General features: G+C 33.8%; 6 protein-coding genes across 6 annotated transcripts; 2 read left to right on the top strand and 4 right to left on the bottom strand.

Moving 5' to 3' along the window:
• Positions 1 to 1,474: 1,474 nt before the first annotated feature.
• On the bottom strand, positions 1,475 to 2,629 carry LOC11416945 (replication protein A 70 kDa DNA-binding subunit E). The gene is made up of 6 exons (XM_024784726.2): positions 2,545 to 2,629; positions 2,295 to 2,455; positions 2,086 to 2,206; positions 1,815 to 1,961; positions 1,626 to 1,723; positions 1,475 to 1,538 (listed from the first exon to the last, which is right to left on the bottom strand). The coding sequence occupies exons 1-6, from the start codon at positions 2,566 to 2,568 to the stop codon at positions 1,475 to 1,477; spliced, it is 615 nt and encodes a 204-aa protein (XP_024640494.2). The 5' UTR covers positions 2,569 to 2,629.
• A 71-nt stretch (positions 2,630 to 2,700) lies between these two features.
• LOC120580529 (replication protein A 70 kDa DNA-binding subunit C-like) lies at positions 2,701 to 3,507 on the bottom strand. The gene is made up of 4 exons (XM_039834254.1): positions 3,325 to 3,507; positions 3,145 to 3,241; positions 2,903 to 3,036; positions 2,701 to 2,821 (listed from the first exon to the last, which is right to left on the bottom strand). Exons 1-4 carry the CDS (start codon positions 3,452 to 3,454, stop codon positions 2,721 to 2,723), a joined length of 462 nt encoding a protein of 153 aa, XP_039690188.1. The 5' UTR covers positions 3,455 to 3,507; the 3' UTR covers positions 2,701 to 2,720.
• A 7,794-nt stretch (positions 3,508 to 11,301) lies between these two features.
• Positions 11,302 to 14,069, top strand: LOC11416944 (F-box protein At3g07870). Its single transcript, XM_003612602.4, has 3 exons — positions 11,302 to 11,485; positions 12,205 to 13,509; positions 13,695 to 14,069. The coding sequence occupies exons 2-3, from the start codon at positions 12,212 to 12,214 to the stop codon at positions 13,753 to 13,755; spliced, it is 1,359 nt and encodes a 452-aa protein (XP_003612650.2). The 5' UTR covers positions 11,302 to 11,485; positions 12,205 to 12,211; the 3' UTR covers positions 13,756 to 14,069.
• Positions 14,070 to 14,890: 821 nt separating this feature from the next.
• LOC11412335 (uncharacterized) lies at positions 14,891 to 25,602 on the bottom strand. The gene is made up of 22 exons (XM_039834608.1): positions 25,470 to 25,602; positions 24,050 to 24,174; positions 23,459 to 23,550; positions 23,280 to 23,351; positions 22,956 to 23,010; positions 22,728 to 22,796; positions 22,426 to 22,592; positions 22,150 to 22,299; positions 21,203 to 21,349; positions 20,694 to 20,754; positions 20,264 to 20,520; positions 19,977 to 20,108; positions 19,757 to 19,885; positions 19,409 to 19,495; positions 19,166 to 19,285; positions 17,967 to 18,090; positions 17,755 to 17,880; positions 17,372 to 17,506; positions 16,697 to 16,833; positions 16,440 to 16,583; positions 15,449 to 15,799; positions 14,891 to 15,356 (listed from the first exon to the last, which is right to left on the bottom strand). The coding sequence occupies exons 2-22, from the start codon at positions 24,129 to 24,131 to the stop codon at positions 15,270 to 15,272; spliced, it is 2,724 nt and encodes a 907-aa protein (XP_039690542.1). The 5' UTR covers positions 24,132 to 24,174; positions 25,470 to 25,602; the 3' UTR covers positions 14,891 to 15,269.
• Positions 25,603 to 30,860: 5,258 nt separating this feature from the next.
• On the bottom strand, positions 30,861 to 33,630 carry LOC11411103 (F-box protein At3g07870). Its single transcript, XM_003612598.4, has 3 exons — positions 33,444 to 33,630; positions 31,422 to 32,726; positions 30,861 to 31,236 (listed from the first exon to the last, which is right to left on the bottom strand). The coding sequence occupies exons 2-3, from the start codon at positions 32,717 to 32,719 to the stop codon at positions 31,176 to 31,178; spliced, it is 1,359 nt and encodes a 452-aa protein (XP_003612646.2). The 5' UTR covers positions 32,720 to 32,726; positions 33,444 to 33,630; the 3' UTR covers positions 30,861 to 31,175.
• A 6,629-nt stretch (positions 33,631 to 40,259) lies between these two features.
• On the top strand, positions 40,260 to 42,273 carry LOC11406505 (isoflavone reductase homolog). Its single transcript, XM_003612594.4, has 4 exons — positions 40,260 to 40,647; positions 41,203 to 41,443; positions 41,564 to 41,767; positions 41,860 to 42,273. The coding sequence occupies exons 1-4, from the start codon at positions 40,318 to 40,320 to the stop codon at positions 42,018 to 42,020; spliced, it is 936 nt and encodes a 311-aa protein (XP_003612642.1). The 5' UTR covers positions 40,260 to 40,317; the 3' UTR covers positions 42,021 to 42,273.
• The last annotated feature ends 18,675 nt before the right edge of the window (positions 42,274 to 60,948 follow it).

The raw sequence follows: 60,948 nt of genomic DNA, 5'->3' as shown, positions 1-60,948 counted from the left end.
ATATAATAATATAAGGATAATAACTAACACACCCTTTGTCTATCACATGTTAATGTAAGAACTCACAACTGGAATTGAGCTCAAATAACATTGATGGAGTATTTGTATTTTATTAGTTATTTGGCAAAAGGTAATAATATTTTTTTTTTGGGTATTAACGTGGTAGTAATTTATAGTTACGTATAAAGAATATAATAGGATCTTAATAAAGATTAGCACTTTTTGTTAATATTTAAGTTAGTATTTTATTTTATTTTGGTTGGCCCATGTAAAAACTTATTTATCCTTTTTTTTTTTTTTTTTTTTTGAGGAAGAACCTATCTATCTATATTTGTGTCATTGTTAATTTGATATGTCTCAATACAACTTGTGTAATTATTATGGCATTAGATTCAGTAAATTTATGATGAAAAACAGATAAACCAACAAACTTGTAAATAAACATTAACCAATAATGTAATTTAGGCCAAAGAAAAATAATTGAAAAGACTATATCATAAAAAACAGTTCTCATGTTCCTCTTGTTATAAATTAATATTAAAAATGCAATTAGTTTGAAAAGCACTTCAAACAATGCAAAGCTTAAAATACTAAATACAATTAGTTTTCTAAACAATGCTAAGCACTTCAAAAGGAAATAATATTTTTAACATCCTCGACATGGGAACATGAGTTTTCAAAATACAACATAGTTGGAATCCACAACTTTATTAGAGGAACCTTAACCAAACAATGCAAAGCACTTCAAAAGCAAACATTCTTCCTTCCCTAGCAGCTAAGCTATCAATCTTCTAAATATTCCATCTGCCTCTGTCCCTAGCAGCCAAGCTATCAATCTTCTAAATATTCCATCTTGTCATCATCACCTGATTCGCTGCCAGAGTGCAATTTTTATCATTCTCCAAGTGTTGTTTCAGCATACATATTTACACGCTTAAATGATTAGACAATGATACATCTTACATTAATTTCTGCAAATCTGGCGTTTTAATGCCAAGAGATCCACTTGAGGAAGAACATATAGTGTCAATGTTGTATTCTTTCTCAATCTGAAATTTGTAAAATCACATAAGAATTATGTATTTCATTATTTTAAGTGAACAATAAATGAATGAAAACATGATTACCATTCACCTTAACATATAGATGCATAATCTTTGTCTTCAAAATATAGGTCAGCATTAAAAACAACAAAATCCCTCAATATAACATTATAAACCAACAATATAATTTAGGTCAAAGTCAACATTGATCCAAAGAAAATATTCTTAAAAAAACACAACATCCAAAAAACATAAACCAACAATGTAGTCTAGGTTAAAAACAAAAAAGACAAAGTCCTCAAAAAAAAAAAAAAACAACCTCAAAAAAACATAAACTGAAATCCACATCTCTATTGATTAGAGAAACATAAACTAAACCATGAAAAACAACTTCAAAAGCAAATCCTCTTAAATCCTTAGCAGCCAACTTCTCAATCTTCTAAATCTTCCACATCTTCATTCTGGTCATTATCACCTGATTTGTTGGAGTGCAATCTGAAAAAATCCGCAAGTTTTTTTTAGCTCACATTTATAGCTTACATATATACATGGTTAAATGCATTAGACAATGATACATCTTACATTAATTTTCTCCTCTTCTTCGGCAAATCTGGTATTTCAATGGTAAGAGATCCACTTGAGGAAGAACACGCAGTGGCAATGTTGTCTTCTTTCTCAATCTGATATTTGTTAAATTACATCAAAAATTTAGTATATAATGGTTTCCAGCAGTGAAGAATAAAAGAATGGAAACATGATATAACTAAACACCTTAACAACTGGCTTCAGAATCTTATGTGCAGTGAAGCTTTGTACTCCACGACGTTCAAAGTAAGAGCTCAGCTTAACTTGAAAAATATGCTTTGAACCAATGATATGCTGGAGCTGTTTAGGCAGATCAGAGTCACGTCCAGTCTGCTATCCAAACAAAAAGGAATGGAATGTAAGTTTAGAAAACAATCAACTTTTATTCTATTTTTTCAATAATAAAAAAAAAACACCGATAAACACCATATTAGATTTAGGATATAATGTAACACACATTTTCTAAATCCGGGGTGAGGTCATCTAGCTTTAGTTGTGCCAATTGTTCAGCAACTTCGGCAAACAACACAAATATTGTTGATTCCGTAGAGTCGTTGACTTGAAGTTCCAAACGGTACCTATAGAGATTCATTGTAATTATTTCAAGCAACATATATATATTTAAGGCCATGTGATAAGGAAAAAAAATACTTCAAATGAACTCACCTAATCTTTGGATAGTCGACCTTTTTAGTACAATGCTCACAATTGAAGTCTGTCTCAGTGGAACTCACAGTTTTCCTACAATGAGGGCAAGAAACATAATACAATCCATTTTTTAGCAGGATGTCATCAACTGTTGCAACACAATTGTAGACAACATCACCCTGCAAGTAAAGTTGAAAGTATGAGTGTATGACACACTGTGATAATGAAATAAAAAATAGGTCTAGAGAATAATTAACCAAGTGTTGACCTGATAAACTCCCGAAACTGCCATGGATAAAAGCTCAGATATGGTCTTCACATCAACATTAGTTAAAGACAAAGTTTCAGTTGTTTTCAGAACACTGTTTTCCCCCCTACAACGATGCAACAACACACAATTAGAAAATAGGCAACATAATATAAACATAAGTATTTAAACATGAGTTAAATGACGCACTTGGACGACAAAATTAGATCAGCAACTTCAGGGGTGTCTATGTTGATATAAATTGTTGTGGATCTTGAAGACGAAACATAAAGCTCACCTACAAAAATATATCACATATGGAGTGGTTGAGGAGAGGGTAATTAAGTTGAATATTAAATGTCATGGTATGAGCAGTTACCTTGGTATTGTTTTACCAAAGTGGAGGTAAAAATTGCCACATTTGGCTTAGGAGTAGCATGCATTTGATCTATCAGTTTTTGATTAAACATCGGAGCATAGTCATCCCATAGCGTTACCTTCAAGACATTCCCACTGCCAAAAGTTGCGTAGGATTAAAAAGTTTGTTAATTGATTTTTGTGGTAAATGTGTTATACGCTACTAAATGAGAATTAAATCATGGGGAACAAATTATGTTGCACCTGCCATCCCCCAAATGAAGTGACAACATGTCGACTTTCCCATTGACGGTTGTTTTCTCCTCAATTGGATCCACATCAATTATAAATCCAATTACATCTGTCGAGAAACAAAAGTGTTACATTCTTTACACAATGTAATAGATTTGTATTACATATAATTTAATATTTTGCTAAACCAACCTGCCAACACCTCTTTCCCGCAACGTTTGATAAGATCATTGAAATTAACAAATTCAAAGATATAGCGAGGGATTGTGTTGTCATCCGAGCCCTCCTCAGTCACAATTGCGTCACCATAGAAACTAAGCATGGAGGGATTGTTTTCAACCACAGCATATTTCTCCTTGTTTTTTGAGACCTCATAGTGTGAAATTACATATATCTTGCCTTCTTGCAAGACTTTCTTCAATGAAGGTGAGAACCTCCTTGGTATTGTAGCATGAATGCAATTTGCCTAGAAAGCATTTGTAAATAGTAAGTAAAGAAAGATTATTTGCGAAGGAACAACAATATAGCAATTTCATTGATAAACACCTTCTCATCAATTAGCACCATATCTGTACTAATTATTTCCTTTTTTTTTTGTTATATTCAGCGTGTCCCACATGCGTGCTACCCTAACTTTGATCTTGGTATCAGGGGCAGCATTGGAGAGTTTGTTGAGAAAGGTATGCACACCATTGTTGTTGACTTCTCCGACCCTGTAAAAGTAAAGAACATGAAAAAAGATTAGATTAAAGGTTTTATTTAACATGGTAGAGGAAAAGTGCAAGAAAGTGGTTTACTTGGTTCCAATGACATCAATGGCAGACATGGTAGGGAAGCAAAGAGAGTATGTGGGAAGAAATGAAATTACACAGATAGATGTGACAGAATGAGTGGAAAAGGAATGACACCAATGCTGGTTATATAGGTGTGTGGGAAATACTGTCATTGAAATGGTTTAAAGTGTAACAAATTTTTAGGCTTTATGTGAAGGAATGCGAAGAGGCACAAATTGAAATTGTAACCAAGGATGAACATATTTTGGCCGAAATTATTCATTACTTCTATTAAATTCTAATTTGTTTATTTATTTATTTATATTTATATTGCATTCTTGGTGATACAAATAAAAAAATTGTGAACCTTGTTTAGTGTGACCATTGCTTTTGTGTGGCATGATATATTAAAACCGTAACCTATAAGGAGTTACAATAAGAAATAAAGGTACATAATTTTGGTAAAAAGGAGTTACCCATATAATTGTCAGCCGCTTATAATAAAGGTAATAAGTAAGATGTGTAACTGACCATTACTACACCATAATCATTCAAGTTTTGGTAATTATTAATTAAAAAATTAGCAAATGATTTTTGGTAAATGGGATTTGCACATAGATTGCCACAATAAATTCATGGGAGTCACAAATCAGTGAATCACAATTCATTTACAATTCATTTGGCCAATAACTCGTGGCTGCATTTAGCAGTTACATATATGTTTTTTTTTGTTGAGAAATTGCATAGTTTTGAAGGATTGTGGCAGTTACATGTTTAAAAATATTTATGTCACACTAAATATTATAACCCTTTCATAGGAGAATGCATTCATTCATATAATATAATAAAATTCATATAAGAAATAAGAATTATTGGTGAGGTGACACATAAGCAAAGTCTTGCTTATAATGAGATAATGCATGTAAGGAAATAGTTAGAAAGGGGGATGTTTGTGAGGTTACACATAGGCAAAATGTAGGTTAGAATACATGTATATATAGATTCTGCTTAGAATTTTATATTATTTTTGTTTGGTTAACTGATTATTGAGAAATGTATAATGTTTTTGAGGGATGACAATGACCAGTGATTGGTCATTGTTTTACTAATATATTCTGCTTAGAATTTTATATAATGTTTGTTTGGTTAACTGATTATTGAGAAATATATAATGTTTTTGAGGGATGACAATAACCTATGATCGGTACTTGTTTGGTAACAGATTATTGAGACATGTGGAATGTTTCTGAGGGATGACAGTGACGATTACACGGAGCATGATTAAAGTGTACTACTAGATTCTTTGAACAGTTTCTTGACATTAGATATGGAGCCATGTGGGAGTGTAAAATAATAAATTAATTTTTTTTTTTTTTATCTTTTTACAATTAGTTTTTCTTTTCAAAGGAAATAATATAACTCTAGTTATTGTTTAAAAAATAATATACAATAACATACATAATAAAAAATATATCAATTGTCTACATATTTTCATTATGAATAAATAAAGAAATGATATTTGTATAATCAATATTCTTATACATTTATTCAACACTTCATTTTATCTTTATATCTCTCTTTTTATCACATACCTTACTATCTTTTATCTCTTTCTCTCTGAATGAGGTGCTCACCAAACATTTTTCAAAAACAATTGAAAGAAAACAGACTAAATATTGAGGTGTATTGCACCCTAAATCTTTTTTATTCTGCACTTGTCAAATTATATTTTACAAGGTAAACAATGTTTTGGTCTTAAAATATATGAGGCATTGGCACAAAGTTGTTTTAGGCTTACATGTATCTGGTTGATATCCATCTTTTGTTAGTTAATTCGATCCATAAAGCTAGTAACTAAAATGAGTGTGTATTGACTGAGGCGTCCCATGTACTCATTTTCACGTGTACTCACAATATTTTGTGATGTACTCCCTCGGTTTTTAAATATAAGCAAAATTGACTTTTTAGGTTCATTCATCTAATGATGTATGTGGTTCATTAGATGAATGAATGAACCACATACATCATTAGATGAATGAACCTAAAAATTGAATTTTGCTTATATTTAGAAACGGGGGAGTATTTATAATTTGGATATATTGAATGATTGCGGTGATATCGTTTCACATATTTAGTGACAAAAATGATTATTTACTTCATATTTTACTGCTTCAACATGTTCTATTTATTTATGTTAGGTGTTCCTACATGTGATTGTAACAAAAAAGACATGTTAGTACATGTGTTAGTACTTGAATGCATCTTCTGAAGGACAATTTGGTCCATAAAGTTAGTAATAAAAGAGATGTTTTTGTGATGTGTTTATAGTTTGTATATATTTAAGGGTTATAGTGATATCCTCTCACACATTCAAGGAGTAGAATGATTGTTCATAATTGCTTATTATGTATAATAGTACTGTTCAGCGTGTAAGTGAGGCGAAAATATAATGACAAAGACCATTGATTCATATTGAATTCTGGAATTGAACTATTTTTCTATAATATTAGACAAAAGACACACTTACAGGTTAAGAACATTGTGAAAATTAATTCAAGGAACTTTGGAACTATATGAATTAGGTGGAAAAAAGTAACTGTCACATGAACAAAGCTTGCTAATTGCTATATATACTAACTTTTGGAACAAAGTATATATCACATAGACAGGGATAACTGGATTAACTTGTATTATTTGCAATTAATCATGTGGAAATAATTTTCTGTAGAACTGTCACTTGAACAAAGGTTGCTAAAATTTTTACCTTGAAATTGAACCATATTTTAAAAGGATAGCCTCATAGGATTTTAAAACACTAAGGATATGTTTGGTTGAGCAGTTGGTTCCACGTTTATAATTCTTGAGGTTATAAAACGCTGAACTAAAGACAAGCTAAATTAGTAAATCACATTATTATATGAAGACTTTAATATTGTGTCTCGAATCAATCAGTCTAAATGTTTGAACAGTTGAAAGGGAATGTGCTGAAACTATTCTTTTCTAAGGCTTTAGATGAAACAATAAGGTAAGTATGAGTAATTTGGACCTCCACACTCTACTGCACATGTGGTCGGACTTTAAAAAGTCATCTACTATGTACAATATCCATTTTCTATAGAAATTTCAAAACGTTCCTCCGTACTATAACTACCGAATGTGCTAAATGTGCATCCGGTATGTACATACCAAAGGTGAAAAACTAAAATGAACTACCGGTATTTATATACCGGAGGCTTCGGTATTTAAGTATCAGACGTCTTATAAAGGTTATTTTTCGTATTTTTAGGGGGGGCCAAAGAGATATTGGGGGGCTTAAAATGCAATCCTCATGTATATATATTTGTTTTTATCCGACCAACAATCAAAGTAGAAATTTAGATGAAACAATAAGGTAAGTATGAGTTAGGTGGAAAAAAGTAACTGTCACATGAACAAAGCTTGCTAATTGCAATATATACTAACTTTTGGAACAAATTATATATCACATTGACAGGGATAACTGGATTAACTTGTATTTTTTGCAATTAATCATGTGGAAATAATTTTCTATAGAACTGTCACTTGAACAAAGGTTGCTAAAATTTTTACCTTGAAATTGAACCATATTTTAGAAGGATAGCCTCATAGGATTTTAAAACACTAAGGATATGTTTGGTTAAGCAGTTGGTTTCCACGTTTATAATTCTTGAGGATATAAAACGCTGAACTAAAGACAAGCTAAATTAGTAAATCACATTATTATATGAAGACTAATATTTTGTCTCGAATCAATCAGTCTAAATGTTTGAACAGTTGAAAGGGAATGTGCTAAAACTATTCTTTTCTAAGGCTTTAGATGAAACAATAAGGTAAGTATGAGTAATTTGGACCTCCACACTCTACTGCACATGTGGTCGGACTTTAAAAAGTCATCTACTATGTACAATATCCATTTTCTATAGAAATTTCAAAACGTTCCTCCGTACTATAACTACCGAATGTGCTAAATGTGCACCCGGTATGTACATACCGAAGGTGAAAAACTAAAATGAACTACCGGTATTTATATACCGGAGGCTTCGGTATTTAAGTATCGGACGTCTTATAAAGGTTATTTTTCGTATTTTTAAGGGGGACCAAAGAGATATTGGGGGGCTTAAAATGCAATCCTCATGTATATATATTTGTTTTTATCCGACCAACAATCAAAGTACAAATTTAGATGAAACAATAAGGTAAGTATGAGTTAGGTGGAAAAAAGTAACTGTCACATGAACAAAGCTTGCTAATTGCAATATATACTAACTTTTGGAACAAAGTATATATCACATTGACAGGGATAACTGGATTAACTTGTATTATTTGCAATTAATCATGTGGAAATAATTTTCTATAGAACTGTCACTTGAACAAAGGTTGCTAAAGTTTTTACCTTGAAATTGAACCATATTTTAGAAGGATAGCCTCATATGATTTTAAAACACTAAGGATATGTTTGGTTGAGCCGTTGGTTTCCACATTTATAATTGTTAAGGTTATAAAACGTTGAACTAAACACAAGCTAAATTAGTAAATCACATTATTATATGAAGACTTTAATATTGTGTCTCGAATCAATCAGTTTAAATGTTTGAACAGTTGAAAGGGAATGTGCTGAAACTATTATTTTCTAAGGCTTTAGATGAAACAATAAGGTAAGTATGAGTAATTTGGACCTCCACACTCTACTACACATGTGGTGGGACTTTAAAAAGTCCTCTACTATGTACAATATCCATTTACTATAGAAATTTCAAAACGTTCCTCCAGACTATAACTACCGAATGTGCTAAATGTGCATCCGTTATGTACATATCGAAGGTGAAAAACTAAAATGAACTACCGGTATTTATATACCGGAGGCTTCGGTATTTAAGTACCGGATGTCTTATAAAAGTTATTTTTTGTATTTTTAGGGGGACCAAAGAGATATTGGGGGCCTAAAAAGCAATCCTCATGTATATGTATTTGTTTTTATCCGACCAACAATAAAGGACAAATTTAGATGAAACAATAAGGTAACTATGAGTAATTTGGACCTCCACACTCTACTGCACATGTGGTCGGACTTTAAAAAATCCTCTACTATGTACAATATCTATTTACAATAGAAATTTCAAAACTTTCCTCCGAACTATAACTACCGAATGTGCATACCGAAGGTGAAAAACTAAAATGAACTACCGGTATTTATATACCGGAGGCTTCGGTATTTAAGTACCAGACGTCTTATAAAGGTTATTTTTTGTATTTTTAGGGGGGACCAAAGAGATATTGGGGGGCCTAAAAAGCAATCCTCATATATATATATATATATTTGTTTTTATCTGACCAACAATCAAAGTATAAATTTAGTACTAGAAGAATTAGGGAAATCAATCAAATTGTCAAACCGATAGAGAAACTCAATTCATCCCATTCTCTTGGTAGTTTGCTCGAAATCACTCACTCAGTAATTAAACAACGTTTTCATTCTGTTTCTTAGATTATTGTTATGTTTTTCTTTTGTTTTTTTTAGAATACTTTTTTGTTGTGTTGTGTTGTGTTTAACAAACTAAATCAAAATTGGTTGGTGAAATTTCAATTCCTATTTGTTTCTGTACTGTTATGGGCGCAGTTATGGTGCATAAGGAATCCTTATGCACACTGCATAAATTCAGAAATGATTTTGGAGAACAACTCACAGAAACCATTTCCACAGCAAAATGGTTTTGGCATAATTTTATATAAAACATACTATGATTTATGCAGGGTGCTGGAAACCATTAAGTACATCTAATGATTTTGAAGTACAACTCACAGAAACCATTTCTAAATTTATGCAGGATGCATAAGGAGGAAATTCTTATGCACCATAACCGCAGCCGATGATAAGCCCTTATGTATAAGCCTCCATATGTTTTTCACAAAAAATAAAAAATAAAATATGATGTCGCAGTTAATCTTTGCTCTTTCCTCGCATTGGTAGTGTTGGTGCCTGATTAAAAAGCGAGACCTTAATTTGATTGTTCTTGAAAATATTGAAATATGTTTAAGATCATTTTAATATAAGATGCATCAAGCAGATGTTTCAGTGGAACTTCCATGATTTTATTTATGAGTTTTTCTATCATGTGTAAATTTATACATGATAAAAAGTTTAAAGTAGTAACTTTGACTTGAAATTTTGTGTTTTTTATATTAAATATGTAGCTTTTAATAAATAATTATTGATTTTCAATGAAAAGTTACTACTTTTAGTTGCTTTAACATGTGCAATATTGCACAAATATTGCACATGTTAGACAAACCCCATTTTTATTAATATTGTATTGTTTTGGTACAATTTCCGTGGTTGAGAAAATTCATTGGATCTGTGATGAATTGTGTGAGTGAGTATCAAGAAAATTACACAAAACATACAAAATAAAAACATAAGAACGGGCAAAAGAAGGGGAAACATTGCAATGTGGATGCTGCGTTCCATGAACGTAACCATATTACAACTTTTGCATGTTGTGTTAGAGACTCTCGCAGGTGATTTATTCGGACTCAAACGAAATGGCAGCGAGTAAATATGACAGTTTTGGAGGGGGAGACAGTAGCCTTACTCGAGGCCCTTCATTTTGCGGATGCAAATATATGGGACCGGGTTGTCTTTGAGTCTGATTCATCTATTCTAGTGCAAGCTCTATCGTCTCCGGTCCATGGTGATTCGGAATTCTACTCTCGTATTATTTATGAGTTATCTTTACATTCCAACTCCGAGGTGAAGTTTGTTAAGAGACAAGCGAACATAGTTGCTCATACTTTAGCTAGGGCGGCCTGTTCTTGGGCTATTCACCGTATTTTTAATTTTTATCCTTCTTGTATTGAACATTGGTTGATTAATGATAATAATTAACTTTGTTTCGATAAAAAAAAAAGTTTCAAACAAAGGGTGGAGAGCAGAATTCAACTACTTTTACTATAACCATGTACTGAGAGTAACCCATTTAGGTTGCCCCGGTAGCATTGGCTTGAAATATGAGAGTGTGTTCCTCCTCAATGTCTCAAGTTCGATTCTCTCCGATGTCAATTTGGATGAGTTAATTTATCTTCTTAAAAAAAAAAAAAACATATAGTTAGAAATTTCTCTTGAAATTGAAATTTCAATAACCATTAAAGTCTACATGTATTGCATGGTTATCATTAGCGAGAGACTCACAAATCAAAACAAGAAAGGGAAATTTTAGAGAAACTAAAACGAAAAGTTAACATATTTATAGGGATCAAAAACATATTTAACCCTGTAATCTAAAACACTACAAAAATAATAGAGTAAAATAAGATACAAATAAGTGTATAGAGTAAAATTTCAAACTATAGGAGTTTATTTAAGTAAAATCAGACACAAAAAGAATTGGGCTTATTATTTGTTTAATTTAAGGAAAGTCCGACCAAAGTGTATATATATCCTTAAAATCCGACCACCAACCTAGTATAGTACCAAAATTAGGGGAAATCAATCGATCCCCAAACTGATCGAGAAACTCAATCCATCTTCTTGGTCGTTCGTTCGATCGATTGAAATCACTCACTCTGTAAGTAAACAACGTTTTCATTCTGTTTCTTAGATTATTGTTTTTGATTTTTTACTTTTTCTTTCTTTCTGGAATAATTTATTGTTCTGTTTTACCAATTCCTAGTTCTCTCTGTAGTTATGGCTATCGAGTAATTCAATATTGATGATATCTATTTTGGGCTTGTCTGGATAAACAGCTTATTTTCAGCTTATATAACAAAAGTGCTTATCATGTTTAAGCTTGCATAAGTTTTTTTTTCTTTTTTCTTTTTTTATAGCAAAAAGTAAAATAATGTTCAATTGAAAATAAGCTGAAAAAAGCTTATGAAAAACTGTCTTAAGCTTTTTCCATAACTTATGCCACTATATAAGCTCAAATAAGTGAATCCAAACATGCCCATCTTTGAATGGAAAATTGGTTGGTTACCCTTAGGCAGATTTGTATGCCCCCTTTTGATCCATCAAAGAAATTATTTCTGCTCTTGTAGTCAAAACAAAGAAATTTGCTAGCTTTAGGATGCTTTCACCATTCATTTATCAATATTTTACTCTAATTTTACAATTTGTATCTCAGTTTCCGCTTATCTTGATTGAAGTTGTAATTTTTTTTTGTACAAAACTCATGCACTTTTTTTGTTGCCATTTGCCCCTAAGTCTCTCTTTCTGCGTCTATTTCATGATATTTATCAAATATGAATCACTTTTTTACGTGTTTTATTTTTGCTTGTTTGCATACAGCATCACCATGAAAAGAACAAGGGAGTCAATTGCCTCTTCCATGAAAAGAACAAGGGAGTCAATTGCCTCTTCCACGACTAGGCACAGAAGCAAACCAGCAAAAGAACTTGGATCGTTTGCAGATCTTTCATCCTTAATCATAACCAACATTCTGCTTCAACTCCCTATCAAAGATGTTTCCATTTGTAAATGTGTTTGCAAAACATGGAATGCACTGATTTCAGAACCATATTTTGCCACATTATACTCTCAACATGCATCACTTGGTTTCTTGCTTCGGACTAGGAATTTAAGACTAGTGTCGAGAACTCTGCACCTTTTGGAGTATCAGCCAAAAAAGTTTCGCCGTGCATTCGACATTGATGTCGTCAATTTTAATCCTAAATTCAAGCTTCCTCTTCGCAATGCTAATGACACATATCAGCCAACTCCTTACAAGCCAGAAGATGACAAATTTAGTGTGGTGAATTCCTGCAATGGCTTGCTTTGTTTATCTGAGCCATATACTGTAAACCATTTAGTTGTTTGCAATCCAATTATAGGTGAGTTTATAAGACTACCAGAAGCTATCGGAATTGCAAATACTCGGAAACCAATATGTGCTGCTCTTGGCTTCCAACCTAAAACTAATGAATATAAGGTGATAAGAATGTGGAAGAGATGTGATGGGTGGTGCTATAAATCTGATGTTATGGTTGTTGAAATGCACACACTGGGAACGGCAACATGGAGGAATGTGGAAGTTGACCCCATGTTTTCATTTACGAGGCTTGGATCTCCAACTTGTGTGAATGGAGCACTTCATTGGATCAATTATGATGACAAGAATAAGACACGGTCAATATTGTGTTTCAACTTTGAAAGTGAGAAGTTTCAATCCTTCCCTTCTCCCCCGCATCCTCATCACAAAAGACTGAGCATCACCATGGTAGAATTAAAGGGCTTTCTTTACATATGTGAATCAACTGTGAATTCTTGTGTAGTGTGGCTTATGAAAAAATACGGTATCGGTGAATCATGGACTAGGGTTTTCTGCTCCGATAATTTCAATGGAATTCCCCTGTGTTTTGGTTTATGTAGGCCAGTAAAACACTTTGAGAATGGTGGTGGTGCCTTATTGATACAAAATTCCTATAGCTGTGATTCCTTTATATACTATGAACCAGAAACACGTGTATTCAAAGTTTATTCCGTTGATGGGGCTGTATCACCCTGGTTTGAATTATTCCCTCATAGTCCAGGTCTCATCTCATTGAAGGATGTTGTTAAAGGAGGCAACATCGAGGTGCAGAATGTCTATTCACGGTAAGGATTTTGGTTCCAATATTTTATTTTAAATTTCCAATTGAATTTATTGCTTTTATGAAAATCAAAATAATTTTGATACTAGGAATCAAAATAAACTCTGATATGCTAAATTATACGACAAGGTTTTAACGACATTACATAATTATCATCAGATTCCCTAATATTTTTGTTATTTCATATAGGTGTGCAAAGGTTAGAGTGCCAGAAGAAAATGAAAGTTTATCAAAAATAAGAAGAATATGAAATGATTTCTTTGGCTGAAGATACATTCATTTGATGGTGAAGAATAATCCTCCTCGGGAAGGCATCACTCGGAGTGTCCCCAAGATTGTTTGAGTCAATAGTTCATTATTTGTTTGTTTTGGATTATTTCCTGCAAAAAAGCAGAACTTGAGTTAATTTTAGGGTCAATGTTTGTATGTTGTTTTGAACATTGGCCCGTCGTTGACGCAATATTTATTCATGATTTATTAGAGATGTCATTCTAGCAACATTGAAAACGTTGTATGAAATTCACCAATATCTATAAATATATTATTCCCCTCTTATAACTTTTACTTTTGCACTCATTGTGCATGTATTTTTCATTTTCTTGTTCATTTTACTTTGATAATGTCGTCCACAATGTTTCTTGCACCCTAATAGAACACTTGTATTCTTAAATCTATCACTAGGAACCCAGATAGATTGATCTGTCTTGTTCACTTGTTGGAAGGAAAGGTTTACACGTCGAGAAATATTATATTGTATCACACCTAGAATCTAATCTAATCAAGTGGGATGCAAAATATTATATTGTATCATAAAATATTGAGTATAAGTAACATGACAAGCAAAGAGAAAGAAGTAAGATTAGTAGGTGATCCAATTGATAGTCGTTGTTGGTTGTACCAAATCGATCTATTTTTTTTAAGTTTGTTCTATTAAAAGATTCAAGAGAAAAATGGTAAAGATTATAACCGACATCGTTTTCCATATAGCCACTTCCACAGTGTTGGTGAGTTTTCGTCAAAAACAACCTTCGTGCCATTAAGCATTATTCTTTTCTGATGAAATGAATAAAAATAAATCTTAATATAAGTAATTTAATATAATTGTTTTAGATAAACAGTTGATTGCCAATATTTAAAAGAATTCTCTTAAACATAAGCGTGGGTGTAGTGGTCGTAAAAGTATAATCGATTAACATTTTTACAAGTATGGATTAGAGTAAAAATTGTGGTCCAAAGAATAGGAAACTCTAGATTAATTTTAGAAGCATAGAGCAAGCGTAGAACTAAGTATATGTTTTACTTTTGGATGATGGCAATATTAATTTTAGAAGTGTAGGACTAATTTTGACATGTTTGATTCATATAAAAAGAGTATCATAACTGATTTTGTCCCTAGAATTTGATTATACATGAAGCTAAAAATCATAGCTTCTATAAGTCTGACCACAGTGCACCAAGTTCAGATCAAATTATACCGAGTAAAATAGTTCAATTTTCGTGATCTGTCTTCTGATTTAGTTCAGAACCAGTTCGGTGTGGTTTTCTTCAAAATCCCAACCGTGAACCATATACAAGTATCAGTGGCACAGTATGGTGGACCATATACAAGTATCAACTGCATATTACAAACTTAAATCAAATTAACATCACACCAAAGTTTACAATAATCCACCAAATAAAACCTCAAAAACATAAATGTTTAAAGGGTACCAAGGTTTACTAAAAACTTCAAATAACATCATCAGTTCAACATAAGAAATTTTTCTACTCAGATATATTTCTGAGTTGATCCAATATAAATTGTATTGCATGCCTTTCCTCATCTGTGAAACTAATAACCTGCTGAGATGACTGCAAGCACAAATAAAATGATCAAAAAAGCAATAATAAATTTTGGAAAACAAACATTAACAAAACAAGCTAAACAACAATTAAGACTTTACCTGCAAGAGATGAACTTCATCTATGATGTAATTGATTTCATTTTTGAAGACAGACATAGATTTTAATCTTATGTCTTTGCTCATCAACACAATTACAGATGTAATCACATTTGCCCTAGTCAAACAATTCCTCATCTCTTTACGGTCATCTTCAGATACCAAGTAGAAACCTATGCCTGATGTCATTGTCTTCAATGCATCATAGGTTATAGTTGATGCCATTGCTTTCAAAGCATTACTTAGAAGCTCAGGGCATTGACTAAACAATGAAAAGCAAGGTTCCAAAAAATAAAATCCAGGAAATATTTGATCATAGTGAATGTACTTCTCATACTCGTCTTCTCGAACGCGCTGCGAGACGATTAAATTTATGATCAATAACGGAACGGCTAAACTCAGATCATATCAACCAAAATAAAGAAAGCTACAAAAAGTAGGAAAAAATTGATTGCTTATCTGTTAAAATTGTAAGATGTCATGTCAACCAATAATTTTATATCTTTTCCTACCTCAAAACAAATGTCTAAATGTAAACAAGAGTATAAGTATACAAAGATATAAAGAGCTTAAACATAGAGGACAAAAACTCCATGCCCAACAGACCCGACGGCTACATATAAAATAAAACAACACCTAATTTGCAAAACTCAAGTGGTACTGGTACACCCGTTTTCGAAAACAACACATCAATCCCTGCACCTAATGTGTCAAATTTCGTCAAAAAATGCAACTTCAACTTATAAACATCTCATTACAGCAACAAACACTCATACACAATCATTAATTCTTGCATTGCAGCCACTTAAACTGAGCAAAGATGCGCATCAATCAATAATAAATAATCGATTCATAATATTTCAAATACCAAAATACTGACTTCCAAAACATAAATAAGGAAGACCAAAAAACAAAGCTTAATTTTATTAAACCATGACCTTAGACCCCAATAAGAAATGAAATGAGTAGATGAAAACATTAAGAGTATCTTCACCTTCACAGCTTGCATCAGAAACTCAGAAACGTAATAGCTTAGAGAGATAATACTTTCACCAGAAAGTCTAGAAGGCGGCTCAGAATCCATTGTAACAAGGATCCTTAGCAGACATGCAGCATTATGAAAAGAACGCTTTCGCAACTGATACAAAAAACACCATAATAGAAAATAAATAAGCACCGGAGAAAAGTAGCGACGGACAATAAATAGTCAAATAAAATATCGATGTAAAAGAAAATCAGCGGTCAACTTACTATCTCCTTGATTGTCTTTTTCTCTACAAGAAGATAATTGTCTCCCTTCTTCTGTGTCATGTTAGAACAAATAACATCAATCAGCTTCTTCAAAGTTTGTTGGGGTGCATCATTCTTCAAATCAATGTAAACAACTCCTGCAAAATTAAAAAAAAAAAAAATTCTTAGGCGGCCAAAAAAATACCCTAAAGGTAGGTTTAAAGAATAACATTTTTGAAGACAAAATGATATCAAACATGATTAATTAAATAATCCAAAATAACTAAGTCAAACTTATTATATCCAGTGATATAATGCCTGCCTAGTAAGTCAATCATTCATCAAATAAGATAGATAGCTCAAGAACATGTGAATACGACTATCTAATTTTGTTATCTAGTGGTTAGAAAGAGTGGCAGACTGAAAAAGAACATGTGAATACGACTATCTAATTTTGTTATCCAGTGGTTAAAAAGAGTGGCAGACTGAAACTTAGCTTTGGTGAGGATGAAAGTTAGCAATGAACCCGACGTCCAATCATTTATGATCATTCATAAAGAGGGCGGATCAAACAACTAATTTTTAAAAACTGAAATAAGAAATCTTGCATTGCTAATTTTAACCTACATCCAATCCTTTATTATCATTCACATTGAACAGGGTAGACAAAACAAAAACTTAATCATTGTAACTTACCATAATAAACATTGAGCTTGGAGACCAAAGTTATGAAGAAATTCACGTAATCTTCAATTCTCATTTGAGTAGCTGTATTAAAAGAATTCAACACTTCTATGATCCGAAAGAGCATATCAGGATCTATATCAAGAGCTGTAGCAAACAAAAAGCAAAAGGCAAAATTAATATGGATAAGCTTTAACCCATAGATCTTCAATATCATATAAATCCAAGTTAAAACAGAATTAAATACAATGCCAAGTGAAAAATATCAAGCGAAAAATATTCAATATCATGTATATACAAATCATAACATGAGGTAAATTATCAAGTGAAAAATACATGGAGAAAAGATAAAAAATGAAGTTAGGTGAAATTTTAGAAAACCATAGAAAACTCACTTATGCAAAAGCATAGAAGAGAATCCAAAATTGGTGTGTCTAACCAAGAAAAATACTCCACACAGCATAAAAATAGCTCCTGAGTATCTTTTGGAAGAAAAAGAAAAGGACCATAGAGAATAGGCTCTGCAAGATAAAAGTTGAAAGAATTAGAGGCCAAGTAGCATATTATCAACTTATCAATGTTAAAGCATGCTCAGGTTTATGTTTACCTCCTTCTTCTTGAAGTATGCAAAAGAAATCATGGAGTTGGTACTGTATATTGTCATACGAGTGTCGAAGCAATGAATCTTTCACAGCCACTTTTCCCATGCCATGCAGGACTTGTATGACAAGCTATATTGAACATTGAAATATAGAAAATGTAAATGCTACAAGACATTAATAATTAATCTTTGTCATTATTAGAATATGCTCTTTTACTTTTATTTTTAGATCATTAGTTAAGTTAGTTTTCATTATGTTGCATGCACTTGGTTAAGTTAGTGTTCTATGTTTTAGATCAGTTTTTGACAAATTTAAAGGAAATGCCTATATAAGCTTCTTTTTTTTAAGCTGCAAATTTTATTAAACAACCTCTAGCATAAGACATGCCCAAGGTGTAAAGAAGAACAATATTGTTACAATACCGCTATTACAAATGGATATAACAAAAGAAGGAGACGTATAAAGACTCCCAGGTGAGAAAACTAATACCAAACCAGAGGTCCAAAACAGACCAGGTATGCCACCACCAAACCGCGCATTCCGATTCTAGACCACCAAAACAGACCGCCTGCAAACACATCGTAAGGCAAAGCACATAATTGGGTTCCACCACCATTCATATTATAAACAAGAGCTCTTCGCCATTCTACTAAGGAACCACTTCCAAGACACCACTTTTATTTTCTCGATCACTTCTTCCTGTGCACAATCTTTAGTCTCAAAGATTTTACCATTTCTCACATTCCATAACACCCATAAGGTCGCATTCCAAACCAACGTTATTCCTTTACGAATCACTTTATTACTCCTCGAGTGTGTCACCATAACCGGAAAGTTGGTGAACCGATAAGGCCATGCTATGGAGGCCTGACCTCTTACCCACTCCCTCCCCATGTAGCTTCGCACTACCCAACTTCCCTCCTCTCACTGTTGACACCGCCCATTTTCCCCTTTCTCACTCTTCCTCGCTCACCTTGTCTCTCTTTCTTCCTCTCTCCCCATTTCTATATCCATTGACAGTACAAGAAGGAAATTTTTTGAACTTTTTAGTAAGGCATTTCATCAATTTTTTAACTGATACTGTATTCTCAAAACATTCAATAGAGTAATGGATGTTATTCAGTATCTTCTTTCTCTTATCCATATAAGTTCTTAATTGATACTGTATTTGCAAAATGTATTTGAAATTGGAAATAATTATTACCAAAGAGTAGTCGGTTGGATTATATCCAATTTTCAACAGCAACTCAGTAAGCTCCAACATCCATGCATCTAAAGCTTTTACACACTCTGACTTTTCTTGAAAAGGAAAGCTCTCATGAATCTAAATTTAAATCAAAAGTACAAACAAACTAACTTAGAAAATGGAGGGCAGAGGCATAAAAAATGTTATCTAAAAGACAAGAATTTCATATCTGTAGGATAGAAATGAAAAAGCCAGACTCACATGCGAGAGCATGTCTTTAATAGCATGAAGACATGTCCATTTCAACAAGGAACCGGGCATGCTTACTGTGAAAATATGTGTAAATGCCTGCAAGAGTAACAAACCCCATGTCACAATAGTGGTTTCCGAAGTTTTATTTTAAAGAAAAAATGCACACAGCATGGTACAATAATATAAAACCTGTGTTTTAGGAAAATATCATTCCCTTACCATTTTGGATATAAAACTTTTATGCTAATTATAAGTAAAATAGAAAAAGAAAAAGAAATCAAGTGCAACCGAATAACATTAAGAAATCAGAATGTCCAAACAATGCAAATAAATTATTATAATCAAGGCAAGTCGAACCGGTAGTAGACGAGATGCCCTATTGCTGTTGTTGTTTGCTCCATGTAAAATAAGTTTAGAAACAAAAGGGATAAGCTGCGATAAATGTCTTTCCCATACAGTATTAGCAGACTCAGAAACCTGGCAGAACTGCATTTTAAAATACAAGTCAAAATCAGATGTTTGTCCATTGCTTTTCAAATATAAAACTTGAAAAGATTTAGACGTGTATCAATCAAACCTTTCCAAGTAATGCGCTTTCAACAAATTCTAGACACTTCTCCAACAATGAATTAAGGAAAATCCATTCCTTTAATTCCAAAAATATTTTTGAAATAAAAAAGTTAAGCTCAAGAAATTTATCATTACTTCCCTACAAAACAAAGGAAGAAATAATTAACTTATTTGAAATCAGTGGAATATTACATACTATTGCACATCCAATACTAAAAACGAAAGGGACTTCAACAACACAACTATAAAGGTTAACCCAACCATTATATTGATTAAATGATCAATAGTGTGTACCTTATCTAGAAAATTAGTGACTAGATGAATGGGAAAGTGATGAAATAGGTTCTCCAAGGATGCAGCCACTTCTGGTCCACTTTGAGAATTTAAATCTTTTGTCTTCTTCAAGTATATGACAATTAAATCAATGCAGTGAAGAATAGATGTCAAACATCCAAAAGTCGGCTCATCAAGCCATTCTGTCGCTGATGGAATCAATCGTTGAAAACTATCAACTAATAATGGGATTAAATCCTTCATGTTACGAGATAAACCTACACACATAGTAAATAAACATTGTAAACACGATATTTAAGCAATCATCAAGAACATAAAAGATTAACAAAGCCTTTTAGATAGTTGAAAAGCTTGCAACTCATACAACACCATTCAATTATTCATTTCATCCGAAATCTAAATTGTATTCTAATTTCTAAATTTAACTTACCATTAAAGCTCATAAAGCTATCATCTTCATAAGCATGCAATAGCCTCTCTCCAATATCCCCCTATTAGATTAGAGAGAAGCCTTAGAAATAAATTGAATGCAACATCAATATATAAATAATGGGCTCCCTAAATCACGGTGGAAAATATAGAATATGTAGCTAGAGTCTTGAGACGTTTCACAAGACCGAAAGTGACATACCATAGTTTCAAAATTTAATCATATCTACCAAGCTACTTATACCCAGCTAAGAGTATTATGATTTTGTAAGATTATAAAGTATAAAGTAATATATGCCTCCCTAGAAATATTTACTAGTTCCAAATGCACATAACTCAACCAATATTAACCTAAAGTTGCAAAGGGGAAATGAAATGACAATGCTAAGATGTAAAATATGTTTATGTGATGCAAAGATATGCAGCAGTTTAAAAAGAATGACCAATCTACTGTTGTTTCAGGTAACAAAAACTCACCAAAATTAAATGTTAATAGAGTACAAGATATACCTTGTCAAGCAAATCATTTTCTACATCATTCTTAACAAGATGTGACAAGCATCTGATTAATCCAGGCAGAGAAACCTTTAGATTCGTTTTTTGATCCTTATTGAAGTACAAGATCTTCCCAAAAAAATCTTTATAGTTCTGGAAAATCTGCAAACCATGCAAACAACATTATATGGATTTCTAAACTCCCAATATAGGAACGCAACAAATATAATCACAAGACTGGTGAAAATTAGCAAGAGAAAACATTTTCTGAATGCTCTTGAGTGAGTTAACACCCATCAGAACATTTGATTTATACTTGTAAAAAAAAACGTTTGATTTATACACATAAAGATTACATGGAATCATGGATAATAGATGTCAAATGCAATTTACAAGATGAGAAATTAAGCTATACCTATTCCCTTAGATGCATGGAACTTATTCTACTTTCTCTATAATAAATCTAAACTATTTGGGAGTGGAAAAAAAACGTGGTTCTATTTCCAACAAGACTAATGTAAAGTTAAATTCACAAAAGTTAAGGAATAAAGTATATAGATGAAGAGAATAGAATGAAATAACAGACTTCAAACTAAATAAATAAATAGATGAAAACACAGAACCAATGTGAAATTGAAATACATTCACATTGTTGATATTATTGAGTTTAAATTTAAGAAAGAAAAAGAATAAAAACATTAAAATGATTTTAAGATTCGATGATACAAAATGGATTAAGCACTAACTAAATCATCTTTATACCAATACCAGACTCCAGATCATAGTTCAATAGAGAAAGTGTTCATTTTAAACCAAGTAACAAGATAACTAATATTAAGAGTTAATGTAAGAAAAGAACTAATTGAATGAGATAATTTAAGATACTCTAAAATAATGTTAACATGAATGAACATATTATACATGTAAATGAAATTAGAGAAACCAATCTAACATAGCACTACCTTTTTTGCATCAGAAAGCAATAAGGTGGGGTTCAGCCAAAGAATATGGTTTAAAAATTCAAATGATGTGCTTTGAATATCTAACTTTGAATGTTGCATTGCATTCAAAATTGATCCCATCATCCTCCGGGTGAGCATTTGTTGATCCTCCTGCAGAATATAGGCAGACCCCATTAACGAAGGAAGGAGTTGTTAACGAAATCTTTTAAAATTAGAGTATACTACTATTACCCTACTACTAGAAGAAACACTTTTATTGAAAGTGAAAGAGAGTACCACATCAAGATATGGAAAGACCAGTTCAAAAACATCATAAGCTAAGTTTCGAAGCTGTCCATCTTCATTATTCACAAGCCCCCGGAGTGTTTCCACAAGAATATAACTGTACGGTTTAAGTTCTGCTGGACTTTTTTGGAATAAACTTTCAATAGCACGCAACTCATCTGTATTTAGGAAATTAGGAGTGGTTGTAGGAAAAAAGAGCATTAATCCATAATAATAATAATAATAATAATAATAATAATAATAAAAATAAAGAAGAGTACTAATCGATAATATGTATTTGGCACAGAATGTACCTATTTTATTAGGGTGTGGAGGCCAAGAGATTAGCTTTAGATGGCGTCTTAAAGCTGTAATATTCGATTCTGCTCAATTATAAAATATAGAACATTTAAATTTGATCAATTATATAGTGTGTGCATGACTTATCAAAAATAAAATATAGTATGTGTGCCTGCACTGATTGCAATAATATAGTTTGTGTGCAAGATGATTAAACATAAGTGTTTTCATTGAAAAGTCACCTAACAGTTCATCAGGCATTTGGCTTCCGGTTGCAATTCCAACCACAGATTTTCTCTGCAAACACATACTTAATTTAATACAAGTAATTCAGAGGAACTTAAGCATGAGGAAGACCACCAAAATTTCTATGATGTTTAAGATAAAGAAGACCAAAATGGAATCTATAATTCAAAAAACTTCAAGCAAATTAAACAACGTAATATGAGGATCGAATCAATTCCGGTGATATAACCAGAATTGTGCTATTAATAGAAAGATAGAATTATAAAGTGTTGAAATAGTATTCTAAAGTAGCTTAGATTTCAGATTTTACTATTACTAACCAGATGCTTTTCAGCCGCTTCCCAGATCTTATCAACCGTTTCCTCAGATAGATCGTTGATTCGAGTCAAGTTCTACAGAAAATATCAATAATAACAACATTATGAAAGCTATTTAAGTGCCAAGTAATTCCACATCTATAGATATCCAAATCAGAGACGTGTTTAAAGTTAAACTAAACCTTCTTTGCTTGTAACAATAAGCTATTGCAGGTAAAGATCCCTGCATCCAGAAGCTTCTTCACATCGTCGGCGTCAATATCTTGAGAAATCACTGTGAAGATGCACAGTGTTGTTAGTAGTAGACAAAACATGATTGTTCAATGAAACATACAAGTTTAACCAGCCAAAATTGAAAATGAAAAACCGAGAGAACGAAAGCATGTACATAGTTACATACCACTGATAATGATTTTACAATTCTAATTGATTTATTAAGTAGAAAAGTGACTTCGAATTGTATAATCATCATCATCAGTGGAGTTAGATCTGAAATTAGGCTATGATTATCAAATTAAACATAGTAAGCTAACTAGCCAAAATTTTCGAAAAACCGGCGTGACGGAAAACATATACCACTGAGGATATGACTATATTATACGGAAACTCTCAATGACGAGTAGAGAAACGAATATAGAAAGTACTACTATGATCTGAAACTACTACTAGGCTACATGATACGGACAAAAATCAAATTCAGAGATCAGTTTTTTTGAACGTTGATATAGCAAAACGAAAATCACAAACACGAAAATTGAATTGAGAGAAATTACATTTGTCGATAGATTCCTCTTCCATAATCATGTCTTCTTCTTCAATAAGCTGCATGTGATTGTTCGTCTCTTCCATAACCATATCTGCTGGTACCAGCTGCAACTGATTGACAGATTCTTCCGATCTAAAAAATGGAACAGAAACTCATCAATCGATTAAAATGCAAGTAGAATTGAAATTGTGAAGTGGAGAAGAAATTTTGTGTTACTAACTCAACGTCTTCATTCATCGTTGTTGAGGGAAAATGATAGAAGAGATGACGATATAGTGAGAGAGAAAGAGTGTGTGTGTCTGAGAGAGAGAGAGAGAGAGAGAGAGAGAGAGAGTGAATTTTGATGTGAAAAGGTTTTCAAAATGTGATGGAATAAAAGCGTGAGTGAGGGAAATGAGAAGTTCAGTGATCAGTTAGAGATGAGAAGAGAGTGTTCCCGCGTTTCTCCTTGCTTCCCCGGAGAAAGTGGGTTACTAATTTTATTAAATTTGAAAACATGCACGGCTACAAATTCAAATTTCGTCAATTAAAAAAATCCAAATTCAAATTAGTTGGACGCTCACACGTGGAAATAAAAATTTAAAAACAAGTGAATGAAATGATTTCATTACTTATTTCTCTTTTATTTTTTTATTTAAATGAGAGTGCTCAAATAATTTTAATTTGAGATTGTGGCCAATTAAAAGCATCTATAACATAGACACTCTTATGTGTGGAGAAGTGGGGAATCCAATGATCGAACTCTAGCCCCTGCACAAATTATCCTTGGTAACTACCAACTGAGCTCCACTTACGGGACAAATTCGTGATTATTTATTTTTTTAACTTTTTACTTTTTGTGTGTGTAATCAAATAGAGGATTCAAATCTTTGTGTTCATCCAAAAATTGTTCATGATTTAAATCGATTTCACCAATAAATTTATGAGCAATGCTATATATCAAGAAAGATTTTATCAAGAAAATTTTAAGAATGACATGGCAGAATAATCACCCTTAGATTTTATCAAGAAATAGTCCTGAAATTAATGTTAGCCAATAAAATCTCAGCCTGGCCGGAAATCATGGGGTGGTGGGTGTTATGTATTTTTTTTGTATGAAAGATTAATAAATTAGATTGAAATCTAAAGATGATTATTGTGCCATGTCATTCTTGAATCTTTCTTATAAAATCATCTAGCATTTTCCTAAATTTATATTATCTATCAATCAATAACTATATATATCATTATATTTTAATATTAAAATGTTATGAATCCGCTAAGAGAGAGAGCTTAACTGAACTCTCTTACTCTACAAACACCAAATAAAAATTTTCGGTAAAATGTTGTGAGCAGTGGTAGTTTGTGGTGTTTAGAAAGTTAAAAAATAGATCTACAACCAAGATCTTAAAATAAATAAAAAAAAAAAAGGGGGAAAGAACCATTACTTTGTTCCATGAGCTCAACCACAACTTGTAATGGAGAGAGGGTGTCTTGATTTTTGAAGGAGATGGTGAAAGAAGGTTGCATATTTGTGGGGGTGAAAGACTCGAATATGAGAAAACATGTTGAAGAGGAAAAGGTAAGAGAAAGAGAGTGTGAGAATATGGAAATATGTGGAGTATAAAAATGGAATGAAATTTGGATTTGAATTTTAAAACAACCAATTTTCCCACGTTTACTTTTGACGTTAATGTACTTTTTACTTCCACTGTTACATTGCATCCTTCACTTTTGAGTTTTGATTATAGTTTTTTTTATCATTTGAAAATTTACATAAGTTAAAGAGTTAAAAATAGGAAATTTAGATTAAAATTTGTATATTTAATATTAAATATATAACTTTTAAATAAATTATTATTATTTTTATAAAAAAAATAATTATTGTTTTTTAATAAAAAAATTACTACTTTTAGTTGTTTTAACATGTGTAATATTGAACATGTTAAATAAACTCTTTGATTATTTTGTGAGCTTAGCTCATTCGATATGAAAAATGCATAATATATACAAGGTCCGAAGTCTGATCCTTGGACACCACAATCCACACAAAAAAAAAACTGACTATTTAATACTCGTACATTGTTTTTATGCATATTGCTGACTTTTTAAAATATTTAAATTATATAGGTAGAGATAAGAATAATAGACGTGGTTGAATTGAATGCATTCTTTTTTTAGGGAATTTTTTTCGGAAATTCACTTGTCGATTTAACATATCATAATATCTCTTTTTTTCATTTGTCGAATTTTTTAATCAAGTAGTCTAGTATATAAAAATTCATATTTTTTACGGTAAATAAATGAAGTGGTGAAGGTTCAAAATCCGATCCTTAAATAAATTATGCATTATCTTTATCAAATGTGTTAAGTTCGCGGGATTTACATATCACAATACCTCTTTTTTTAAGGGATATCATAATACCTCTTAAAAATATATTTCAAAAAATGTACATGAAATATTCTAAGAAACTGTGCGAGACCGTAGAAATTACACAATTTACAAACCAAAGATGGATTATTCTTCAATAGTCACAACACTAAATATAATTCTTTTAGACACATCACAAGGTATCAATTTTACATTTTATTTTGTTAATTATTTAAAAATATAACCAAAAACTTAATTTGATATTTAGTTTCATGTGAGTGTGCCTAAATTATTTTTTGAGGGGAGTGTGCCTAAACTTGTGTCCATAATATGTGACTATGCAAGACTTACTTACCAAAGATAGTCAGAATCAATGATGTTTTTCTTTAAAGGAAATTCAATGAGCTATAAGCTATGTAGAGTGTGGCACGATAAATCACCATGGAGTGGAGAAGCAATGATTTATCAAAGGAGCATTGGTTCTTGAACTTGAACGAATAACTAAAACAACATCTTGTCAAAGAGAGGCTAAAACAACATAAACGGAGATTGAATAATTCTATGAAGCTATGGTGATGAATTTTTATAGAGACTAAACGTTTAACAAAAAATTTAAGGAGATTTTAAACGAAAAATTGATATATTTATAAAGACAAAAAAACATATTTAACCCAAATAAATAACTTCACTTGGGAGAATACAAGTGTTAGAAGAAATAAACGCAACATCACACTTCCTTTTCTAAATCTAGAAATAAAGTAGGAATTTGTACGCAAAACCAAAATGGATTACACCGGTTCTCAATGTTGAGTTGGGTGAAGCTATGGGACTCTTGCGAGCTTTAAAGTGGGCGAAGGATTTACACTTGAGTGAAGTTGACTTTGAAATGGATGAGAAGACAATGTTGGACAAGCTCCACAACAAGAAACCAAATCATTCGTAATTAAATTAGATTGTTCATGTTTTAGCGAATGTGGCCACATTTATAGCTAGTTTTTTTTGCATTTTTGTTGATATTCGATCATGTATCCAACATACTATTATGAATTAAATGTTACAAGTCTTTTACTGTTAAAATAAAAAATAAATAATTAATTATTAAATTTTACTTACGCAGTTTTGATTCAGCTTTAAAAAAGTGATATGAAATATGATCCATGTTGTTTTCACAAAACATCATCTAAACGCATAAAATGATATTCTATTTTGTACAATTTTAGGTTTTTTATATAGGTTTACGGTTTAATTTTTTATCGGTTTTAATTTGAACGCTCTATCAAAAATATACTATAAATACTCCTTTAAATATATAGTAGAAATATAATATTGGCTCTTTATCCTGAACTGTGTGCTTCCATGACTGCTATCGAGATAGCTTTTAACAAAAGATTGTTCAATTTATGGCTTGAAATTGATTATAAACCTGGTTTTGATGACCTTCTCAAATAATTTTATTATTCCCTAACAATACAGATGGCTGAACACATTAAGACTTATTGATAGCATGACATTCATGGTCTCTCTTGTATATAGAGAAGGCAATTCTTGTGTTGATATGCTAATAAAATTAGGCATAGAACTTACTGATAATTTTGTTTTTTGGAAGAATAACATTCCTCAATCTGTCAATTATGAATATATTTGAAATAGACAAGGTCACCCTAACTATATGTTTGTTTATTTTAAAGAGGTTTTGGATTGGCCCCCTATTTTTTCCTATACTTTGCTTCCATTTTATTTTTATAGAATTTCGATGGTGCTCTTTGCATCATCTTTTTTCTAAAAAATAATATAGTGGAAATATTGTGTTACTAACAAAAAACGAAATAGTGTGTTATTTACTACTAATCAATAATATTAAGTAAATAGTAGAAATAATATTTACGCAATTCAGAGCAAATGGATGAGATGTCAAAAGATCTCTTTTAGATTAACTTCTTATAGCAAGTTAAATGTCAACATTTCGCTAAAAAAAAAAGTTAAATGTCAACATATGAATGATGGGTAAAGATCATCTTCATTTGGTATAATAAATAGAGTATGCAATTTGAAGATAGATAGACATATAAAATAGACACTGAAAATATAGTTAGAAACTTGACACCAACTATCTCAAACTAATGTCCAACCGAACATGTCAACTTTTGACGTGTAAACTTTTCCTTCCAACTAATGAACTCGAAAGACCAGTCTAAGATTTAGGTTAGGTCTTTAAGGGGTTCTTTTTTATTTGAAGGAATCTTTAAAAGGTTCTTGGTGATAGCATTAAGAATACAAGTGTTCTATTAGGGTGCAAGAAACGATGTGGACGAAATTATCAAAGTAAACTGCAAAAGAAAATGGAAAATACATGCACAAAGCGTGCAATTAGTTAACAAAGGAAAGAAAAAATACATATATTTATAGATACGAATTTGTTAACATATATTTATAAATACATATATTTATAGTTAACAAAGGAAAGAAAAAATACATATATTTATAGATTCGAATTTTATAAATTTAACCTAAACCTAACAATTCAAACAACATAAACTATAATAACATCATAAAATCAATAAATCTCTATAATCGCAATTTAACAAAAAAAAAAAAAAAACCAACAGATCAATCACAAAATAGCAATGCAATAGTGACATAGAATATTGCCTCTCTAATAAATTTTAATATTGGCATTGCTATTTTGTGATTGATCTGTTAGTTTTTTTTTTTTTTGTTAAATTGCAATTATAGAGATTTATTGATTTTATGATGTTATTATAGTTTATGTTGTTTGAATTGTTAGGTTTAGGTTAAATTTATAAAATTAAAAAAAAAATATAAATTTAAGCAATATAACTTCATTATAACAGGTATTCATAATATATGTTAATAGCATTTCAGATCTACAACATAACTATATTATAAACAAATATTCAAACCCTAAAAAATTTATAAAATTCGAAAAAAAATATAAATTCAAGCAATATAACTTCATTATAACAGATATTCATAATATATGTTAATAGCATTTCAGATCTACAACATAACTATATTAAAAATAAAAATTCAAAATTTAATAATTAAACAACAACTAAAATTATAAACATATGATATACTAACTAAAATGTATGACAATAGCATAAGTGATAACTTACTTTTGATTTAGTGGAAGAAATTTTGGATGATTTGGTAGAGTTTTTTTAGAGAGAGTGAGTGAAAATTTGAGAGAAAGATGGTGAAGATGATGGAGTGAGTGAGTGTGCTGCTGACTTGAATATATCACGAACACAACGGCAGTTAACTGCCGCTGGAAGGCCAACGGTTGTTAACTGCCGGCGCATTGCCTAACGGCAGTTAACTACCACTGGGGTAAAAACGTCATTTACTTGTGTCAATAGAAAGTATTTTATGTCAGAAAAGCAATTTTGATATGCAGTTGATACTTGTATATGGTCCACCATGCTGTGCCACTGGGCTTTTATATGGTTCACGGTTGGGCTTTTGAAGAAAACCACACCGAACTGGTTCTGAACTAAATCAGAAGACAGATCACGAAAATTGAACTATTTTACTCGGTATAATTTGATCTGAACTTGGTGCACTGTGGTCAGACTTATAGAAGCTATGATTTTTAGCTTCATGTATAATCAAATTCTAGGGACAAAATCAGTTATGATACTCTTTTTATATGAATCAAACATGTCAAAATTAGTCCTACACTTCTAAAATTAATATTGCCATCATCCAAAAGTAAAACATATACTTAGTTCTACGCTTGCTCTATGCTTCTAAAATTAATCTAGAGTTTCCTATTCTTTGGACCACAATTTTTACTCTAATCCATACTTGTAAAAATGTTAATCGATTATACTTTTACGACCACTACACCCACGCTTATGTTTAAGAGAATTCTTTTAAATATTGGCAATCAACTGTTTATCTAAAACAATTATATTAAATTACTTATATTAAGATTTATTTTTATTCATTTCATCAGAAAAGAATAATGCTTAATGGCACGAAGGTTGTTTTTGACGAAAACTCACCAACACTGTGGAAGTGGCTATATGGAAAACGATGTCGGTTATAATCTTTACCATTTTTCTCTTGAATCTTTTAATAGAACAAACTTAAAAAAAATAGATCGATTTGGTACAACCAACAACGACTATCAATTGGATCACCTACTAATCTTACTTCTTTCTCTTTGCTTGTCATGTTACTTATACTCAATATTTTATGATACAATATAATATTTTGCATCCCACTTGATTAGATTAGATTCTAGGTGTGATACAATATAATATTTCTCGACGTGTAAACCTTTCCTTCCAACAAGTGAACAAGACAGATCAATCTATCTGGGTTCCTAGTGATAGATTTAAGAATACAAGTGTTCTATTAGGGTGCAAGAAACATTGTGGACGACATTATCAAAGTAAAATGAACAAGAAAATGAAAAATACATGCACAATGAGTGCAAAAGTAAAAGTTATAAGAGGGGAATAATATATTTATAGATATTGGTGAATTTCATACAACGTTTTCAATGTTGCTAGAATGACATCTCTAATAAATCATGAATAAATATTGCGTCAACGACGGGCCAATGTTCAAAACAACATACAAACATTGACCCTAAAATTAACTCAAGTTCTGCTTTTTTGCAGGAAATAATCCAAAACAAACAAATAATGAACTATTGACTCAAACAATCTTGGGGACACTCCGAGTGATGCCTTCCCGAGGAGGATTATTCTTCACACATCAAATGAATGTATCTTCAGCCAAAGAAATCATTTCATATTCTTCTTATTTTTGATAAACTTTCATTTTCTTCTGGCACTCTAACCTTTGCACACCTATATGAAATAACAAAAATATTAGGGAATCTGATGATAATTATGTAATGTCGTTAAAACCTTGTCGTATAATTTAGCATATCAGAGTTTATTTTGATTCCTAGTATCAAAATTATTTTGATTTTCATAAAAGCAATAAATTCAATTGGAAATTTAAAATAAAATATTGGAACCAAAATCCTTACCGTGAATAGACATTCTGCACCTCGATGTTGCCTCCTTTAACAACATCCTTCAATGAGATGAGACCTGGACTATGAGGGAATAATTCAAACCAGGGTGATACAGCCCCATCAACGGAATAAACTTTGAATACACGTGTTTCTGGTTCATAGTATATAAAGGAATCACAGCTATAGGAATTTTGTATCAATAAGGCACCACCACCATTCTCAAAGTGTTTTACTGGCCTACATAAACCAAAACACAGGGGAATTCCATTGAAATTATCGGAGCAGAAAACCCTAGTCCATGATTCACCGATACCGTATTTTTTCATAAGCCACACTACACAAGAATTCACAGTTGATTCACATATGTAAAGAAAGCCCTTTAATTCTACCATGGTGATGCTCAGTCTTTTGTGATGAGGATGCGGGGGAGAAGGGAAGGATTGAAACTTCTCACTTTCAAAGTTGAAACACAATATTGACCGTGTCTTATTCTTGTCATCATAATTGATCCAATGAAGTGCCCCATTCACACAAGTTGGAGATCCAAGCCTCGTAAATGAAAACATGGGGTCAACTTCCACATTCCTCCATGTTGTCGTTCCCAGTGTGTGCATTTCAACAACCATAACATCAGATTTATAGCACCACCCATCACATCTCTTCCACATTCTTATCACCTTATATTCATTAGTTTTAGGTTGGAAGCCAAGAGCAGCACATATTGGTTTCCGAGTATTTGCAATTCCGATAGCTTCTGGTAGTCTTATAAACTCACCTATAATTGGATTGCAAACAACTAAATGGTTTACAGTATATGGCTCAGATAAACAAAGCAAGCCATTGCAGGAATTCACCACACCAAATTTGTCATCTTCTGGCTTGTAAGGAGTTGGCTGATATGTGTCATTAGCATTGCGAAGAGGAAGCTTGAATTTAGGATTAAAATTGACGACATCAATGTCGAATGCACGGCGAAACTTTTTTGGCTGATACTCCAAAAGGTGCAGAGTTCTCGACACTAGTCTTAAATTCCTAGTCCGAAGCAAGAAACCAAGTGATGCATGCTGAGAGTATAATGTGGCAAAATATGGTTCTGAAATCAGTGCATTCCATGTTTTGCAAACACATTTACAAATGGAAACATCTTTGATAGGGAGTTGAAGCAGAATGTTGGTTATGATTAAGGATGAAAGATCTGCAAACGATCCAAGTTCTTTTGCTGGTTTGCTTCTGTGCCTAGTCGTGGAAGAGGCAATTGACTCCCTTGTTCTTTTCATGGAAGAGGCAATTGACTCCCTTGTTCTTTTCATGGTGATGCTGTATGCAAACAAGCAAAAATAAAACACGTAAAAAAGTGATTCATATTTGATAAATATCATGAAATAGACGCAGAAAGAGAGACTTAGGGGCAAATGGCAACAAAAAAAGTGCATGAGTTTTGTACAAAAAAAATTACAACTTCAATCAAGATAAACGGAAACTGAGATACAAATTGCAAAATTAGAGTAAAATATTGATAAATGAATGGTGAAAGCATTCTAAAGCTAGCAAATTTCTTTGTTTTGACCACAAGAGCAGAAATAATTTCTTTGATGGATCAAAAGGGGGCATGCAAATCTGCCTAAGGGTAACCAACCAATTTTCCATTCAAAGTTGGGCATGTTTGGATTCACTTATTTGAGCTTATATAGTGGCATAAGTTATGGAAAAAGCTTAAGACAGTTTTTCATAAGCTTTTTTCAGCTTATTTTCAATTGAACATTATTTTACTTTTTGCTATAAAAAAAGAAAAAAGAAAAAAAACTTATGCAAGCTTAAACATGATAAGCACTTTTGTTATATAAGCTGAAAATAAGCTGTTTATCCAGACAAGCCCAAAATAGATATCATCAATATTGAATTACTCGATAGCCATAACTACAGAGAGAACTAGGAATTGGTAAAACAGAACAATAAATTATTCCAGAAAGAAAGAAAAAGTAAAAAATCAAAAACAATAATCTAAGAAACAGAATGAAAACGTTGTTTACTTACAGAGTGAGTGATTTCAATCGATCGAACGAACGACCAAGAAGATGGATTGAGTTTCTCGATCAGTTTGGGGATCGATTGATTTCCCCTAATTTTGGTACTATACTAGGTTGGTGGTCGGATTTTAAGGATATATATACACTTTGGTCGGACTTTCCTTAAATTAAACAAATAATAAGCCCAATTCTTTTTGTGTCTGATTTTACTTAAATAAACTCCTATAGTTTGAAATTTTACTCTATACACTTATTTGTATCTTATTTTACTCTATTATTTTTGTAGTGTTTTAGATTATAGGGTTAAATATGTTTTTGGTCCCTATAAATATGTCAATTTTTCGTTTTAATTTTTCTAAAATTTTCCTTCAACTTTTAGTCCCTATAAAATTTTCAATCAATATTTTTAGTCCCTATTTTAAAGTTTATATTGTTTTAATTTACAATTGAAATGAAAGTTTATCTTGACCATCATATCATACCCATAAAATGTTGGTTTAATTTGTCACATTTCTTGTTTTGATTTGTGAGTCTCTCGTTAATGATAACCATGCAATACATGTAGATTTTAATGGTTATTGAAATTTCAATTTCAAGAGAAATTTCTAACTATATATATTTTTTTTTAAGAAGATAAATTAACTCATCCAAATTGACACTGGAGAGAATCGAACTTGAGACATTGAGGAGAAACACACTCTCATATTTCAAGCCAATACTACCGGGGCAACCTAAATGGGTTACTCTCAGTGCATGGTTATAGTAAAAGTAGTTGAATTCTACTCTCCACCCTACACTTTTCGCTCGCACCCTTCAGCCATGACGAAAATAGACCCACTTATTTTTTAGAAGGTGTGTTTTAGCAACATTCACCTTAAGGTGTATTCAATAACTTTTTAATTATATCTTTGCTAAAACACTCCCACATAAAAACTAGTAGATGTATCCTAACAAAACATATATATATATATATATAAAAGGATAATACAATATATTTGTTTCTATAAATTTCCATTAGTGAGGCTATGTGGGGGCAAGGAAACATTTCAAGTGATGGGAAAACATCAAAATGGCTGGTTATCACTTATCAGTTACAAAACAATTAAGCCTGGGGTCATTTGTCCTCAATTTGTATAATGTAGACCCATCTCGCTCTAAATTTTGTAATCTTCAATTTATTAGTAAGAGATAATGATGTCATTATTTTATCTTCATACATTTTTTTTATGTAATATTTATAGTAGGTTTAATTGCACTTTTCACTCCTATCTTTTGCCAATTGTGCGATTTTGCACCCCATATTTTTAAACGAGCGATTTTACACCCCATCTTTTCCCCCTTTATGATTTGGAGGCCCCCATGTGTTTTAGTAATGATGTGTCTGATTTTGATGACGTGTCTTCATTTAATGTTTGCCACGTGTGTAAATGTAATTTTTAAAAAACAAAAAATTAATTTTAGAAATTAAAAGAAAATGCAGATCTTGTTAAATTAAAATTAAATAAAATACAAACAAAAACCAATTAAAAAATAAAATTAAAACAAAAACGAATTAAAAAAACTTAATTATTTATATTAATTTTTTTCCATTTGGATTTTATTCATAGAATTTTTTTTAAACAAAAAATATCGATTACCGGTTCCGTTCATGGCAGAGCTGTCAATTTTTTTCCCTTTTTTTTTGTCACCAAATTTTTTTTCCATTTCTTTTAATTTCCAAAATCAATTTTTTGTTTTTTAAAAATTACATTTACACACGTGGCAAACATTAAATGAAGACACATCATCACTAAAACACATGGGGGGCCTCCAAATCAAAAAGGGGGAAAAAGATGGGGTGCAAAATCGCTCGTTTAAAAATATGGGGTGCAAAATGCACAATTGGCAAAAGATAGGGGTGAAAAATGCAATTAAGCCTTTATAGTAAATGATATTGCCCCCACAAGTTAAATTTTCAGGATCCGTCACGACAAAACATCATCATTTTATCTATAACTATTAATAATGGCAAAACATGAATTTGATGTAGCCTATTTTTACTGCCTAAAATACCCTTCACAATTTTTGTTTTAATTTTCTTTTTTCTAAATACAGTTTTTATTTTGAAGTTAAATACAGTTTTGCCTCAAAGTAACTGCAATTGGATTCAAAACATGTAACTGGCATAATTGTTAACGGGAAGTAAACTGGCCGTAATATTTATGAGAACTTAAGTTAGAGACAAATTGCAAACAACTTTTTTTTAGAGGACAAATTGCAAACTACTGTCCATCTCAATTCCAAACATTCTGTCCCACCCTAGAATATTCTACGGTTACAGGCTAATGGGTCTTGCTCTTCATCTATTTAAAACTGCTCCACATAATCATGAAGGAACACTGACATGAAGGAAGATAAAGAGATGAAATGGTTTTGAATGGGAGACAGAAATTAGAGATGGAAAAGATATGATAAAGGGGAAGGTGATGACAGTTTCCTCGCCACCGGCAAAGTCAACGACGGAATGGAGCGGCAGCCCATACTAGCATCACGTATGCACAAGCCATGACAGCGACAAAGAAGGTATCACCAAAAAAGATTGTATGGATTTGCTCTTCAAATTTTTTCACACTTATTTCACTAATTCCTTTGTCTCTTATTTTTGTAATCCTTCTATAAGGTGTAGTTGCTGCATGTGAATTGATTGTTAATTATTCTTCTAACATGCATTTAGTGATTATTTTTCGAACATTTTTTTTTTCTCTTTTGCTGCATAAGGATATGGTAACATAATATATACCAAACATTCATGAGATATGCTTTATGCGAGAGAGATCGTCCGAAAAAATGGAAAGACAGAAGACAAAGAAAATGGTAGAGAAGTATGAGACAAAAGGCCACCTTTTGATGGTGCAAAGTCTTCACAAAAGAAATAAGTGGCTGTTCATGGTCGCGCAACAATTGTATCACGACGGAGTTGATTGAAAGGTTATGTACAATCAAACACCACTTAACTCAAAATACAAGGATTTGAGATGCCCTTGGCGGCAATGATTTGGTTTTGATTTTATTTTCAAATATAACTGCAAGTAAAGATCCAATTTGATTTTGTGATTCGTACCTTTGGACTTATTTTTTATTTGCTTTGCTTTTTGTTACTCAAGTATACTATTACCCAAGTTCAACAGCTAAACTCATTTCAACCTCAAGCATAGAGTAGAGAATAAGAACCATAAGTGGTAGGAGAAAGCTCTAAAGGTAAATATACATGTTCTGAAATACACTTTAACGAAGTGATATTTATGCAACAAACTATATTCTATGCTATGATGTCAAAACTTTATTCTATGCTAATAAAATGAAAAGTGTCATAACAAAATCATTGTCCGTCTGGACGCTAGTATATTTATAAAAAAAACACCATCTCACTTTATAACAAAAAAAAACTCTCATTTTATCTCCACTACTTATCAAAATCTTTTTTTTACTTTATATATACATTTTAATGATAAATATTAATATATTACTTGTTGTTATGTTGAACCAAATGATCATGAGCAACTCATCCCTCAATCTTGTTTGAGGGCTGCAAACTCATATGTTTGTTTGATGGAGTCCAACGTTTGACCAAACATTAATGAATTCTCAATGCCGGTCATGGAAACATCTTCCTCAATTTTGACCTTGTACCTTTGGTGAATTAGATATTATCTCGTGCATGTATTTCTCTCCAATAATTTTAAAAAATAAGTATGGGAAAATAAGGAGGTACTTGAGAGACATAATAATTAAAAGAGATGAGAGAAATAAAATATTACTTAGGAATATAAAAAATGGTTGAAGATGATCCAATCCTATCGTTGGTGTGTCAAAATAGAAAGAGAAAGGGTTCCCGTGAACATAACTCAGTTAGTAGGCATAATTTATATGTAGGGGTTGGGGTTCGAACCTCAGACACCTCATTTCTCCACATTTAATTGTGAATTTTAGCCACAAAACTACTAGAAGAAAAAAAATAGAAACCTAGTTCATGGACAAATTTTGGTAATCTAATTTTGGAGTATTTTAATTTGATATTTGAATATCAAATTTTGGTAATCTTTTTTTTTTTTAGGAAAAAGGTCACATTTTTTAGAATTGCTGTTGACACATTGAGTTTGGCTGAGAAACACGAGTAAATTACTCAAATGTTCCTCGGCAGTTAACTGCCGAAGTTTTAGAAATCCGGATGCAGTTAACTGCCGAGGAAAATGTTATAAGAACAGAACAGCATAGGAGTTTCCAAAACTCCATTGTTGCGTTTTTGATTATCCAAGGTGCGATTTTGAGTCATTTGAAGCTATTCCAAGCCAATTTCAATCACAAAAACAAGTAAGTGTTTTTAATCCTATTGCATTGTTGCTTTGTGGTCGAATTGTTTATTATTTTTTGTTAAATTTCGATTATATAGGTTAAATTATATTGATCTGTTGATTTTATGATATGTTAGGATAGTTTAGGTTATAATGGTTAGAATTGTTAGAGAACTTTTATTGAATTGTTAGGTTTAGGTTTTGATGAATCGTTGTAGAATTGTTAGAATTGTTTAGGTTTAGGTGTAGGTTTTGATGATAGTTTAGGTTTAGGTTTAGTTTTTGATTTTACGATTTTATGGCATTGTTGTTTTGTTTAGTTAGGTTTTGATCGCCATTTTTTTTAATGTAGATATGTCTCAGAATCAGGGTAACGTTCATGGTGATGAGAAGAACAAAGAAAAATCGCCTATGACGACGTGGCATGGAATTGTTTGCGATGGTTCCGAAAAAAAAGAAGGGTTCGAAGGTGCCGGTGTACAATCACTCGAGGTTGAGGAGGAGCGGGAGGACATGCTATTTCGGTCCTCAACCAAAACAAGGTACCGCAGGGACTGTAGCGGGCAACCCGATTGATTTGTGTTACGAGGAAGAATGAATGCAATGACTTTTAATGCCTAATTGTTTTGGATTTTTTAATGTTTTATTTTTGTGTCGCGCACATTTTGTTTGACATTATGGTACTTAGAATAAAATCGCATTTGGAATAACTTTGATTAAAGTCGCGTTTTGAATAATAAAAACTAATTAAATCTAATGTGAATCAAACTAATTAAAGTTACGTAATGAATAAATAAATTCGAAAAGTGAATAAATAAGATAATTATTGTTCTATTCAAAACAAAATATATGTTATCACATTACATTGCATTACACATTACATTACATTCCGGAATGTACCTTCCAACTGCAACAATTATCTTACCACTGAATGAGGCAAATTCAAACTTGCTAAACAGCAGAACTCCAACATCCGATGAGCATATGCAACGATGGTATTCAAGTGTCAAAAGAATGAGGTGCATTCCTTGACACTTGAATACTATTGTTCAAGATGCTCATCGCATGCTGGATTCCTGCCGTTTAACAAGTTTGAATTGCCCCATTCAGAGGAAGACAATTTTTGCAGTTGGACGTTTGTACCTCCCAACTACAACAATTGTGTTACCTTTGAATGGGGTAAATTTAAACCTGTCAAACAACAGGACTCAAGCATTTCACCCGACATTCATGTTTTCCTTTGAAAAGAATAAATTTTTGTTAGGCGTGCTTTAGATGATGGTATTCAAGTGCCAACGAAATGAGGTTCATTCCTTGACACTTAATACCTTCATCTAAACCAGCCTAACAAGAATTTAATCTTTTCAAAGGAAAAACATGAATGCCGAGCGAAATGCTCGAGTCCTGTTGTTTGGCAGGTTTGAATTTATCTCATTCAAAGGAAGACAATTGTTGTAGTTGGAATGCACCTTACCCTAACTAATGACGATCTTCTGGCGGAATCAAACTTTTGATGATATCTTCAGTTGATCTAAGCAACTTCACTCGCATATCGATCCACTGGAACATGCTGTGCTCCCAAAACATGCTCGTCACGTTTTCGTCGTTCATTAATTTCACCCAAGTGAATGATACTCTCCCCTCGTCGAGCGTTGGACGTTTATACCAAACGTGTTCCACCATCCTTGTGTCTCTGGGGTTGACTCCTTGGTTGAATTCAGTCAGTTCATCCTTGAGACCTCTTAACGTTACACCAAGGCACCGAACCTTCAACCTCTGAGGTTCTCCGCCGTTGAATTGCGCATGAACGTCGATCCACCCGGCCATTGTTTTAAATCTACACAATAAGAAATTAAAAACAATCAATGAAAAACTCCTTCAAACATTTCATCAAACACTTGATGTGCACATTATACATAGACTCTAAAATTCATAAAAATAACCCTAAAATTATAAATCATATACTCTTACTAAAATAAAAAAAAGTTAATCATATAACATAAACATCATGCAAATATTTTAACAACATTAATCAACTAACATCTACCCTAAAAATTAATTATAACATGTAAATCTACTCAAAAACTAAAAAATAATAAATGAACTCAAAAACTAAAAAATAAAAACATTTATAACAACTAAAATGTAAGTTAATAGCATTATAATTACTTACTTGTGATTTTGTTGAATAAATTTGGTTGGATTTGGTTGTGTTTTTTAGAGAGATTTTGAGAGAAATTTGAAGAAATTATTTGGAAGATGAGATGAATAATGGATGAGAGGAGATTCTGCCAGATTTGTAGCAGAAGATCCTCGACAGTTAACTACCGAGGTTTTCCTCGGCAGTTAACTGCAGCTGGATTTCTAAAACTTCGGCAGTTAACTGTCAAAAGGCAAAAACGTCATTTACTTGTGTGGCACAGCCTTATCAAATGCGTAAACAACAATTTTCCACATTTTTTTATGTTATGTTATAAATAGTTAGCCTTGGCACAGGATATCCATATTGAGGATAAATTAAACTATAGGCTACAAGAGAGAAAATCAATAATGGGAAAGAGTAAGGTTCTAGTTGTGGGGGGTACTGGGTATATTGGGAGGAGAATAGTGAAGGCAAGTTTAGAACAAGGTCATGAAACCTATGTACTTCAACGTCTAGATATAGGGCTTGAAACTGAGAAGGTGCAAATGCTTCTTTCATATAAGAAACTAGGTGCTCATCTTGTGGAAGGTTCTTTCTCTAATCATCAAAGTTTGGTAGATGCTGTGAAACTAGTTGATGTTGTTATTTGCACCATGTCTGGAGTTCATTTTCGATCTCACAACTTGATGTTGCAACTCAAACTTATTGAGGCCATCAAGGATGCAGGGAACGTCAAGGTATGTACATCATTATAATTATAATTCATGTACTCTACTAGAAGAAATGGAAATAACCACTAGTTTGTGGATGTTTGTTTAGGCATTAATTCTAATATAGAACTCTCAAAAATTGTTTAATGGTTCAAACTCCACCTAACGAATGCATCCAACCAACCCTGCTACAATGAATGCGAACAATTTGGATATGTCAGAGAAGAGAAAGGGTGGTAAAGGTAGAGGTCGTGGTGAGGTGAACAAAGGTTGTTGAAGACACTCGTGTAGTCGTGGTAGTGATGAGATTTTAAAATGAAATCTGTGGATAAAATTAGATTTAGTGGATGTGGATAGGATAAGAATATATATATATATATATATATATATATATATATATATATATATATATATATATATATATATATACACACACTTATACTTTTTTTTAGGGAACCTACAAACTTACAAACTTTGACTTAAATCACTTTTCAGGAAGTGTCTGCACAAAATGAATTGATTTTATCTTAGGTTTTTTTTTTCTTACTTAAACAAAATATATATTTTTTTTCCTTCCACTAGCGTTTCCTACCTTCAGAATTTGGGATGGACCCAGCTCTCATGGGACATGCACTTGAACCAGGAAGAGTCACATTTGATGATAAAATGGCTATAAGGAAAGCAATTGAGGATGCCAAAATCCCTTTCACTTACATCTCCGCCAACTGTTTCGCGGGCTACTTTGCCGGCAACCTCTCTCAAATGGGAACACTCTTTCCACCACGAGACAAGGTTGTTCTCTATGGCGACGGTAATGTCAAGGGTACGTAAAATCCTAGAAAAATTAGTTAACATTTTTTTTTGCTAATGTCTGCTAGAACACACAAATATTAATCTTAGAATTTACACAATAAGATATATGAGGTATACATGTTTGTGGCAGTTGTTTATATGGATGAAGATGATGTTGCAACATACACAATTAAGACAATTGATGATCCTCGAACATTGAACAAGACAATATATATAAGGCCACCAGAAAACATCCTCACTCAAAGAGAGCTAATTGAGAAATGGGAGAAACTTATTGGAAAGCAACTTGAGAAGTCTACCATATCCGAACAAGATTTTCTTTCTTCCATGAAAGGTAAAACACATCTTTTAATAAATAACTAATTTTCTTTATTAATTCATATTAAGAAATATTTATAATAGACTCTTGATTGGTGTGGAATTCAGGTTTGGACCTTGCAGGCCAAGTAGCAGTGGGGCATTTCTATCATATTTTCTTTGAAGGGTGTTTGACAAATTTTGAACTGGAGGATGGAGAAGAAGCATCAAAGCTTTATCCAGAGGTGCAATACACACGCATGGATGAATTTCTAAAAGCATATGCGTGACGAGATTATTTATATAATATAAGCATGAAATTATGTACTTTTTATTCTTCAAATAAAAGAGTAATCATGGTTATCATGTTATATAATGAAGTAATTGAGGGGAAAGAACTTAGATAATAAAGTATTGGGCTTAATTATTGGCTATTTATATTAGTAAGTTAGAGTCATTAAGTTTTATTATATACTCTCTTATAACATTTTTGTAATGTTAAGCTATTGATTTTTATGAAACCTTAGCCGTCTTTGTTATTCATGTTCTCTCTTTCTCTATTGTGTGTATATGGAGTTCATCTTCCCTCCATTTATGAAACCTCCATTTACCCCAACTCTTATATGGGTGACATGTGGCAAAAATAAAAGCAAGAATTGGGATTAATAGGTTTGGAAAAAGCAATTGTTTAATAAAAAAAGAAGCCACACGCACTTACTCTTCTAGTTCAAACTTCACACGACCTTTCTTCTTCTTCCTCTGACCATCATCACTGCCCCGTCTCTCCCTCTCTCCGACGCCGCCGCAACTGCCCCTTACAGTCCATACAGAGGCGGCATCCTCCCCTTCTGTAATAGCCCGATTTTTAGCTAGATTTATTTTAATTACTTTTATTATGTGTTTGTGAGCGATTATTTGTGCTTGTGTGTATTTAATTGTCATCGGGTGCAATTACGTGGATTACCGTATTAGAAGGGTATTTTAGTCATTTGACGGGTAAGGGTAAAATGGTAATTTTGGTGAGAATTATTTTAATAATTAGTGAGAACCCTTATTTTACTAAGTTACTAGTGTAGTGATTAGTTTTTACCGTTAGTGACATTTTACCGTTATTAATTAAAATATCGTTTGGAGTGTAATAATATTTTTGGTTTGAATAGAAATGGGTTAAGCCCACTAGAAACTAAGTTAAGCCCATTAGTGGAGATAACACTAGGGTTGTCATAGAATTATCATTCATTCACTTCACAAAACATTTTCCTAGAGAGAGGGGGGAGGTAGAGAGAGAAAGAGGTGAAGAGAAGAACAAGAGTGTTGAAGGGAAAGCTTGAGGAATCAAGTGGGGTGACCTAGGAGCTGAATTGAAGCAGAGGTTAGGGTTAATCTTCTTCAAAGGTAAGGGGGTTAGTTTTTATCATAATCATTTAGTTAATTCTTTTTCTCTTGTTCTATGCATAATTGATTATGAGAATAAGTGATTATCATGAACCCAATCTTTGAAATTCGTGCTTATGTTGTAGAGATATGTTTGAATATGTTAATTTGATGTTAAATGAATTGTTGATGATGAAATTGCAAGTTCATGATGTATGAAAATGGGTAGTTTGTAAATTATGCTCAATTGGTGAATTATGCATGGTTGTTGATGAATTGTGATATGTTTCATGATCAATGGTTGTTGTTGTTTGTTTAGTCATATTGTTGATGATGATATATGGCTTGGGTTTGCATGATTCATGATTTGTTGTTGAGAAATGGATTGTTGTTGGTGTCTTGGTGAAAATGGGTTGATTATGATTTTGGATGTGAACTTGATGATTTGAAGTGGTATAAGTGTTATTTACGAGTGTTATGATTATGGGTAATGTTTGATTTAATTTGGGAGTCTTGTATTTGAATCTAGTGATTTAAGAGTGATTTTTTTGAGTGAAAAACGCATTGTTAAGCGGATTTTTGAACTATTGTGAAGCCCAAAATCGGCCACCGATTTGCCAAAATCGGCCACCGATTTCTGAGCTTATTTTCCAGTTTTGGTTCGACGAAAATCGGCCACCGATTTGTCAAAATCGGCCACCGATTTTCTGTCAAGCAAATCTGGAAAACATTCACATTTTTCACCTGTTTCCGTGTTGAATTGGTTTTTCGTGTAAACATGAAAGTTGTAGATAATTAAGTTAGCTTTCTAATGGCTTTGGTTTGACGTCCAAATGATTTTTAGAACTTGAGATATGATTAAATTACTACACATGGGTCATGTGGATTTTTGTGAAAACTTATCATAACTTTTTCTTTGAGCCGTGGAACTTTTCCAAACTTGATATTGGGTTTAATGAAGTACTTAGAGTGAATAATTGAGTATGCATTTATGTATTTGGGAATGTGAATGTGTTGATGTTTTAAGAAAATATTTTGGGCGGAGTAGAATCGGTGAAAACGAGTTTTGAGCTAAATGTCGTTTTGTCTTGGTTTTTCTCATACGAACTTGAGCTATCCTTTGAACTAATTTCTAATAGTTTGTAAGTGGCTTAAGTCCTTGGCTACATGATTGATTAAGATTGAATTTTAGGATTTCAAATTTGAATAAGTTGCCTAACTTTGAAAATTATCAATGTTGGCCGTTTGCCACATGATTTGGATTTTGTCGGAAATGTTTCTTTAGCAAATTGTCTTGTGAGTTATTGAGATTATTCTTGTATGACTAAGTGAAGTTGTATGAATGAATGATTGTATTGAATATGATGTTTATCATGAGATGTATATGCTATCTTACTTGGAATATGAGAATGCTTGAATTGGTGAGCTATATGTGATAGTTGATGTTGAATGATTATATGTTGGATATGATGTTTGTCATGAGATGTTGTATGTTCTCTTACTTGGAATATGAGAAATGCTTGAAATGGTGAAACTATATGATATAGTTGATGTTGAATGACATTGTTGATTATTGATAATCATGTTGAAGTGTGATGGTGAATACTATGATTTAATTGTGTATGAGCATGTTTTCTTGATAATGCAATGTTGTGGAGATAATCAATATAATTGGGTGTTGTCCTATATATTGAGTTGAGATTGTGAATTGTTGTCGCATTATTGAGTCCTTATACATGTCCATGCATCATAGTCGTTGTTGCTGTAAAAGGGATGACTCTTTTACTTCGAGATTATTGTAAGGCAGGTGTGAGCCCTTACATTCGATGTGCAAGTGGCATCGAAAGGTGACGACCTTGTTGAGATTTGGTACCACATGCATTTATGTGTCAATAAGTGCATATCATAGCATGAGTCCTATGTGAAATATGTGATTGGTGATGAAATGAGATGAATGATTATTGATGATGTTTGTGATTGATGATTGTGAATGAATATTTGTGAATTGATATTTGTTCCTGATACATGTGAATGGTGATTGTTCATGAAATATGATTAATGATTGTTCATGGCTTATGATTGGTGATTGTTCATGATGTATATGATCGGTGATTGTTCATGATATGTATATGATTGGTGATTGTGTATGAATAACTGTGAATTAATTATTAGTCATGATACATGTAATTGGTGATTTTTCATGAAATGTGATTAGTGATTATTCATGATACAAGTAATTGGTGATTGTTCATGAAATGTGATTAATGATTATTCATGATAAATGTGATTGGTGATTGTGAATGAATAATTGTAAATTGATAATCGTTCATATGATTGATGAATATTTATGTGAGATATCGGGGTGTGATGTAAGTATTAATGTGTAATTATTATTGATCAAGTGCATGATGTTTAAATTGAAATATCCATGTTAACTGTTATTTGGATTATGATAATGTAATACTTACCCCCAGTGGATCTGTTATGGACCGCCTGCCTATCTGTATGGATGGGTAGACGTTGTGCAGGTTTAGTTGCTTGGTGAGTTCTTGTGCTTGGTGGATATCTGGAGCTTTCTCCGATATCGGTGTTTAGATGTTTAGTCGGCTCTGATCTAGGCTTTGTTGTGTCAGTCTAGATTATCTTTTACTTTGGATTTTGTGATGTTTGGAGATTACCCGTTTGTTGGGATTTTTGAGATGTATCTATGTTGATGTAATTTATTGATTCATAACATGTATACTTGGATTTACTCTGGTTTATATTCCGCTGCGACTATTGAGGTTTATATACATGTTTATTGATTTTTGAATTTTGAATGTGGCGTAGCCTCTATTTCTTAAATAAATGTATTATTCGCATGTTTAATTGCTTTAATAGAAGTAGGGTGTTACACCTTCTACTCCACGTTACCTCTGATAAAAGTTTTAGTGTTTAGCCATGGATCACTAGATACAAGTTATGACATATCATCAATAATAAAGAATGAATAAAGAAATTGTGTACTTTTAAATTAGGTTGATGAAGGATAACTATAAGAAGGATGAGAGGGATGACTACCTCATTCCGTTTAGCAGCAGAGTGTTTGCAATAGTTTAACCTTCTGATGCGATGATGTTTAAATAGCTAAACGGCTGAGGGCAGGGACCTCTCATTGGGTTTAGCTAAATGGTCCAACCCATCACGGTCCATTTAGAAAGAATAGTCCAATCACATATATTCATTAACTAATCAGTGCTTAATACAATAGACCATAATTTATATTATAACATTAATTTATAATAATTGTCACTACTGCTTGTGTCAAAGTATATATGACAACAAATCATATAGTATATGCTTTACCGTAACCATATCTGGTACAATCAATTATCAATTAACTCACAAGAGGGATTGAAGTGAAATTCCACCGTGAAACACCATTGTTTTACAAATCAGTTATAAATGTCTCACTGGACTGCAAAAACATAACCTCATCTAAAAAAAAGTTTTTTTATAAGATTCATCTTAGGACAGATGAATATAATTCAATTAGGAAAAGTTTTAAGGAACTTACATATTATTATCACTTATTAATACTGTCAAATTTTGTTCTGAAAAATAAAAATACCACTTGAAGTTGTTTTCAGGTTTGGGAGCTATAAAAACACCATTGTGAAACAACCATGAATGATAAAGCGGCAGCGCTTTGGCAGTTTGAAGCGGTGGTGGAGACAAAATTTGACTTAGAGTGATTTGGGTGAGGTGATGTCGAGCAGAATGGCCAATAGGGATAGCGTGCCGGTGGATGGAGGGAGAGGAGAGTCGGCAGCGGCGCCGGTTGTAACACTCCTATTTCTATTAAAGCAATAAAACATGCGAATAATATATTTATTTAAGAAATAGAGGTTACGTCATCATTTAAAATTCAAACTCAACATGCATGCATATAAATCTCAACAGTCGTAGCGGAATATAAACCAGAGTACTCCAAATATACATGTCATGAATCAATTATTACATCAATCATAGATGAATCTCAAAACCTCAACACACGAGTAAATCTCCAATCATAAACAATTAATCCAAAACAAAAGATAATCTAAACCGACAACCGACGCCTAGATCAGAGCCAACCTAGACTCTATAAACACCGATACCGGAGATAGCTCCCGATATCCACCAAACACAAGAACTCACCGAGCAACTAATCCTGCACAACGTCTACCCATCCATACAGACAGGTAGGCGATCAAAACCACTGGGGGTAAGTATTACATCATCATAATCCACATAACAATTAACATGAATATTTCAATTAAAAGATCATGTACTTGATCAATAACAACATTCATATATATATATATATATATATATATATCATGATCCCAATAACTCACATCAATTAATCATCAATCACATGTGTCATGAACAATTATCAATCACATTTATTCATGCACAATCACCAATCACATTTCAAAATAAGACTCATGCATGATGTGTACCTAACCCGACACGTATATGCATGTTGTACCATATCATTCCAAGGTCGTCACTTATATCTAGACCGTCAAAGGTCTCTGCAAGGACGGAGCCCACAAATCTAGATCACTAAGGATCTATGCAAGACCGAAGTCCACAAAACTAGATCACTAAATGATCTCTGCTAGGCCGAGACCAATGATGCGACAAAAACATCATATCAAATCTCAACATGACTATGATGCATCGACATGTACAAAGACTCGATAATGCGACATCAATCCACAATTTTCACCACAATATAGAGGACAATTCCATATATATTGATCATCTCCACAACATTTGCATTATCAAGAAAACATGTCCATACATAATCAAATCATAAGATTCATCATCACTACATCAACATGATTATCAATAATCAACAAGGTCATTCAACATTAACTATCTCATATAGTTGCACCATTTCAAGCATTTCTTACCTTCTAAGTAAGATAGCATACACATTTTATGATAAACATCATATCCAAACTACAATCAATCATTCATACAACTTCACTTAGTCATATAAGAAGTTTAGACAAGCTAATCATGTTCCAGTAGGTTTAGGGGATTAAATAGTAGTTTGTTGAAATAATCATTTTACAAAGCTCGGATTGGCCCCCAAAGACCCGGAACAAAATTCAAAAGTGGCTGAAACTGGACCGGTCCGCTTAAGCGACCCGTGGTTCGCTTAAGCGAACGAGTGACAGTAGCCACCTGTAAGGTACACTGACTGGTCGTTCATCAGTTCGCTTAAGCGGCCCCATGGTTCGCTTAAGCGAATGAGTTCCAGTAGCTACTAGTAAGGTTCACTTACCAGCTCGCTCACCGGTCTCTTGAGCGACCTAAACCCATAAAATAATATGAATGCTCGCTTACAAGTCGCTTAAGCGAACCTCTAAGCGAATGTTCACAGTTCTGCAGAAAATGTTACGGGTTTCAACCCCTTTTCGCTCAAAACCCCCAATTTTGATCCCTCAATGCCCAAATGTGTTTCCATATGATGTTTACATGTCAATATGACTAAAAAGACTCACAAAGACTCAACCAATATGAAAACAATTGACAATATGACCAATTCACCAATTTTCACAAAACACCAACAACATCTCATTTCTCAACAACAATCATGAATCATGTAAACTCAAGCCATGAATTATCATCAACGACATGACTTAGCAACAACAACATCAATTGATCATGAAACTTATCACAATTCATCAACAACATAACATAATTCACCAAATGAGCATATTTTCAACATTTACCATATTCTCATACTTTGAACATGTAATTCAACTAACAACAATTCAATTATTCATAACTTCATACATCCAAACATATCATCATAATTAGAGCACGAATTTCATCATTTATGAACAATTAACCAATTCATCCAATTAAGCACTTATTCATACAATAATTGAAAATTGCAATAAATGATTATGATGAATTCTAACCCCCTTACCTTAGTTAGATTAATCTCCCTAGCTCAAGCTTCAATTTTGCTCCTAGCTCTCCCCCAATCCTTGATTCTTCAATTTCCTCTTCTCTCTAACCCTTTCTTCCTCTTGCTCCCACTTTCTCTCTCTAACTCTCTCAAAAATATCTTATGAAATGAAAGTGTGTGGAAATTTCCTCTAAGACAAGGTTTTTATAGCAAGTCCCCTTAATGGGCCTAACCCTCAACTTAATGGATTTAACCCATTTCAACTCACATCTAAAATGTTTCTACCCACACAACGGTAATTCACCAATAACGGTCAATAAACGGTAAAATCCTACCAACAGTCACTTAACGGTAAAACCTTAATTATTACTCAAGTAACTTAGTAAAACAACGGTTCTCACTAATCACTAAAAGTAATTCTCACCAAAACTTATAATTTACCCGTTCTCACAAAATGACCAAAATACCCCTAAGTCCAAAATGACTAATTTACATGAAAATGCACTCAATGATGAATAATCACACACAAGCACATAAAACACATAATAAAAGTAATTAAAATAAATTTAGTGAAAAATCGGGCTATTACATCGGTGGGAGGGAGAGGCAGCAGTTATTATGAGAGAAGGAAGAAAGGAATGTGTGTGTTGTATCAGAGAGAAGAGAAGAGGAGACGCGCGTGTAGGCTTTTTTGTGTTCATCTAAATAGTTTTTTTTTTTCCAAACCTTTTAATCCTAACCCTTGCTTTTATGTTTGTCACATGTCACACACCTAAAAGCTGGACCGGGGAAAATGGAGGCTTCCTAAATGGAAGAAAGATGAACTCGTGTATTTGTGTTGTTTACATGGTATCAAGAGCATGGTTTGATTCTTCTTAAATTACTCGTCGCTTCGGCTGTTGGGTTCCCAAAATTTTGGGAATGTGTTTGCTTTGTTTTTTTTGTTGTCATCTTTATTTTGATTGAAGACTGATTATATTTGTTGGTTATTGTGCATTCGTCGCTAAAAAAATTATTTGACTCCGATTGACTCTTTGTTGAAACAATGTTGTTGGTGGATTTGAAATTGCCTTTTTGTGTTGTTTGCTTTTATGGCTACATTTGGATTATAAGGTGAAAGCCAAGTTGTCGTCCGATATGTTGTTCAAGAAGTGAAAGGCGTACGGTTGTTGGTCAATAAATTGGCATAATTGGGAATATATGGAGGAATTAGATTTTGTTTGTGGGTTTTGGAGTCAGACTTGCAGCCGATTATTCTTCTTCTTTTCATTGTTCTTTTAATTTAATCAAGGTTGGTGGTTCTTTTTGCTTGAGTTTTATGTTTGGGCCGATCTCCTTTTTTTGGTTTATTTACGTGAGTCTAGTAATCCGTTTGTGAGTTTTTTTAGTCTTCGTGTGTTTCTGTATTTGTGTTTGGTTAATTGGTTGTTCGTCTCTGTCTGACTCTAGTTGCTTTGGTTCAACTTGTTTTGGTTTGTTTAGTTTGGTTCGTTTTGGTGTTTCAATTTATCTTGATTTAGTTTTGTTCAATTTAGTTTCATTCAGTTTGATTTGATTTCGTTTGGTTCAATTTGTTTGGTTGTTGGTGAGTCAAGATAGTGCTCACAATTGGTTTGTTTGTTTGGCGGGTCAAGTGCTCACAATTTGTTTGTTTGGTGGGAAGTACTCACACTTTGGTTGTTTGGTGAGTCGAATGCTCACAATTTGGTTTCTTCTCCCCCTTTTGATTCTTTTGATTGATTACACTTCTCCCCCTATTGATTCTTCTGATTGATTGCATTGCACTTCTCCCCTTTTCATTCTTTTGATTGATTTCACTTCTCCTCCTATTGATTCTCCTTATTGATTGCTTTGCACTTCTCCTCTTATTGATTCTCCTGATTGATTGCTTTGCACTTCTCACCTTTTGATTCTTCTGATTGATTGCATTGCACTTCTCCTCCCCTTATGATTCTTCTGATTGATTGCCCTGCACTTCTCCTCTTTTAATTCTTCAGATTGATTTCACTTCTTCCCTTTTGATTCTTTAGATTGATTTTGCACTTCTCCCTTATGGATTCTTTTGATTGATTGAATTGCACTTCTCCTTATTGATTTTTCTGTTTGGTTGCTCCTCTCTATTGGTTCTTTTGTATGGTTGTTTCTCTCTATCGGTTCTTTTGTTTGGTTTGGTTTGATTGGGTTCTGTTATCATGGTTTTTGGGTGCCAAGCCATTAATTGGACTTGAACCTTTCGACCGTTGATATCTCTCTTTTTTCTTGGGAAGGGTAAAAGGAGAAAAACCCTTAAAAAGTTCTAGATTCGGGGGTCGTTTTCGCTACGGGAAGGTGTTAGGCACCCGGAGCGATTATGGTATTCCATAAGAACCGTTCTCCTAAGTTTATTTCTACGCTTTAGTTTTATTGCTTATTTGTAAAAAAGGAATGTATGATTAGTGAAGAATGGGGGTGAGAAGAAGTAGAATTTGATTTTTATTTCGGCTTGGATGAGTTTTGACTCATTGCCTACGTACCCTTTTAAGGGATCAAAACCGTTCGTAGTTCATTCTCAAAAATGGTTTTTTGTTTTTGTTGGTTGATTTTAAGTTTGAAAAGAGATTTTGAAGGATAGAGATGAGAGGCCTCAAAGGCATAAGATTTGGAAAATGTGAGGTGGAATTAATCGTTTTGCTAAATGAAGTCTGAGCATGGTTAAAGTTCATTAAAAGTTTTACTTAAGAAAATAAAAGGGAAAAATTATTGGAGTTTTGACTCCATTTTTTTTTATAAAAATATTTGAAGTGAATTTATTTGCATGTTTTTTTTGGAAAAAATTGGGTTTTCTCTAAGTGTTCGAAACTAAGCGTTCATCTAATCATGCAATCCTAGCCATACATCTATGCATACAATCCTAAGCATACATCTAGGGTGAGTGTGTGTGTGTCGGTGCGTCATAGTGTCCATAGTCCATATTACAAAAATTCCCTAAATACATTCTATGGCCCCTTTGCCAAGCTACAAATCAATGATAACAAATTACATCACCAAATGAATCAAAACTTGTGAAAATAAATGCTAGGCTAAAAAAAAAAAAGTGGAGGGAATGCTAAATGAGATGCATGAAACATGGAAATAAACTTGTTAGTGAAATAAAGCATAAAGAGTAGCAAGAGGCAACAACGCATAAAATGCCACAAAGATAGTAATAAAATGATAATAAACCCTAAAATTTTGATATGAAATCTAAGGCATTTATAGCTTCTAATTCTCATGCTATAACGAGTTTGAAATAGTTTTTTTTTTTCTCAAGCTATAATCATAGGATCATTAGAAACAAGCAAGCTTAGTTTCATACCAATTTTGGGATAGAATTAGCATTTTATTATTTTCTAGAGTATGCATACATTGCTCATAAAATCAAGGCTTCATGAATCAATCCAAAACAGCAAGATCAACACATGATTATAGGCACAAGCATCTCACATTATCATATCAAAAAGGCCTTTATCACATATCCACAAATTAAGGACAAAGATATGATAAAGAAATCATAAGGAATAAGCCAAAAAGAATTAAAATGCTATGAATTAACCATGTAATATTTTTGTCAAACTCAACATGCAAAAATGTCATAGAACCAATAAGAAATCAACAAAGAATAAGCCTAAAATTTCTAGGAATTTTTACCAAAATTTTAATCAAGGCACAGGTTCAAATAGCACAAAAAAGAGTGTAGACAGCAAGAAAAAGCAAGAAATTCTCAGAAAATTAAGCCCAAACCTAAAGCCCAACACACAAAACTCAGATTGCACAGGAGACGTTGGATTGATCCAGGGTAGGAAACCCTAGATCCAACGGCCAGGAATGAAGGAGGTTGGACCGGTCCTGAACCGGTCCGGTTCACTGGCTTTATAAAGGGGGGAAACCGGTTTTTTTCTCATTCTCTTCCTCTCCTTCTCTCTCTTCTCTCATCCTAGTGAGAGAAGCTCCCACTTCTCTCTTCCCTCTCTCGCCGGAAACCTCAAGGAGGAAGATGAGTCTTCATCTTCTCCGGTGAAGCTTGTTCTTCCGGCGCGGTGGCCGGCCACCCAAGGGTGGCGGCGCCGCCGCCGGAGTTGAACAAACTTCTCCGTTTTCAAAAATTTTCACATTTTTAGATATCCTTTTTGGTCACAAACACGAATCCGGCACTGGTTTTCTCACACGAGGTCTAAATCTCTGTAGATCTACACTTTTGTTCGCGGTTTTGAAAAGATTTTTCTTGATTCTTTTTAGTGTTTTATCGAATGAAAGTTGCAAATCTGTGTTTGATTCGTGTTTGTTACCGTTTCTGAGAAAGAAAGACGAGTTTCACGTGTTTACCTGTGATTTTTGACTGGAGATTTTGAACAAGATCTTCGGAAAACTTGATTGTTGGTGCGGTTTGTTGATTCTCTGGCTTGGATCCGAAAATAAATCGGTTCTTCTCTCTTTCTCTTTGCTGGTCCGAATCGGTTCTTTCCCTCTTCTTCTCAAACTTTCGGATCCTTCGCGATCGTGCTTGGATTCGTTGCTATTGGTGACGGATCCGCACTAGAATTGTGAAGGATTCGGTTCGATGATGATGATTCTTCAATGAATCACTGAGAACTGTGATGAATTTCAATTCTGGAAAATTTTCTAGGGTTTTTGTTCTTGGTGATTTTCTATGATTTTTCTGTTTTGATTCGTAACTGAATGGAGAGAGAAAAGAAATCTGTTTGTGATGAATTTCTGACTTTTTTCTGACTGTGCATTGAATGCGCCTTTTATAGGCTGCCACTTGTATTTGAGACCCAATGGGACACTGCCACCTGGAATTGGACTTTGCTGCAAAAAAGAAAAAATAAAGGACTAAACTGCAATTAACAAAAAGGACTTAAAAATGCAATTTTAAAAAGTATTGGACTAAATTGTGATTTAAAAATAAAATTGAACTAAAAAAAATAATTTTGACAAACGTAAAGTGAAACAAAAAATAAAATTGACAAAACGGACTAAAACGAATCAATGGCTTAAATGAGGTACTTCAAAGTAACCTCTCTATGCCGAAATTTTGTGTGAAATGACCAAAATGCCCCTAGGGCTAAAATTGACCTAAACAGATTCAAATTGACTTGACACTGACTCAGATGCAAGTTTGAAATAATTTTAACAAGGTTTACTGACGAAAGGTTAAAAAAACAATCTGAAAAAGACTCAGAGACAGTCACAAGGATGAAAATGGGTCCCACTGCAGGAAATGACCAAAATACCCTTCTGTATGACTTTTTTGCAAATTTTGAAATAAACTGTGGTAAAAACAATGTAATGATTCAGAGACACTTTTGAATGACTTACAAGACAAGTAAAAAAGGTTTTATGTAAGAAAAACATAGGTAAAATTGTGATTGAAAATACTGCGAGGCAGAGACAATTTGAACTGTGCAGTTGAAATTTGATAGTTGACAAAGTTTGAAATGAAATTGGGCCCAGTATTTTTAGGTCCAAAAACAGGGTATAACAGCTGCCCCTATTTAAGTTTCTTTGTCTGGAGAGTCAAGAGACGGAGTCTTTGGCTTGACAGGACGAAGATACTTAAATATTAGCATTTGCACTGTGTTTGGACGTAAAAATACGCCCACCCATTTTCAAATAATATGCATGCCATGCATCATTTGGATTATGAATGCAAGACCTCATGGGGATTGGAATTAACAAAATATGTCGTATCCATTGCGGGATTGGTAGACATTGACAAAGATAGTGAATAACAGAGTAACGGGAAACTAGAAACAAGTTGGACAGGTACAAGCTGTTCTTGGATTCAAACTAGCCACTTGACCGGGAATGAAACAAACAGACAACTGCGAGTTGTTCTTATGGATTCGAACTGGTCACTTCACAGGGGATAGAGGTTACTGGACAAACATGAGTTGTTCTTATGGATTCGAACTGGTAACTCACTTGGGGATATTGGAAAGTGCGAGTTGTTCTTATGGATTCGAACTGGTGACTCGACTGAAAAAAAGAGAAAATTGACAAGTACGAGTTGTTCTTATGGATTCGAACTGGTGACTCGACTGAAAACATGTAAAATTGGCAGGTACGAGTTGTTCTTAAGGATTCGAACTGGTTACTCGACTGAAAGCAAGGCAAATAGACAGGTGCGAGCTTGTTCTTGGATGCGAACTGGTTACTCCACCGGAGACAAACATATAGATAGGTACAAGCTGCTCTTGGATTGAGCTAGTCATTTGACCAAACGGAAACATATTGACAGGTACAAGCTGCTCTTGGATTGAGCTGGGCACTCGACCGATAACATAAGCAAATTGATAGGTACAAGCTGTTCTTGGACTTGAACTAGCCACTTGACCAAACAGAAACATATTCACTGGGGATTAGTTTGTTTTGACAAAATATAGATTGAGATTGACTTAACGTCGATTTGAATTGAAAGGCAGAAATTGACCGATATCATTGGAAATGCGATATGCATGGATGATATAACAGTTTCATTAAATGCATGGGTACGCAATATGCATGATTATGCATGTATGAATGCTTGTAATGCATGACTGTTGGCAGTTTGTAGGCACGACTTCACGGGGAAGACAAGACATTAGAGTATTGGGCACGTAGCGGCTCGTGCTATATTACACATTCTTGGAAATCCTCTTTGGAGATGACGTCGTTGGGAGACGTATCGGAACCATGGCCGAGGGCCGGTAGGTATGTAACTTGCTGGGGATAGAGTCTTGAGAGACCTGACTGGGGAAAATGCCGTTGTGCTGGGCATTTCAGTGCTGGGTATGTTGTAGACATTGCATCTGTGGTCAATGCTTTTTGCATGTTATATTCTCATTTTCATTTTTTCGCATCCCATTTTTGCCAGGATCGCCCTTTCGGGTTTTCGATCCACCGGGGAGATAAATTCTTTTCAATGCCCCATTTTTGCCTGAACTGCCCTTTCGGGTTGTCAATCCAGCGAGGTGCTCATTTTTGCCTAAGCCGCCCTTTCGGGTTTTCAACTCAGCGAGCCTATTCATTTTCATGCATTTTTATTCTGTTTTTTCATTCTTGCCATTGACCACAGACTATCCTGGAGGAGAACCTGCTTGTAACATATATTGAAATAGACATCAACATACTCTCGCTCATGCATGTTTCATTTGAATGTACCCTGTTGCTCAGGTTTGCTTTTCAAAATAGACAAAAAGTTTTCAATTTTTAAAAATGTTTGTTTCAAGCATTATCATTATCAAAATAGAAGGAAAATAAATTGTATATTTAGCTTTGAAAGTAGAAGAAAATAGAGTTTTAAAACAAAAGCAAAGGCTCAAATTGATGTATGAGAGTGGTGGTCAGCCGAAGGCGTGACTCCACGGATTCACAAAGCTTGGAAAATGGTAATTTTATTGGTTGGTGGTACATTGAACACAGCAATCATTACATTTCCTGGAAACTTTGAATTCGCAAGTGTAGGAGCTTTTGATGAAGATAGTCATTAACAGCAGCAGATGCCCCAAGGGGGACGGTGGTTGGTCAGATATAGTTACTTGCCTTTTGTTTCAATCTCATTTTTGCATGAACTGCCCTTCCGGGTTTTCGGCTCATCGAGACGCTCATTCTTGCCTGAGTTGCGTGCAATCTCAGCGAGCTTTTTCAAATATTTTTTTTTGTCCCTTATTTTTGCCTGGACCGCCCTTTCGGGTTTTCGATCCACCGGGAAGCGCATTTTTGCCTAGGCCGCCCTTTCGGGTTTTCGACCTACCACGCTGTTCTTTTCATATTTCTAGGCAAAGTATTTCTTGACTATATCGGCATTCACTGGATTTGGAAGTTCCACACCATCCATGTGTGTAAGGATTAAAGCACCACCGGAGAAGGCCTTCTTGACAACATAAGGACCTTCATAGTTAGGCGTCCACTTGCCCCTTGGGTCGGGTTGCTGGCTTATCCTCCTTTTCAATACAAGTTCCCCTACCTTGAATTCTCGAGGATGGACTTTCTTGTCAAAAGCAGTCTTCATTCTTGTTTGATATGACTGTCCACGAGCCATGGCATCCATACGTTTTTCTTCAATCAAATTCAACTGATCATACCGGCTTTGGCACCATTCAGCCTCGGATAACTTTGCTTCCATGATCACACGGAGAGATGGGATTTCCACTTCCAAAGGAAGAACTGCTTCCATACCATATACAAGAGAGAAAGGGGTTGCCCCGGTTGAACTGCGCACAGTAGTACGGTAGCCATGCAGAGCATAGGGTAACATCTCATGCCAGTCCTTGTAAGTGGTTACCATCTTCTGGACAATTCTCTTGATATTCTTGTTGGCGGCCTCAACTGCACCATTCATCTGAGGTCTATAAGGAGAAGAGTTATGATGCTCAATTTTGAATTCTTCACAAAGAGCTTGCACCACATTGTTGTTCAGGTTGGTACCATTGTCGGTAATAATCTTGCTGGGAACACCATATCGACAGATGATGTTGTTCTTGATGAACTTAGCTACCACTTGCTTGGTCACATTGGTATAAGATGCTGCTTCAACCCATTTGGTGAAGTAGTCAATTGCCACTAAGATGAAACGATGACCATTTGAAGCCTTCGGTTCAATCCTTCCGATCATGTCGATGCCCCACATTGAGAACGGCCATGGGGATGAAATAACATTGAGAGCATGCGGAGGCACATGGATCTTATCAGCATAGATTTGACATTTGTGGCATTTTCTGGCGTACTGGTAGCAATCATGCTCCATAGCCATCCAGTAATAACCTGCTCGTAACAACTTTCTTGACATAGTATGCCCTGTAGCATGGGTCCCGAAGGTACCGTCATGTACATCATGCATTAACTGCTCTGCTTCATGTTCATCAACACATCTTAACAATACCATGTCATAGTTTCTCTTGTACAGAATCTCTCCATCTAACAGGAATCTACTGGCCAATCTTCTCAAGGTCTTCTTGTCTTGTTTGGAAGCACCCGGCGGATACTCACGGCTCAGCAAGAACTGTTTGATGTCGTAGTACCAGGGTCTATAGTCAACCACATTTTCGCCAGCCTGATCGATCACATCCCCAATAGCAAACACATGCGAAGGTCTTTCAAGGCGTTGCACTTTGATTACTGGCACATCATTCCAATGGTTTACTCGAAACATGGAGGATAGAGTAGCAAGAGCATCAGCCATTTGGTTCTCATCACGAGGAATATGGTGCAGCTCAACCTTTGTAAAATATGTCAGAAGACGTCTTGCATAATCCCGATAAGGAATCAACTTAGCATGGTGGGTCTCCCATTCCCCCTTTATCTGATTAATGACGAGCGCAGAATCTCCATAGATGTCGAGGTGTTTGATTCTCATGTCAATTGCTTCCTCGATCCCAAAGATACATGCTTCGTATTCAGCCATATTGTTGGTACATTCGAACAAAATTCGGGCGGTAAAAGGAATGTGATGCCCCTGCGGGGATACAATGACTGCCCCAATTCCTTTACCATAAGCATTGACAGCACCATCAAAGACTAAACCCCACTTGCTATTGGGATCTGGACCTTCATTAATCAACGGTTCTTCGCAGTCTTTGGATTTTAAATACATGATCTCTTCATCGGGGAAGTCGAATTCAATTGGTTGATAATCATCAAGAGGTTGGTAGGCAAGATGATCGGCAAGAATGCTACCTTTGATTGCCTTTTGAGTTTTGAACACAATATCGTATTCAGACAAAAGCATCTGCCAGCGTGCGATCTTCCCAGTAACGGCCGCTTTCTCAAAGATATACTTTATCGGATCCATTCTGGATATCAACCAAGTTGTATGATTCACCAAATAATGACGCAGGCGTTTGGCAGCCCAAGCTAGAGCACAACAAGTCTTCTCAAGCATTGTATACCGAGTTTCACCATCGGTGAACTTCTTGCTTAGGTAGTAGATAGCATGTTCTTTCTTTCCAGTCTCATCTTGTTGACCAAGCACGCATCCCACAGGTTCATCAAACACTGACAAATACAAAATCAAAGGCCTTCCTTCCATGGGAGGGACAAGGATAGGTGGTTCTAGCAGGTAATTCTTGATGCTATCAAAAGCTTCCTGGCATTCATCGTTCCATACAATAGGTTGATTCTTGCTCAAGCAGTCGAGTGATCTCATATGGTATATCATCATCCTCTTCATCTTCGGCTTCATACACAGGGAATTCAAAATTTGGAGGAACCGTAGGATTACTGTGTTCAACGGGTTTATTATGGTTCAAACTGCATAGAATGGTTGAATGATTTTAGAAAATGGTTTTTTTTTTTTTCTTTTTATGCAGTTCTTTGAAATTGATAAGAAAAATAAAGATGTTTTGGTTTTTTCTGGTATTACCATTATTTCCAAGAAGAAAAAAAAAATCACTAAAAAATAAAAGTCGTGAAAGAAACGACGATTTTTGTTAATAACGGCGATGCCGAAACAAACATGCCCTTACAGAAAATATCACTGTCGCTTCGGGCAGAGCGAGAAGATTATTATTTTTGAAAAACAAAACACTTAAGCAACAAGACACATTACTCGGAAACATGCATGATTGAAGGAATGATGATGGCATCCCAATTTCTCGCAATGCCTCTTGGTATAACAAACATAGGCATAGGATCAAATCCAGTCGTCTTTTCAGTAATTGCATTGACAAACCCAGCACTGTAGAAGGTTCCTGTGGAAACTCCTGAAGTTGGGGAATATCCGAGACCCTCTTTATGCTTATTCTCAAGGAGTTGTATTAACTTGCCCCAGCCAGCAGCTTGTCCTTCTTGGATGTCATTGACAGTCAGATAATTGTCGTTCATCAGTTTCTGGATGTCATTCTGAACAACGTAGCAACCCCAAGGATTATGGAAGCATTCTGGGCAACTGGCATGATCATGGTCAAACAGAGAGGCTTGGCATAACTCGATGTGTAGTGGCACCAGAGGAGTTGCAACGTTACAAACGTCCGATCTGGGAGCTTCCTCATATACCTCAATCATGTTTACAGCAACGTGATTCGGAAGAGGGTTGTCGAGGACATGAGGGACGTTGTTCTCAAAAGTCAACTTTCCTTGGTTAATGAGCTTCTTCACAATGTATTTCAAAGCATAGCATCCTTCGACATCATGACCCAGAGCACCTTGATGGAAATCACATTTGAGGTCCGAACGGAACTTGGGAGGCGATGGATCAGGTGGAGGCTTGCCCTGTCTGGTTGTGCAGTGCCCTTTGAGAAGTAGAGTCGGGAGTAATTCAGCATATAACATTGGTATCAGAGGAAAGGTAGGTCTAGCCTGTTGCTGCTGTCGTTGTTGAGCTGGAGGCTGTTGTTGCATTCGCTGAACGACGGCATTAACGGGTACCTGAGGTTGTCCCAATGGCAAAGGATACTGATGATAGAATGGTGGAAAGAAGGGATGCTGAGAGTATTGCGCATACGTGTACGACGGAGGTAGCTGAGCAGCATTGATGTCCATGACCTGGAACGTGATCAAAAAGGTTTCGGGACAGATAGTTATTGGCAGATCTATCTCCCCAAGAATGTTCTTACGGGATCCGTCGAAGGCTTTAACCAGAAAGGTGCTCATTCCCAAGGGAGTTCCCCGATAGCTCAAACGATCCAGAGTGGCCGTTGTCTGAGGCAAGGTGGTATTGACAGAGACATGGTTCTTCCCAGGAATCTGGCCATTATTGACAGTACCAGAAACGCCAGCTGCAGTACTGGGAGTGAAGAACGGTGGAAGCCCATACGGAAACCCAGCTGTCATAGCAAAGCGAGCGTCTGCAGATGTGGTTGGGAGCACGCTTGTAGTCACCGGTGCAGCTGTGGCTATAGGGATAGCCGTAGCTGATTGTTCTTGAGCGGCTAGCAGAGCAGTCATGACATCAT

Source organism: Medicago truncatula, chromosome 5 (assembly GCF_003473485.1).
Source record: "Medicago truncatula cultivar Jemalong A17 chromosome 5, MtrunA17r5.0-ANR, whole genome shotgun sequence".
NCBI lineage: Eukaryota > Viridiplantae > Streptophyta > Magnoliopsida > Fabales > Fabaceae > Medicago > Medicago truncatula.
This window is presented reverse-complemented; position numbering and strand designations above follow the sequence as displayed.

What these genes read in the sequence shown, in the direction of transcription:
- LOC11416945 (XM_024784726.2), bottom strand. Translation starts at nt 2,568, where the DNA reads ATGGCAGTTTCGGGAGTTTATCAG. An exon ending in GTCGACTATCCAAAGATTAG is followed by an intron (nt 2,207 to 2,294) that starts GTGAGTTCATTT and finishes GAATCTCTATAG; the next exon opens with GTACCGTTTGGAACTTCAAG. An exon ending in AAGAAGAGGAGAAAATTAAT is followed by an intron (nt 1,539 to 1,625) that starts GTAAGATGTATC and finishes GGATTTTTTCAG; the next exon opens with ATTGCACTCCAACAAATCAG.
- LOC11406505 (XM_003612594.4), top strand. Translation starts at nt 40,318, where the DNA reads ATGGGAAAGAGTAAGGTTCTAGTTGTGGGGGGTACTGGGTATATTGGG. An exon ending in AGGATGCAGGGAACGTCAAG is followed by an intron (nt 40,648 to 41,202) that starts GTATGTACATCA and finishes TCCTTCCACTAG; the next exon opens with CGTTTCCTACCTTCAGAATT. An exon ending in TTTTCTTTCTTCCATGAAAG is followed by an intron (nt 41,768 to 41,859) that starts GTAAAACACATC and finishes TGTGGAATTCAG; the next exon opens with GTTTGGACCTTGCAGGCCAA.
- LOC11412335 (XM_039834608.1), bottom strand. Translation starts at nt 24,131, where the DNA reads ATGGTTATGGAAGAGACGAACAATCACATGCAGCTTATTGAAGAAGAA. An exon ending in TCCACACCCTAATAAAATAG is followed by an intron (nt 22,593 to 22,727) that starts GTACATTCTGTG and finishes TCCTAAATACAG; the next exon opens with ATGAGTTGCGTGCTATTGAA. An exon ending in AAAATGATTTGCTTGACAAG is followed by an intron (nt 20,755 to 21,202) that starts GTATATCTTGTA and finishes CTAATCTAATAG; the next exon opens with GGGGATATTGGAGAGAGGCT.
- LOC11411103 (XM_003612598.4), bottom strand. Translation starts at nt 32,719, where the DNA reads ATGAAAAGAACAAGGGAGTCAATTGCCTCTTCCATGAAAAGAACAAGG. An exon ending in GTGCAGAATGTCTATTCACG is followed by an intron (nt 31,237 to 31,421) that starts GTAAGGATTTTG and finishes TATTTCATATAG; the next exon opens with GTGTGCAAAGGTTAGAGTGC.
- LOC11416944 (XM_003612602.4), top strand. Translation starts at nt 12,212, where the DNA reads ATGAAAAGAACAAGGGAGTCAATTGCCTCTTCCATGAAAAGAACAAGG. An exon ending in GTGCAGAATGTCTATTCACG is followed by an intron (nt 13,510 to 13,694) that starts GTAAGGATTTTG and finishes TATTTCATATAG; the next exon opens with GTGTGCAAAGGTTAGAGTGC.
- LOC120580529 (XM_039834254.1), bottom strand. Translation starts at nt 3,454, where the DNA reads ATGCTTAGTTTCTATGGTGACGCAATTGTGACTGAGGAGGGCTCGGAT. An exon ending in CGGGAAAGAGGTGTTGGCAG is followed by an intron (nt 3,242 to 3,324) that starts GTTGGTTTAGCA and finishes GTTTCTCGACAG; the next exon opens with ATGTAATTGGATTTATAATT. An exon ending in TTTGGTAAAACAATACCAAG is followed by an intron (nt 2,822 to 2,902) that starts GTAACTGCTCAT and finishes ATATTTTTGTAG; the next exon opens with GTGAGCTTTATGTTTCGTCT.